General features: G+C 43.0%; 1 protein-coding gene across 1 annotated transcript; it reads left to right on the top strand.

The window, feature by feature from the left end:
• Positions 1 to 20,189: 20,189 nt before the first annotated feature.
• LOC124553417 (poly [ADP-ribose] polymerase tankyrase-1-like) lies at positions 20,190 to 45,317 on the top strand. The gene is made up of 3 exons (XM_047127281.1): positions 20,190 to 20,873; positions 37,369 to 37,518; positions 44,831 to 45,317. Exons 1-3 carry the CDS (start codon positions 20,335 to 20,337, stop codon positions 45,315 to 45,317), a joined length of 1,176 nt encoding a protein of 391 aa, XP_046983237.1. The 5' UTR covers positions 20,190 to 20,334.
• The last annotated feature ends 26,772 nt before the right edge of the window (positions 45,318 to 72,089 follow it).

Raw genomic sequence — 72,089 nt, 5'->3', positions numbered from 1 at the left:
GTACTTGCTACAAATGTCAACGTTAGTTTAAAGCAATCAGTCCTTACGCTCTAACCCACCATTCAACTGAAGACTATCTTCATAGTGCCCTACATGGCGATTGGAAAGGCTAGATAATGGACGAGAATAAGAAGGAGAATACCGTTCAGTAATAATGGTCATGCAGCAGGATGACTTTCCGTATCATCCAATAGTGTCAGTTGCAGTGCAGAGGCTATAGTTTTTATTTACAAAATTCAATTTTCATAACAATTTTCTGTGCTTGAGTCTCTTTATTTGGCAGGAATAGCTCATCATACTCTGCATTTTATTCAGTTTTGGAAGGTGCAAGTGTAGTAAAACACTTTGAGAATGTAATTAAATACGCAAATAGATCGGATATTATTATCGGGTGCGCAGTACCACCACAAACCTCACCATAAATCACCACATGTAGCTAGACTGCTATAGATCGCAATCCCAATCTAGCAATAAATATAGTCAGTCCAGCCATATGTGACAAAACAACAGTTTCTTTTGACGACGCATTAAACGAGGGTCATTCAATAATTATAGAGACAAATTGGTCTGGAGAAAATAACGTTTATTTTTTCGCAACAATACTTTTTCTACTTTTCAAATATAATTCCCTTGAAAATCTAAGCACATGTGCCATTGGGCTACAAGCTTTTTCATGCCGGCTCCCAAGAACTATTTACCTACATGTTTCAACCAATCTCCCAAAAACTTTTTCATGTCCTCGTTGTCCTCGAACATCTTCCCATGTAATGCCTGATTCAGTGCACCCAACAAATGGAAATCACTAATCACTAGGTCCTAAATCAGAACTGTAAGGGGGGTGAGGCTGTACTTCCCAGCCTATTTTGTCGATGGTTTCATGTGTTAGTTGAGCAATATGAGGACGTGCGTTGTCTTACTGGAGAATCACACCTCTCCTTTGAGATCCACGACCTCTCTCTCTCATGGCTGGCTTCACCTCATTTAAAAGCAAATCCGAGTAGTATTAGCTGTTGATTGTACGCTAATCGTTGAGATAATCACAAAAAACTGGACCTTCAGCATCCCAAAACTCCGTCAACACGACTTTTCCTGCTGATGCTTTGGTTTTTAATTTTTTCTTGACAGGTGAGTTGATGTTCTTCCAATCCGTGCTTTGTCTTTTTGATTCTGGCTCACAACAGTGAACCCAAGTTTCATCACAAGTTAAAACTTTGTTGAGGAAGTGCTCACCTTCTCTTTCATAACGTTCCTTTAGCTCTGTCCACACTCTCAACCTTGTTTTCTTGCGTAGCCGCGTCAACTCCTCTGGGGCCCATCTTGCACATGTTTTACGGTACTTCAGCTTGTTACCGATAATGTTATGAACTGTACCAGTAGTAACTGGAACCTCATCGACTATAGTTTCCACAGTCACACGGCGGTCGGTACGAGTAATGTCTTCGATTCGACTTTCAAGTGAGGGAGTTGAAACAGTGTTCGTCAGTAACTGAGTAGTGACCATTTTTTAACTTCTCTGTCTGAGAAAGTATCAAGGGCGGGTATTAATTTCGAATCTGGTCCTTGTATCATTTTCTAGACTTACTCCAGATGCAACCAAAAAGTTATAGAGAAAACCTAAGTTCACTAGTACATAAGTTTCCAAGTCATACTCTCATTGCTGAAGTAGATGTTAATTGTGCAACAGTCAATTGGCAAAATGACAGTTCTGTAAGAGGTGGGCGAGACAAGACGTTTGGTGAAACATTTCTAAATGTTACCGTATTCAGCAGCCACTGATGAAGTGAAAGCACTTCTCAACCATCAGTATTACGGCAAGAGGTACAAATCTGACTTTGGAGATGAATATGAATGAGCGACTGCAACATGATGCATTTGTTGAACGTTGTGCTGCACAGTTGTTTTATATTTGGAATGGGAGAATAACAACCGATAAATCATCACACTGTATCACATTGCCAACAAACGTCCACAAAGTCAGAGCAATCACATACAAAATGATCCTCCAATTTCTCGAAATATCCCACAGAATTTTAAAAAGATCGTTAGACATTTTGTACGCAAATACTCCTTTAGAGATATTTCTTCCTATTGAATTAGTTCGATCAACCATTTCAAATTAGTTACATAATTAATTTTTATGTAAAGGGGCCAAGAAACAAGAGCACTAATAAATGCCTACAAACTAATAATTTGAAAGCAAAATTTAATAATTTCATTGTCTACAAAACTGAATAAAATGATGATGCATGTGGCCAGGCCAGGAGACCCACTTGGCAGAGTACAGCGACTTGTTGCAAGGTATTTCAGCTGAAGCCACTTTGGCGACTGCGTGTCAATGTGGATGAAATGATGGTGAAGTCAACACAACAACCAATCTCTGAGTGGAGAAAATATCAGCTACGCTGTACTGACCACATTTTTTACCACATTCCTCACATTCCTTACTACACCTAGGCCTACAAAGGAAAAGAAGCCAATGGTATCGCCACTGTTACCTTAAACTTAATAAGAAGCATCCCCCCCCCCAAAACCAAATAATATCCACCACTTCATGTGTAGGCCCCAATCAGTAAGACACCATTAACATCTACCATCTCTTTTTTTTAGTCATCTCTGTCGCACCAACACATCCTCACAAAGACATCACCTTGAACATCACTGGGAGATGTATTTATAGGTCACTGATGCTTATCTCTTCACAAGTGTGTATAAATAACTGCTGTGGGAATCTCTGTACAATGGAGGAAAGAAAGGTATGTCAGATGCTTGTAGTATGGGTGATCCAGCTACAAGGGTTGTTGCAGGAAGTGCTCTGAAGAAATTTCGATTAATATCGTTGGTACTTACGGTTGTTCAAAACTTCACACTGTTGGTCGTTAAGGTATTTCCAGATACTGAGAGATCATTTTTCACCACCACCTGACAGGTAGTGGACAGTGTGTCCACGAATCCAAATTACTGAGTAGATCTTAGTCCACAAATAATAGTCCGTGCCAGGGATGAGAATCATTTGTGCTGTAATGATGTCAAGATTCATGCATGAGATGATATCAACATCTGGTGGACCAAAGGCTAAACATCACTCGCCTCGCTTAGATGGCCGTCGTTGTACTCCACATGTGGTACATAATGGCGATGCTACCAGATGTATCTGGCAGAGACGCGTCTTTCATACTTGCTTTCCACTGACAGTCATGTATCAGGTGGACTGAACATCTGACATGAGCATAGGGGTCTGCACTTTCCTCCACACTGAATTCCACCAGAAGAGGTCGTATGTTTTCTCAGGTATATTTGGTGAAAGGTGCGATTGCAGCAACGCATACACTACACTAGGCTGTGGAGGGGGAAGCAGGATCTGGATGTAGCTGTATTCAAGAAAGAAATAGCATAAGTAGGAAAAAGGTGCTGCGACATCTGTCAGTGGCTCTGTAGCAATGAGAGAGATTGGGGTAAGGGTCCTCTCAATAGACTGGTGAGGCAAGTCAGAATACGTAGCCGCATCTTGACATGCAAGATTGTTCTTTGATCTAGGAGCTGACAGATATTGAGGCCTCCTTTGCCCTTCACAAGTATGAGGAACTCATAGCTGACCTTAAACAACATGCCTCGACTCACAATTGATGGCAGAATTGGAAAGTCTGGGCCATGTGCAGGATTTGTAATGTGACATAAATGTTTGCATAGCACGTCCTTTGCAGCAAGCCCACAGTTCAGAGTTGATGGTCAAAGAGCTCTGGCCGGATCTAACATAATACATGCCTACTGTTAAGGTCCATAGATCAATACCTAGATATGTTGTCATGCCACAGACCTGCACGGGTGTGACACAATCAGTAGGCAGCCCATGTACTATAGGTAGTGCACAAGATTTGGTGAATGTAATGACGCTACTGAAGGAGTATGATACCTCCCCACCCACCCCATTGCTGCTTCAACAACGTTGCTGTTGCGTAGGTGGACGACCAGGCCACCCCCCTAGGCCATGGAACGAGAAGTGTCGGTGCCAAGAGTCAATAAAGTGTCGGCAGACGCAGCAAAGTAACAGATCTATGGTGCCAACGTACAGGACTGGGGAAACAGGGCATCCATTCCATACCAGTCCTTGGACCAGGATAGATGGTATAAGACGACCGACGACCATGGTACATAATCCAAGATGTCGTATCCCAGAGCTGTCTGGGAATTCCATGTTCTGGATCTTCACTGCCAGATAAGAGTGATCAACCCCATCAAAGTCCTCGCTGGAGTAAAATGAGGCCGAGAGTACCATCATGCACCATGTCTGCATAAATGCAGTCCTGTCACAGTATCGACTTAAAGAAGTCCAGAAGTTGTAATTACCTCATGATGATGCCTAGTTGTGGTGTACCACTAAGCAGGTAACACTTTTCAAATTGGCTGCCAAAGGCCAGTGAAGATCTTCATGTCAGAGTTCATGGAAGACAGAGCCAATAGTCACTGACACTAGATCCTCTGTTTGGTTTATCAACAGAATCAAGCAACCCTAAAAGGAAGCCAGGAGGATGCAGGATGTCCACTAGGCTCCCATTAGCTGTTGACATTCAAGAAAATGTAGTTGAGACACATTCAAGTTCCAGTGGCCTCGCCCATGCCATACCATCTGGCACTGAAAGGTGAAAGTACCTATACAGGCTGCATGATAGGAAAAGCCAATGAGCCATGTTTAAGTGACTTGTTTGCCCCAAACATTGGAGCATGTGAGATAGTTACGATCTATGTGGCTGGAGGAGTGGCTGATATGGTGTGTGAAACCCTCCCTATCGACATGTACATTTTCACACACATCAGTGAATTGTAGGGTGATTCCGATGGTGGAGAGGGCTACACATAGAGTGTAGTGTGGCAGTTGGCCCTTAGCTACCTGGATGTAGTTAAAATCACCACCGAAAATGAAATCCTGACACCCATCAAGAGTGGCATGAAGGCATCCTGAAATAAGGAGACCATTCTCCATGATGGCCTAATCCGGAGGGTGTGTAGATGTTTATGGATTTGGTGCTATGAAGAGTGTACGCAATGATGCTCCTGCCAAGGAGAATAGTGATGTATTTGGCACTTAAGCCATCAATAGAAGAACCCCATGCCACTGCCAGTGCCAGATGTGTGGGTGATGTGTGTGTCGTATTCGAAACGCTCTATAAAATCCCTGACATATACCTCCTGAAGGATGGCTATGTCTATATCTGCTGTGTTCAGTGTATTATGTAACCTCGTCAGTTTATGCTCCACATGGATGTTATTGACGTTGAGCATGGCCTGTCGGTACTGCTGAGTTCCCATGTCTACCTGGAATGTGATAATGCACTCTGTCAGTAGCTGTCTCGGGTGTACCAGCTGTGGCATCCACAGTGTGGTCAGTAACTCTGTCGTTGCTCTGCCCAGTACCTCCTTCAGGACATTATCTTTTGTGGTACAAGGTGGTAGTATGGTGTCATCCTATACCTTATATGCCCAGAAGCTCATTAGTACAGATATTCTGTCGTTTGGTGGGTCGTCTACTGTACACACAAGTGGAGTTGGTGTCACAAGACGGAAGTCATGTGGGATGAGCCACTGTGTTACTATTACATGAAGCATTTGTGGGCCAAGGTGACAGAGGAATTTGCGTCATCGAACATTTTATTGCCATCATACAGCCATTTGTTGAAGGTAATCATCTAAGTGTCACGTTTCCACTTCTGGCGCTTCCATGGCAACCTTTGTTTCGAACATGCAGCTCAGATTTAAAATGGTAGCAATTGTTTGTTGACTCATTGCCCAATGGAAGGAAGGCAGAAGTCGCTACAACACTAGGTGCTCTTTCTGTATTGTTGCCATCAGTACTAGGCAGGAGAGTTCTCCCCTCATTGAAAACTCTGGTAACAGTGATGTTACAAGTGCCGGATCAGTCACTGTGATGGCAGTCTTTGTTTGTAATGGATCACGTAAGTTGTGCTGAAGATCGTGTGGTGACCACGGCATAGGTCGCGGGATGGACAGTGGACGTCGCAATGGGGGCAGAGTCGTTGAGTGGTGTCTCTCTAAGCTGGCGTCAGAGACAGTTATGGCGGAATGTCCTTCCTAGTTACAGCCTATCATATGTGATGATGACCCTCCGTCGTCCTATAACCAGGTATAATGGCACATGTTTCACTAATTCAGTTTTCAGTTAATGGACACTATAGAGAGAAGTATAGGTATCAAAGATTTTCCATTTGTCGACCTGGTGATTGAGTACATTGGCATATGACTTGGAAACCAACATGACGATGTCTGGTGGGACCTCAAATGGAAGGTCAAAGACACTGATCGAATGGAGGCCTCTACATGTCCGTCAGGTTGAGGTGTTGCACGTGCTGATTCTCAATATCGGTACACAATTATGATACCTACAACGTTTCCGATAATGGGAAAGTGAATGCCAGTCACGTCCCGTGGGTCCAGGAAAACATCATCCCGAGCAAAGTTCTCGATTCAAAAGGTCGTAATTATGCATATTCAACTTGAAATGTTATTTTGATCGCTACCCAGTGTTATGTGTGCGCCATGGCTCGCCCATAAGAGGGACGCAGTACTCGAAACCGCGGCAAGAGGTAAACAAGGAAATGGCGCGTGTGCACTCCAGAACAGGCGGGGCGCGAGCAGACGTCCGCATCACACGGCTGCGCGAGCCGAACTCAGCGATAGAGGCGGGGTACCAAACTGAATGACTTTCAGAAACAAACCAGAGTGCACATTTCTACGACTTTTTTACATGCAATCTTTTTCACACACATGGCTGAGCGTTTTTAGTTTTAACCTAGGCCTTTACTTGGGAACCGGGGATGTGGGAGGCATTGAAGATGGAAGTATTCTCCTTGCCACCAAGAGTGAGTATCTGCTTTCTAATTTTCTTATCTAACAAGCCCTAGAAATAGAAAAAACTAGCTCTTATTAAATATATAAGTCTTAACACAGGAAAGAAATGTTTACATACAGGTACTGTAGACTGAGGTGAACTAAGTGAACTAAGGGAACAGTTTCTCTCTTCTATCCTACACAGTTGGCACAGTTCGGAAATGGAGCCTGAACTTAAGTAACAGAACTTCTAACCGTGTCCTCCTCTAGCATTTCGTTTTCCTCAACAGTATTTGTCGATACCAGTATTATTTTCCGAATTTAGGACAGGTCAGTATTATCTCAGTTGGTTTTCTGAAAACTTTCAGATAATTTTATATACAGTATGTTATATTTCGAGCTAAAATTTACGAAAAGTAACTATTTTCATACGATATTTTAGTTTCGATGTTATAACCGATACGTACTACTTCTGGATATATAGTTAAAATAATTTTTTTGCAAACACTTCAAATTGATAATTATTGGCACACTTAAAATTTCTATACTTAATTACATAGCCCTGTACTTTTTACTGTATTTGTTTCTGGATTCATTTATGAAATAATAATACAAATTAATAATGTAAATAAAACTACAAGGGATTCATTTGTTAAGAAAAGTAGTAAAACATTTGAAATATTGTTATTTCCTCAGGGTAAGAGAGTCGTAAGCATGCCTATGACGTGATGGGAGGTATTTTTGTGCGAACAATTTAATTTCGGCTTTGTTAAGGTGAAAACTCAAAATACTGTATGATATACTTAAATGTGAGAAAATACATCTACATACAAAAATTTTTCCAACAACAATATTCAAATTTATTTGGTTTAAACCAACCGAGAGGATCTGATTTGACATTTACATCTTAAAGAATCAGACCCCAAGACAAGAAGAACTGGAGCCAACTCAACATGGCACGCTAAGCATACTAGAAAGATTATTGTAAACTACGCACGTCTCAACTCCTGATAAAAAACTTTGCTTAATGTGGATAATAAATGGAAAGGGAAAGGGAAAGGAGGGGTGAGATTGCAAACTGACGGAATGGTTTCAGTCTTCCAGTCAGATGCCGTCCGCACAGTCCACCATTAGGATGTCAGGACTAAGGACACCTAGGTCCTGGGAGTCGGCTGCGCTCAGTATCGAGGGAGGGGAAATTCGTTCTCACGGATTCTAATTTCCAATATGTAGGGGAAGGCAGAAGTAAACGAACTACATGTTAGTAAGAGAAAGGACACTTCTAACAGATCCTTTCTCAGAATAGTTCATTTTAACTAGTTCTTTCATGAACTACGGATCCCTAAACATACCTATTCATCGATGTCAGTGCCGTCAACTTCCGCGTTTAAAACAAAGTATCAGGCGAAGCGACTGTATTTCTATGTATTGATACTGCAATGAATCAGAATTAAGTTCTTAAAAATTCAATCAAGTTCCTGAATTTATTGATTTGCCAGGCCTTTCGCTGCACGGCTTAAATCTGAAAATTTGCTTGGCTGTCATTCCTCTTCGAAACATAAAGAAACTACGATTTTGCTGCGGCACCACGTTTTCTGCAAAAAACGATGATAATATCATTGAAGCCACTATGTTAAATGGGAGCATGGCAGGAAAAGATATACTGCTACGACGCATCCCAATGATCCCAGCAGATATGCCGTTCAAGCTGAAAGGTTTGCTGTTCCCGATGCGTCTCACATTTTCAGAGACCACCAACAAAGCACAGGGATGTTCGCTACAAGTCTGAGTACTAAATTTTGGCGAATCCATGCTTCTCAAATGCTGCAGGTGGCCTGATGAGACGTTGGAATGTGTTCTGATTTATTCGTGTGTGCACCAGACAGAAAAGGAGAAAAAATTCAGTGACCAAAATATTTGACTGCACAGAATTTAAACAGAAATACTTCCTCTGTTTTGAGCGGCATGAATCACATGCCCAGTACTCGGTATAACTCGAAAATCCAGTCTTAAGTAATTAACGTGGCTGAAATAAAAGTATTGCGTTGGTCTGTGTATATCAAACGATAAATATGAAAAGAAGACGATTGTCTGTGATCAGTACTTTTAAAGGAGTACGTGTGTGTTCACAGGAAGACATATGAGAAGAACATTTAATGACTAAGCCTGGTAAGTTATGTCTGGATATAAATACGAAGCTACATAACCACCGGAACGTTTTTCGCGTTGTTACAAGTGTATGAAAGGAAAAGCCAACGGGCAATACGCAAAGAACGTACTGGAGTACCAAAGAAATTGATATAGTCCTGCGTAATCTAATACAGAGACATATAAACTGGCAGAACACGACGATGTGGTCGGCAACGCCTACAAAGGCAACAAGTGTCTGGCACACTTGATAAATCGGTTCCTACTGCTACAATGGCAGGTTATCAAGATGTAAATCAGTCTGAACGTGGTGTTACTGTCGGCTCAGGAGCGACAGGACACAGCATCTCCGAAGTAGCGATGAAGTGGGGACTTTCCCGTACAACCATTTCGTTGAAAGTGACAGAAGTGCAACGCTTCCGCAAATTGCTATATATTTTAATGCTGGGCCATCAACAAGAATCAGGATGCAAACCATTCAAGGAAACATCATCGATATCGGCTTTCGGAGCCGAAGGCCCACTCGTGTACCCTTGATGGCTGCATGACCCAAATCTTCACGCCTCGCCTGGGCCCGTCAACACTGACGTTGGACTGTTGATGACTGGAAACATATTGCCGGGCCGGGTGAGTCGTTTCAAATTGTATCGAGTGGATGGAGGAGTACGAGTATGGAAACAACCTCATCAATCTGTGGATGCTGCATGTCGGCAGGAGACGGGTCAACCTGGTGAAGGCTCTGTAATGGTGTGGGGCGTATGCTGTTGGAGTGATATGGGTCCCCTGATACGTCCAGATACGACTCCGACAGATGACGCAAACATAAGCATGCTGCCTGATCACCTGCATCCATTCGTGTCCACTGTGCATTCCGACGGACTTGGGCAATTCCAGCAGGACAATGCACCACGCCACACGTCCAGAATTGCTACAGAGTGGCTCCAGGAGCAGTCTTCAGAATTTAATCACTTCCACTGGTCACCAGACTCACCAGACATGAACATTACTGAGCATATCTGGGATACCTTGCATTGTGCTTTTCAGAAGAGGTCTCCAACCCCTTCGTACTCTTACGGACTTATGGACAGCCCTGCAGGATTCATGGTGTCAGTACCCTCCAGCACTACTTCAGACATTAGTCGAGGCCGTGCCACGTCGTCTTGTCTTGCGGCACTCCTGCATGATCGGGAGGGGGGCGGGAGGGGGGGGCGCTATACGAAATTCCTTTGGTTCTTCAGTGTATATAACATGCAAATGCTTAGTGTGTGTAGTTAGTTATACGTCCAAATCATATAACTTCCTACAGCCGGCCGGAGTGGCCGTGCGGTTCTAGGCTCTATAGTCTGGAACCGAGCGATCGCTACGGTCGCAGGTTCGAATCCTGCCTCGGGCATGGATGTGTGTGATGTCCTTAGGTTAGTTAGGTTTAATTAGTTCTAAGTTCTAGGCGACTGATGACCTCAGAAGTTAAATCGCATAGTGCTCAGAGCCATTTAACTTCCTACATATAGACAGACACACATCGTGCAAGGTGTATAAGTACAGATATTTCTGTCGGTGAGTGAGAACAGTCTACTAAACAATACTATATCAGTACTTACACCATTTGCAGACTTATAATTATAGCTGTTACAGAGCGTATGTTTTTATACCTGTTAGCATTTGCAAGTACGGATGGCACAAGCAAGTCATTAAAAATGTACCTTCCTGTGGTCAGTAGGTCAGGTGCTGAAGTGTGGATGCATAGAGGCGAAAAGAAAGTTTGTAGCGACAGGGGTAGTCCACTTTGAGGTACAATTACGATGGTGCAGTACGTAAAATATATAAAAATCTAGACATGGTTCCTAAATACTTAAATGCCTATACAAGTAACGTTAATCCTATTAATCTTTAAATTCTGTGTCAGAAATCCTTAACATTGTGTCAGAAAAATCTGGCAACAAACAGAGGTAATATGTATACAGCAGAGACATCCGTCGTTATTCAGGAATGAGACCAGATATTATAGATAAATCCTAGAGAATTAATAAAATGCATATAACAATATAGTGTTCACTGACGAATGAAAGGCGTAGACTGATGCAATCGCCTGATCTGTGCTGACCCCCCCCCCCCCCCCGGTGCAGAAACCCCAAAGGAGGAACGTAAGAGAAGAATTGTGAGTGCATTTTGAGCATCGAGGAACACGATCTGTAGTCTCCAGACAGACTTGCATAGAGAGCAAAACAACTCTCCAACCTTGATTCCGCGGCGACCAAATTGTTTTGACATGCAATACGACGATCGTGGTGCACTATAGATCGACGTTCTCAGTAGGGAGTAGTGTATCACCTGTCCTGTAGGTGTGGCGGCCGTAGGGAGACATAAGAGAATAACATTTAATGACTAGGCACTGTCCGTTGTGTGTGGATATTCGTACAAAGTGACATAACCACCTAAATGTTTGACAGAACACAAAATATAAACGTTCTGCGTGTGGTTACAAATGTGTGAAAGGAAAAGCTAACAGGCAATGCACGAAAGATGTGTATGTGTGTATGCAGTGATTCTGTATACCTGTTTCAAAATTGCCTATATGTGAAAAGGAAGTCCATGGTATAAGCTGTTCTGAATCAGCAGCTTAAATGTCCAAACACCACCTTTATTAACCCTTTAGCGACAGGTAGACGCGAGTGCATATTTCGTCCAAGCAACCCCTTTCCATGGTCGTAGACTTCGCGCACGGATCAGCTCCAGAAACAGGTGTTCCTCCAGCAGCAGTGCGGCCAATCGTTGGCACTGAAGACAGTTGACGGTGATCAAGGACAGCGACAGGTCATACATAAAGCACGCCAGTGGCGAGACGTAATCAATACCTTCACTGCACGATAACAACGGGGAAGTCATTGATGACAGTGCCACTAAAGCGGAGTTATTAAACACGGTTTTCCGAAACTTCACCAAAGAAGACGAAGTAAATATTCCTGAATTCCAATAAATAACAACTGCCAAGATGATAAACATAGAAGTAGACATCCAGGTTGTAGCAAAGCAGCTTAAATTAATTAATAAATGCAAGGCTTCCGGTCCAGATTGTATAGCAGTCAGGTTCCCATCAGATTATGCTCATGCTATTCCTCCATATTTAGGAATTATATACAGCCTCTCTTTCACAGGGAGTTCCGTACCGAAAAGCTGGAAAATTGCTCAGGTCACACCAATACCCCAAAACGGAAGTAGGAGTAATCCGTTGAATTACAGGACCATATCAGTAACGTCGATTTCCAGTAGGGTTTTGGAACATATATGTGTTCGAACATTATGAATTATCTCAAAGAAAACGATTTATTGACACATAGTCACCTTGGATTCTGACAATATTGTTCTTATGAAACACAACTAGCTCTTTATACTCATGAAGTAATGAGTAATGGGGGCAAGTGACAGGGGATGGCAAATTGATTCTATACTTTTAGATTTCCAGAAGACTTTCGGTAGCATTCCTCGTAAGTGTCTTCTAACCAAACTACATGCCTATGGCATATCGCCTCAGTTGTGCTACTGGTTTCTTGATTTCCTGTCAGAAAGGTAACAGTTCGTAGTAATAGACTGAAAGTCATCGAGTAAAACAGAAGTTATACCTGGCGTTCCCCAAGGAAGTGTTATAAGCCCTCTATTGTTTCTGATCTATATTAACGATTTAGGAGACAGTCCGAGTAGCCGTCTTTAGATTATTTGCAGATGATACTGTCATTTACCGTCTTGTAAAGTTATCAGATGACCAAAGCGAATTGCAAAATGATTTAGATAAGATAGCTGTATGGTGTGAAAAGTGACAATTGACCCTGAATAAAGAAGAGTGAAGTTATTTACATGAGAACTAAAAGAAATCCGCTAAATTTCGATTACGCGATAAGTCACACAAAACTCAAGTAAGTAAATTCAACTAAATACTTAGTGATTAAAATTACAAATAACCTAAATTGGAACGATGACATAGATAATGTTGTGAGTAGAGCAAACCAAAGACTGCCATTCATTGGCAGAACACTTAGAAATTGCAATAGGTCTACTAAAGAGACTGCTTACACCACGATTGTCCCCCCTGTTCTGGAGTATTGCTGTGTTGTGTGGGTTGGACATCAGGTGGAACTGACGGATAACATCGAAAAAGTTCATAGAAGGACGGTTTGGTTTGTATTATCGAGAAATAGGGGAGATAGTGTCACAGACGTGATACGTGAATTGGAGTGGCAATCATTAAATCAAAGGCGTTTTTTGTTGCGACGGGATCTCATGAAATTTCAGTCATCAGTTTTCTCCCCCGATTGCTAAAACATTCTGTTGGTGCCCACCTACATAGGGAGAAATTATCATCAAGATAAAATAAGATAAATCATGGCTTGCACAGAGAAATTTAAGTGCTCGTTTTTCCCCCGCGCCTTTCGAGAGTGGAACGGGAGAGAGACAGCTTGAAGGTGGTTCATTGAATCCTCTGCCAGGCAGTTTGTTGTGAGTAGCATAGTAATCACGCAAATTTTGATGTAGACATGGACCTTGCAGCAGCAAGAATTAACGACCAGCCCCATGCATCCTTCCATCGCCCATTTGTTCTAGGTTCCAGGCATCGCCATTGCAAGCCAGGTGGCTCCCTCCAAAAGGACCCACAGGTAGTGACACGATCTGCCTCCCTCACCCCTTGTGTTTCTTACGAACTACACCCTGGCTGTCAATTCTGTGAGCCTGTTTCAAAGGTATCTGTATGCGATAGCTCTGTAGTTAACAAAGGAACACTATCCATGGAAGTAAGACAGACAATGGTTGCGTCAAGGCTGCTCCTGCTACCACTGGGTAGTTGTGGTAACCTGTTTTTCCGGCAGACTTATGGTCTCCTGTCCTGCACTCACAACCCTACGTTCGTTTTTCATTTATAGTTGTGTCTTGCCTTCCAAAGTTGAAGAAAGTGTATTTCCCTAAGGTGAATGATGTAAGAGCAAGACACTGGCGTATGTTTATGATTATATGGTTTATTAACGAAAGGCAAAACCTACGTTTCTAGCATTTGTAGACTTAGAGAAAGCTCTAGACTATGTTGGCTGGCATACTCTCCTTCAAATTCTGAACCTGGCAGGGGTCAAATACAGGGAGCGAAAGGCTATTTACAATTTGTACAGAAACCAGATGCCAGTTATAGAACTCCAGGGCATAAAAGGGAAACAGTGGTGACGAGGGGAGCGAGACAGGGTTGCAGCCTATCCCCGATGTCATTCAATCTATATATTGAGCAAGCAGTAAAGAAAACAAAAGAAAAATTCGGAGTAGGAATGAAAATCCATGGAGAAGAAATAAAAACTTTGAGGTTTGCCGATCACATTCTAATTCTGTCAGAGACAGCAAAGGACCTGAAAGAGCAGTTGAATGGAATTCACAGTGTCTTGAAGGAGGATATAAGATGAACCTCAAGAAAATCAAACCGAGAATAATGGAATGTAGTCGAATAAATCGGGTGATGCTGAGGGAATTAGATTAGGGAATGAGACACTTAAAGTAGTAAATTAGTTTGTAACTTGGGGAGCAAAATAACTGATGATGGTCGAGAGGATATAAAATGTACACTGGCGGTGGAGACGAAAGCGTTTCTGAAGAAGAGAAATTTGTTAACATCGAGTACAGATTTAAGTGTCAGGGAGTCGTTTCTGAAAGTATTTGTATGGAGTGTAGCAATGTATGGAGGTGAAACATGGTAATAAATATTTTAGACAAGAAGAGAATAGAAGGTGTCGAAATGTGGTGCTACAGAAGAATGCTGAAGATTAGATAGATCACGTGACTAATGAGGAGGTACTGAATAGAATTGTTGAGAAGAGAAATTTATGACACAACTTGACTAGAATAAGGGATCGGTTGGTAGGACATGTTCTCAGGCATCAAGGCATCACCAATATAGTAGTTTGCGGTAGGTAGTTGGAGATGAAGAAACTTGCTCAGGATAGAGTATTATGGAGAGCTGCATCAAAGCAGTCTCCGGACTGGAGACCACAACAACAGCAGCAACATGTTTATGATGGAAATCAGGAATTTACGTTATTCATACCGGATGACAATTTTTGATCTACATGAAAAGAAGCCAGCCGCGGTGGTCTCGCGGTTCTAGGCGCTCACTCCGGAACCGCGCAACTGCTACGGTCGCATGTTCGAATCCTGCCTCGGGCATGGATGTGTGTGATTTCCTTAGGTTAGTTAGGTTTAAGTAGTTCTAAGCTCTAGGGGACTGATGACCACAGATGTTAAGTCCCATAGTGCTCAGAGCCATTTGAACCTTGAAAAGAAATCGTCATAGCTTCTGAATGCTTTGCGTTATGACGTTCAAACTGTACGGTTAGCCGCGGGGCGTGATTGTAATTGGTACGTGTATGCGCGCGCGCCTTTTTGTTGTCGTCTATTTGCGCGAGAAAACGTCACGGTACAGCGTACCTGAACATGGAGCGCTTGTGAAGGCCTGCTGTGCTAGCAATAACAGCCCAACTGCGGCTCAGAGGAAGTGTTGCGACCGAGTTCAAGCTGAAGACAACCGGTCCAAGTGTGCTAACGATCGAGAATATGATTCGCAAGTTTGAGAGACGGGTAGCGTTCGTGCTGACTGAGTTCGCAATGTCGGTCGTCGAAATAGGATGAAAACGCCTGAAAACACCAAGAAGACGCTTGCATTGTTTCAAACTAGCCCCAGGAAATCGGTGAAACGAGCTGCGTAACAGCTTTGAATCAACTGGGACATACTGAAAGAAATTGTTGTTGAAGACGTGCATTTCTTCCCATATAAAATTCAGACCTATCAGCCATTTTTAGGTCCCAGGGCCATTGGACAGCCGTTATGTTTCGCCAACACGATTGTCTACAGAATTAACGAACAGTGCTTTGATGTGAATACAGTCTGGTTTAGCGGCTAAGCTCACTTCCAGTTGGGTGGATTCGTCAATAAGCGTAATTGGCGCAATTGGGTGACTGAGAGTCTACATTTGGCGGTCGAAAAGTCTCTTCACTCTCAACAGGAGATTGTGTGGTTTGCAATTTCCATTCACCGAATAATCGGTGGATATTCCTTTGGTGACTACGGAATGATACATGGAGGTGTTGAAAAATTATTTCATCCCCATTATCGAAAGTGCCAGTGATTTCGACGAGATGTGATTTGTGCAAGAATGGGCTCGACCCATATCGAAGCAGTAGAGCGTTTGATGTCCTCGAGAAGCACTTTGGAGACTGCATTCTGGCTCTGGGGCACTCAGATTCAACTGGCATGGGCCTCGATTGGATTCACTTTCAGATAAAACAGCTGTGTCATGCTTACTTGTACATGTAAAACCACTCTCACTTTCTACCTATTCGTTGAATAGATTAAGAATAATTGTTTATAGCACACTTCCTCGCTAGACTCATTTCTGAACATGTGTATAACCTGTGTAGAGCGCACACCAATAAAAGTCCTTTCTTTTTGTATACAGCTTCCACAGAACATATCAGTGTCTGTGCATATTCCTACATTCTTCTATAACTCAAAGTTTATTTAGCCATTTTACGTTATGAAACATTTTCTGCATACCTAAATAAGCTGCCTATTTACATTTTAAAATTAAGTTTAAAGATATTATTCCTCCTTCGATACTTCGGGTTTTCCTGAATCCAAACTGACTCTGATAATATTATGTCAACTGTTCGAAGATTCGATGACAATGGAAGCCTTTATTTTATGAGGCACTTACCACTAAGCTAAGACTTCGGCAATTTTAGTATTTTAAGACATTCCTCCTTTTAGGATTAATATTATGATGTTTCTCTAGAATCTAAGGACAGTTTTCCCTCTTCACATATGTTACACTTAGGAGTATATAACACACTTCTGATTTCGATTCCTCCGGGTTCGAGAAATTCAGCAGGAATGTTGTCTTTCCCTTGTGCTTTCTTGTTTCTCAGGATTCTCAGAGCTAGTTGATACAAAATAACTGCAATAAATAATAATCATTTAACATGTCATTTAAAGGATCAACCTGATCGTCTAATGTAGTAACTGGAACTATGACTATCTTCAGCACTAATTATACCGTGTAATAAAGAACTTATATCAAGAAAGATTAGTTATCAATACCACCTGGAACAATGTGGTAGCATGACATCAGTTATGAAATGATGGCAAATATGTTAGTTGAAAAGGTGGCATATTCTCCATAACTGGCCCTGACATATCGCCCTGCAGTAATAGCTTCCAACCATAGTACCATAGTGCAACCAGATACTAGCTAGGACTTGCAAACACATACACACACACCAAATCATCATCTTTACCGATTAACTGAACTTTACAAAGAAGAATATTTTCTTTGGTAATTTTTGTTTCCCAAATGATGAAACATAAATTATACTCAGCTTTTGTAGACGCTTTATTAAACCTCAGACTAATGAGTCAATGACACAATTTGCACTTCTTATTTGTAACAACCATTTTTCATAGACTGATGTAGCCTTTCTCACTGCATTTACTACTCCTCAAAAACGAAAGTTAACTAACGGTCTGCACTGACGGTATACACTTGTTAGAAAACATGTTTCCTCTACACCACTTCTCTCTCTCATGACAGTTGCTTCACCCTCTCGCTGCAGCCTTACTTAAAATGGATGAAGCTAAAATCCGCGCACTATACTTACTGCTTCTAAAGCACATGATTGCGGGAAACCTTACTTCTGAACTGTTAGAAATCGAACGATTTCAACTTGCCAATGCTTTTCGGATGAAGTGAGAAATGAAGATATTTCTGGTGTATTGCAAGAACCTTTATGAGATATTTAAGCATACATGATTTATATGTCTCGATTTATCTATCACAGGTGCATGGTAAAAAGTACAAACTATTCTGTATAACAGGAGGATTATGTGTGGAAGATGAGGTTCATACATTCATTTGACTAGCTCTGTCTTCACCACATTGTGTCATTCGTTAATGCTATTATTTGAAAGTAAAAGTTAATTAATGGTAACCTATGTAATAACTATTATACTTTTATGAAGCAGTAAGAATAAGCGCGACGTTTTTTTAAATAATTTAGTATTGTTATCGAAACACAGATAGACACATTTGTCTTTATCCCTCACGAAATTTAATTTTATGCATTGTGAGTGGGGGTAGGGGGTGTAACGGTGCCACTACTGTACACAACGTTGTGTGTTGTGATATTGGACTATGTCAGAAGCTGCCATCCAGCAATGCCGCCACCTTGATGTAATGTTTCTAGAAAGTCATTCCAGACTGTGATAGCAGTTAGTTGATCCCCTGTGGGTATCAGTTCCTGCAGAGAAACATGCTGGATTGGCGGTTAAGGACAGTGTGATACAGATTTCAGGCGTAAAATATCATTTTTTTCTTAAATAACTTTAGAAATCGGAACTTTGTGTTGAATAAATTACGAATTCAGTACTTTCTGACGCTCTTAGTAATCTGATAGATCTCCATTTTGATATTCTGAGCAAATAATTGTAGAAAGAGACTAACGATAAGAGGTCTCTATTCCTTCTGGGGCTTTTTGTACTAGCAAATAGGGAAGTTTTAAGGGGAGATTTTGGTCCAAAAAATCGATTTTTCAAAAATATCATTCTGTTGATCTACACACTTTAATCTATGTTGTGTGCGAATTTTATCGTGATAGCAGTTTTAGAAATGCCTTTATACTGTTAAACTGATTAAATCTGCACTGCAGGCCACTCCCACCTCTCCCGACAATTGGGGAATTGGTGGCTTCAGCGGAATTTTTGTCAGTGTTGAAGCTATTTTCTTTCGATATCTTTGGTTGACATCTATATCTTTGCCTGAAAACTTGGTTTTATGTGGTTTATTTACGTTTTGACAATACTAACACATATTAGTAGGTGGAAAGTTGAATTCGCAAACCTTTATGTGGAAGTCTAGATTTATGCACAATGGGTGGCGGAAAAATTGTGTTTAGCTGATGGAAGTTTCATGGAAATCGGTTCACCAACAAAAAAGAATAAATAGCTAGAAATGAAGAATATAAGCTCTCAGCTTATCCACTGACCAAGCACCAATGCACAATCTGTGTCCGAAAGGCGATTGGTGTAAGTTAAACAACAGAAATGAGACGTATTTACGTAAACACTGATAACCAGAACATGTTATGAATGCATTTAAACCCACATTCAGGTTTGTTGTAAAACCTTCTTTATTTAGGAAGTGTCTTCATGGAGAGACACAAAATGAAAATGAAAGCCTCAATTATTTAATTTGGATTAGATGCTCAAAAGGGACATTCTGTGGACTTGAAGTACTCAAAATAGGTGTCTATTATGCAGTTATATGTCACAATAACGGAAATAATGGCAGAATTGAAGTTCTGAAGAGTGTTGGTATATATCTTGATGTGTTTACAAGAAAAGCATTTTACACCATCGAGAAAGCTAACAGATCAGTGTCTTAGCTGCAAATGCAGGCCAGGCAGATTCGAAGAGGAGAGAAGAGAAACCTGAAGGATGAGGAATATCAGTATGGAGGATTTTAAAATTGAGGTAAGATTATTGCATGTTTAAATATGAGAAGATAAACGTTGAACATCATTTCCTCTGTTTCACAATTTTTACTTTATTAGAAGCCTTTTATCAAAAAGTATATGCTCTAATGCTTTGAAATTTTCGTGAAGTGTTCGCCACGTACTGCTGTCTCCTCGGAACTAAAAAATTCGAGATCCTCCAAATACATTCGTAATTTTAGATGATTATATGTAGAAAAAGTTAATTTTGGATGTGCAAGATTAAAAACTTTCTTAATGACACAGTTTGTGCCATAGATTAATAACTGCGGTTCAATGGTCTTATAACATTCTTAGAACACTACAATAAAAGTTTCAGATTAATTGCATGGTTAGAATATAAGTTATGGCTTTTTATAAGAAAACAATAAAAATAAAAAATTCAAATTAATTGCAAATTATTAATCCTTCTTATTTCAATATATTTTTCTGTTAAAACGCTGCTCATTTGCTTTATGCACGGTAAATTTTAGATTTCTACATTAATAAATGTGGGTGTAATGATTTTTTAAATAAACATTTTCTGTTACATACCTACTGAAACAGTTTTTTTAATGATTTGCATCTATTAGCTTGTGGCATCAGTCTGACACAGAAAGTATATCATATTGTTGCAAATGGCGTGTGATTGGAAACAGATCCCAACTGGAGGTTTATACAGATTTGATTGTGGCTCATACAAGTATAGAGGGTACTGAATGAGGGCAAAGGACTGCTCAGTGACACCGTGTTCCAGAAGCCCTAACAGTGGGACGAGTTCATGAAGCTGAGGAGGCCATGGCCGTGGATCTGGGTGCCCTGCTGGACGCCGGGGACGGCGCTGTGGTGACTCTGCTGGCCGGGGACAATACGCAGCTGGTGGCTCACAGGGCTATCTTGGCCGCCAGGAGCGCTGTGTTTGCGGGCATGCTCCGTCGTCTCACCTTAGAGGCCAGCAGCAGCCAGCTCGCACTCTCCGACATAGAGGGCCCTGTGCTGCGGCAGGTGCTGGCACACCTCTACACCCTCCAGCCCCCACAGCTGCCCAGCATGGCGCCGCAGCTGCTGGTCGCCGCTGACCAATACGGCTTGTCAGTACTGAAGGTGCAGTGCGAGCAACAGGTGGCCGCGCAGCTGTCTGTCGAGACTGCATCAGCCACAGGTGTTCTCGCGATTAGGCACTCCGCTAACATGTTGAAGCAGGCTGCCGTCGCCTTCATAAAGGCCCACTTGCTCAGTGTGATGGCGACGCAGGGCTGGGATGAGGCTGTAGTCAACGACCCACAAACTTTTATGGAGTTGGTTCACCTGATTGCAGAGACACCGACAGACACCAGGTAAGCATGAGACAAGCTGCTCATCTATGTTACACAGCTCTACGTGTGCCTACTGATAAGCCTAAAATGTCCACGACTAAGTGTAATTAGATGTGCCTGCATCGTAAAATACACTACTATTGATATTGAAACGTCCCCTTAGAAAAATTATACATGACTGTGCTTAAACTGACACACAATATTTTTTTAGCGCAACGCAATCTGACTTTCAAAAATCCCTACAAAAGAATGGCCCTGACTAACATTAACCTATACCTTTCACAAATCACTTACCTCACAAAAATATTCGTTACTCGAACTACTGCAATACAGCGAGCGCCACTACTGCCAGCTAAATAAAAGATTCAAACTACTGAAGGCACTAACTACTGATACGCATAGTTAGCAAATGAAAGATTTAGATAGAGAACAAACAATGTATTTACCTCATTAGTGTTCAAAAGTCATAATGTATATAGCAGTTCATGATATCCAGTATTACAAATTTCAAAACTCCGCCATCTCTCTCCCCACATCCACCACTGCTGGCAGCTCACCTCCAACTGCGCAACGCTACGCGCTGTTAACAGCCAACTGCCCAACAGTACAATGGCAGACAACAATGCAAACTAGCCACAGACTGCACACAGCACAGCCAGTGATTTTGATACAGAGCGCTACGTGACGTTACCAATATAAAAACCTAAACAGCCTACTTACAATATCCAGTTTCTTGTATACGCTATGTGATGAAAAGTATCTATACACCTGGCTGAAAATGGCAAACAAGTTCGTGGCGCCCTCTATCGGTAATGCAGGAATTCAATATGGTGTTGGCCCATCCTCAGCCTTCATAACAGCTGCTGGAAGGTTTCTTTGGGCCCATTTTTCACGGAGTTCACGGCGTTCCAAAACATCCCAAAGGTGTTCTATAGCATTCAGGTCAGGACCCTGTGCAAGCCAGTCGATTACAAAGACGTTATTCTCGTCTAACCAGTCTGACACAGCTCGTGTATTGTGAGCAGGTGCTCGATCGTGTTGAAAGATACAATCGCCATCCCTGAATTGCCCTTCAACAGTGGCAAAGGTTCTTAAAACATGAATATGGGAGTGTGGTGTGATATTGCCACACAAAAGAACAAGGGGTGCAAGAACCCTCCACGAAAAACACGACGACACCATAACACCACCGCCTCCGAATTCTACTGTTGGCGCAACACACACTGGCAGATGACGTTCACTGGGCATTCACCACAGCCATACCCTGCCATCGGGTAGCCACATTGTGTGCCGTGATTCGTCACACCACACAACGTTTTTTCCACCGTTCAATAGTCCAACGTTTATGCTCCTTACACTAAGCGAGGCGTGGTTCGGCATTAACCAGCGTGATGTGTGGCTTATGAGTAGCTGCTCGACCATGAAATACAAGTTTTCAAACCTCCCACATAACTGTCATAGTTGTCCGCCCCAGTAGCTGAGTGGTCAGCGTGACGGATTGCCGTCCTCTGGGCCCGGGTTCGATTCCCGGCTGGGTCGGAGATTTTCTTCGCTCAGGGACTGGGTGTTGTGTTGTGTTCATCATCATTTCATCCCCATCCGGCGTGCAGGTCGCCCAATGTGGCGCCGAATGTAATAAGACCTGCGATATGGCGGCCGGACCTGCCCCGCGAGGGGCCTCCTGGCCAATGACGCCAAACGCTCATTTCATTTCATTTCACTGTCATAGTACTTGCAATGGATCCTGATGCAGTTTGGAATTCCTGTGTGATGGTCTGGATAGATGTCTGCCTATTACACATTACCATCCTCTTCAACTGTCGGCAGTCTCTGTCTGTCAAGAGACGAGGTTGGCCTGAACGTTTTGTGCTTTATATGTCCCTTCACGTTTCCACGTCACTATCGCATCGGAAATAGTGGACCTAGTTATGTTTAGGAGTGTGGAAATCTCTGGTACAGACGTATGACCATATTCGAAGTCCGTGAGTTCCGCATAGCACCCCATTCTACTATCTCACGATGTCTAATGACTACTGAGGTCGCTTATATAGAGTATTTGGCAGCACAGTGCACCTGATATGAAAAACTCATGGTTTTGGAGGGTGTCTGGATACTTTTGATCACATCATGTAAGTAATGTATTTACAGCTGCAAGTAGGATGAGACTCCAGCTGTACAGTTCTCTGACGACATATTAGAATTTGTGTTGCAGTGGAGCTCGAGCTTAGGCTTGCCACTTTATGGAACAGCTTGCCTCAACCACTTCGGCTGTCCAAGCACGCTTCCAGACCTCCTAACTTCACCATGTGTCCACATCCTGCATTTGCACAAATGCTTTGATTCTCACTCAGAAAGAGACTTACTTATTATTGTCATGGTCTTTCCTAGACATGTAAAAATTTTCCAGTCTCTTTATTTGTTATAGAATATCCTCCATATCTGTGGGAACACACACTGCTATGACCGACAGCTGTATGAAATACAAGAAATGCATTTGCAACTGCTAATACAATGACACGCCAAGTATACAATATAGGGTGAATCACTGGAAACTTGCAAATGATGTAAAAATAGAAAGCACAATTGATGTGCAGTTTCACAAAATTGATTAATAGTGAGGGACTCGTGTTATTCACTTATCAATAGATTGTAATAATACATAGAATGGGTTTTCTTGGTGAAAACATTCAATTCCTTAAAAGGAACAATGCCAGTGATACTAATCAACAAAATATATCAATAGATTGTAATAATACATAGAATGGGTTTTCTTGGTGAAAACATTCAATTCCTTAAAAGGAACAACGCCAGTGATACTAATCAACAAAAAGTAAGGTAAATTAGAATGTCGATGCTGTTTGGTGTAGGATTCTATGTGACTCAATTACGACATATCGTATTTTGAAAAGTCCCCACGCCAAAACTTATAGCTGTGGTCATCATCATCATCATCATCATCATCTTTGGGTTGTCTGCCTTGCAGCGGGTTTTAACTGCCTAGCCCTCCATGCTTCTCTGTCTGCTGCGTTTCTCTTCATTCTTTGGTACCCACCTTGTGGCCCGCAGACATCATTCGGCATCTGAAACCTTCTTCTGCCCTTCCTTGTCTTTCCCAGAAGGAAACGTTCAGTTGTCTCTACTAGAAGGCAATCTCTTCTTAGATTGTGGCCTATCCAGTTTAGTTTCCTGTCCTACATCGCTAGAAGCATCCTCCGTTCTTCTCCAACTCTCCTCAGTATATCTGAGTAATTCCTAACTTTATCAGTCCAGCTGATCTTCGTTCCACGCCATATCCACATTTCACAAGCTTTAATTCTCTTCTCATTCTGCTTTATCAAAGCCCACGTTTCTGCTCCATATAAGGCCATGCTCCAAATTAAGCACTTAACCAGTCGCTTCCTTAATTCCCTGTTTAAACAACTAGTTAAGAGTCTTCTCTGCTTTTGAAATGCCTGTTCCGCCCGAGTCATTCTCACTTTGATATCTTGTTGTCAGTCCGTATCTTCTTTAATCCAATTTCTCAAATACTTGAATGCTCTTACCTGTTCTATGATTTCTGACTCCAAATTAATTTTTACTTTTCTTTTCTTTAGGCTTATGGCAATGCTTTTGGTTTTCTTTTTATTAATTGTCATACCATATACTACATTGACTTCATTCAGGTCATTTAGCACTTGAGTCAGCTTCTCTTGATTATTTGTGAGGATCGCCATGTCATCTGCAAATCTTATACATTCAATATTTTGTCGACCTATCCTGACGCCTCTTGTCGGCTTTCCAGTACTTCCTTCTGACAGATGTTAAATAAGATCGGCAAGAGACAACAGCCCTGTCTAACAACTCTCCCAATCCTGTTGTCTCCAGACATCTCATTATCTATTCGTACCCGAGCTTTCTTATCCAGGTACAGATTTGCCATCAGTCTTCTCACATTCCACTTTACTCCTTTCTTTTTCTAAAGACCTAACAGCTTATCGAACTGCTCTCTATCAAATGTCTTTTCAAGGTTTATGAAGACAGCATACACTTCTATGCTCTTTTCTATGTATCTTTTGCTGATGGTTCTTAGAACCCCAATGGCATCTCGTGTTCACCTTTCCCCTTACGAAACCATAGTGTTCTTCACCAAGTGTTTCTTGCAGTGTTCCATATAGCCTCCTATTTAGAATCCGAAGAACTACTTTTGCTACCTTCGGTATGAGGCTGATTGTCCCATGGTCTTTACACTTTTTAGGATAATTAGTCTTTGGAATTGGGACTATTATACTTACGAGAAAGTCTTCTGCCCATTCACATTTGTCGTAGATGTAGTTGCAGAGAGAGGTCAACTCATTTTTGCCTGTTTCTTTTAAACTCTTTAAGATTTCCGCCGGAACGTCATCTACACCGCATGCTGTGTTGCTTTCAAGTTCTCCCAGTGACTTATTTGGCTCTGAACGTAGGATAAAATCTCCTTTTTAATTTCATTTACTCATTCTTCCTTCTCAATCTACAGATCAGAGTGTCTGTGGTAGCACACAATAAAGAAAAGCAGAAGTGCATACAAAAGTTATGTGGATTCTGGTCAGCAACGAGGCAATTGACCATCACAGGTTGGGTTCAAAAGCAGCACCAGCAACGGCAAAACACAGTTCCGGTCTGGTTTCAACGACCTTTCCATACATGCTAGCATTTCAGCGGAGATGTCCAAGAAGGCTGCAGTAATACGTCGCTGCATATCATCGACTGTAGTCTGTATGTCCCCGTAGACAGAGACTTTCTGCTTTCCACACAGAAAAATGTCTACAGGCGTAAAATCTTGGGAGTGGGACAGCCAAGGTACAGGTCCTCAGCATCCAATCCGGCAATTTGGAAAGAATTCGTGAAGATATACTGCAGTACTTCGTGCGCTATTGGTTGAACAGCCATCATGTTGGTACCACAGGTTCCTCCTAGTCTGCAGAGGAAGAGCAGAGCATCCATGGATGATGGCAGCTGTAATACTTGTTCGCATTCAGATTGGCGTATATGAAAAACGGACCTGTGAACTGGCAGTTCACTATCCCACTGTATGTTTACGTTCCATGGATGCTGACGCTCCATCTGACGAAGCCGACAGCGATTGTCAACAGACCACAGGGTATGTGTCGATGATTTACTTGGCCATGTTTATTAACTGTGGCTTCATCACTGAACAAGATACAAGATACACCTGGAGTATTCTGTCTTAAGGCCCATGTATAGAAGGTAACACGTTTGTCATAATAATTTCCATGCAGTTCTTGATGGAGAGAGAGATGTGATGGTAATGGAACATATGTCGAGGGACAATACATACGACAATTGCCTGACCCATGCCACGTCCTCATGCGATTACACGGCAGCTAATCTGGAACATCAGGAAGCACATGAAATTGCCCCTCTTCTGTCGTCACTTTTTTCTTTCTGTTACGTTGTCTATGTGTTACATTACCTCTTTCAGTTAATGAACTTGGAGGTTGATAAATAATTGCTAAGATGCAAATTAAATTCCTTTCGAACAGGCCACGAAAGCCCAACGGTACCGACCGGCCGCCGTGTCATCCTCATCCCACAGGCGTTACTGAATGCGGATATGGAGAGGTATGTGGTCAGCATACCACTCTCCCCGGCCGTATGTCAGTTTCCGAGACCGGAGTCGCTACTTATCAATCAAGTAGCTCCTCAGTTTGCCTCACAAGGGTTGAGTGCACCCCGCTTGCCAACAGCTTTAGGCAGACTGCATGGTCACCCATCCAAGTGCTAGCCCAGCCCGATAGCATTTATCTTCGGTGATCTGACCAGAACCAGTTTTACCACTGCGGCAAGGCCGTTGGCCCTAATTGCTGAGGTGGCTGATGTTTATTGGGATATCTCTCCACATACACTGAACGAGAGAGAAATGCATTCTTCCTACACTCTCCATACGTCATACAGATGCCGGCATTATCTGCATTGGTAAATCCCGTTATTCACTCACGACCTACTGCTTGGATTCTCAGACACTACCTGAACAGCAAGTCGAAATGCACTCAAGGTACACACAAGCACTCAGTAAGCAAACTTAACAACATTGTACCTAGCAACGAAGCAGGTTGAATATCACAAATAAATGTCAGTGTCGAAACTTTTCGGAATATTGTATCTCGAAAACGACTCGCACCATAATCCTCAACAAACACCAGTGACATCTGATTTGTTCTACTTCTAATTTGTTAATGTCAATAGGCGTTGATCTACACTCCTGGAAATTGAATTCATTGTCCCAGGAAGGGGAAACTTTATTGACACATTCCTGGGGTCAGATACATCACATGATCACACTGACAGAACCACAGGCACATAGACACAGGCAACAGAGCATGCACAATGTCGGCACTAGTACAGTGTATATCCACCTTTCGCAGCAATGCAGGCTACTATTCTCCCATGGAGACGATCGTAGAGATGCTGGATGTAGTCCTGTGGAACGGCTTGCCATGCCATTTCCACCTGGCGCCTCAGTTGTACCAGCGTTCGTGCTGGACGTGCAGACCGCGTGAGACGACGCTTCATCCAGTCCCAAACATGCTCAATGGGGGACAGATCCGGGGATCTTGCTGGCCAGGGTAGTTGACTTACACCTTCTAGAGCACGTTGGGTGGCACGGGATACATGCGGACGTGCATTGTCCTGTTGCAACAGCAAGTTCCCTTGCTGGTCTAGGAATGGTAGAACGATGGGTTCGATGACGGTTTGGATGTACCGTGCACTATTCAGTGTCCCCTCGACGATCACCAGTGGTGTACGGCCAGTGTAGGAGATCGCTCCCCACACCATGATGCCGGGTGTTGGCCCTGTGTGCCTCGGTCGTATGCAGTCCTGATTGTGGCGCTCACCTGCACGGCGCCAAACACGCATACGACCATCATTGGCACCAAGGCAGAAGCGACTCTCATCGCTGAAGACGACACGTCTCCATTCGTCCCTCCATTCACGCCGGTCGCGACACCACTGGAGGCGGGCTGCACGATGTTGGGGCGTGAGCGGAAGACGGCCTAACGGTGTGCGGGACCGTAGCCCAGCTTCATGGAGACGGTTGCGAATGGTCCTCGCCGATACCCCAGGAGCAACAGTGTCCCTAATTTGCTGGGAAGTGGCGGTGCGGTCCCCTACGGCACTGCGTGGGATCCTACGGTCTTGGCGTGCATCCGTGCGTCGCTGCGGTCCAGTCCCAGGTCGACGGGCACGTGCACCTTCCGCCGACCACTGGCGACAACATCGATGTACTGTGGAGACCTCACGCCCCACGTGTTGAGCAATTCGGCGGTACGTCCACCCGGCCTCCCGCATGCCCACTATACGCCCTCGCTCAAAGTCCGTCAACTGCACATACGGTTCACGTCCACGCTTTCGCGGCATGCTACCAGTGTTAAAGACCGCGATGGAGCTCCGTATGCCACGGCAAACTGGCTGACACTGACGGCGGCGGTGCACAAATGCTGCGCAGCTAGCGCCATTCGACGGCCAACACCGCGGTTCCTGGTGTGTCCGCTGTGCCGTGCGTGTGATCATTGCTTGTACAGCCCTCTCGCAGTGTCCGGAGCAAGTATGGTGGGTCTGACACACCGGTGTCAATGTGTTCTTTTTTCCATTTCCAGGAGTGTATTTCGAAAAGTGTAATTTTTCACTAACAATACACATCCTAGTTTCTAATACAATCTTTTGTATGGCTAACAATACGAGCCCCGCAGTTCCAGTCCACTGTATGAGAGCAGCACATGAATAGCACTTCCAATATCCGCCATTCTTTTCAGTCGAAGTTTTAGGCGATTCATCCTGTATATTTGCGTCATAGTGAAACTTCTTCCAGACTGAGACTCGAACCCGGAACCTGGAAGTATGCTCGAATAGCAGAGGTCGTTAAGGCGACTGCTCGCATGAAGTGGGATATCCATGTTGGGATCCCAGTCTGGCACAAATATTCATACGTCACCAATAAATTACAGAGCTGGAATGTGATCGTATTCTCAACTTGAACACATTTCGTCTGTTGCTTCAGACATTAATCCTTGTCTGAAGAACATGCTATAGAAGGTTTTTAAACACAGGCACTGTGAGTAGTATTTACATGCCCAGGCAAAGGGCGCAACAACAATAAGTGTGTTTCTTCCTGTGTGAGTGTTACAATGACTGTTCTACAGCAAGACATGGAAACTCACGGTGATGTGTCGAGTTTTGGGTCGGTCACTGAAGCACGCTCGCATAGACAAAGTGGTTACGGCGACCACTCATGTACAGTGGGAAATTCTGATTCCAGTCCAGGTCTGGTATCAAGTTTCATACGTCAACAGTAAACTGTGCAGTTGGAGTGACGTATTCGCCATTGTGAATAAGTTTCCTGTACTTTACACAGCTGTAGATCACAGCAGCATCTGTTTTTTCAGACATGCATGCATGTCTGAAGGACATTGCATAGTAGGCTCTTAAACACAGACACTGAAATTAGCAATAGCATTTTCTGATGGCTCACGTTGCTTTCGTAAAATTCTCGTAAGAGTTTCATCAAATCACCGTACTAAACTGAGTATGTCAGCACGTAAGTTAGCCTCCAAAAATCCTGCAATAGCCAAGACGTTCATAGCTTTGTGAATTATTTTGGTCTTATTTGCAGTCGTCATTTGTATTAAATTGCATGTGTACAGCAAGCTGTTATTTACGTTAGCCTATCAAGTGGTTGAAGAAAGATGAACATTAGCTGTGGCCGCAGCAGGTTCCGTTCTAGTGACGGACACAATGATGGGCTGCTCAGATCAGAGACAGACACAGTGACATGTGCCGCTGACAGCTAGGGCAAGCACGATTTGTTCTTTGAGCTGTACATGCTACCCTAAACCTCTTTATTCAAAGTAACCTTATGAAGCAAGTGTCGATCAAACATGTGCCCCACTCCCCTCCAAGGTCACGGAACGGGGGCCTACCGTGACCGGTTCAAGTTTTCTGGCGTCGCGATGGCATCGGCCTCTGAGTTAGGTGTAGCTTCCACTGTGTGGAGTGTTGGTGTTTGATTACACCGCTTAGTATCCTGTGAGGCTTTCGACTGAAATTCTCTTTGCCTCTGAGCGTTATTCAGCATATTTGCGTTACATTTCTGGCGGCATTCCGCTGTCTGTGGGTTATTTGGTTGTCTGATATTGTTTTGCGTTTGCCAACGATCGGCTGACTGTTGCCGGTGGCTTGTGTCTGTACATACTGTACAGGCTGGCCTTACGCTACGCGCTTGTTGTAGTTGTTTTTGCTAAAGTTTTGCCCATTTCTCTTATATGCGCCTTTACATTTACGACTTTCTCCATTGCCGTTGTGATTATCGTTACCATTATCCGTAAATCTCTGTGACGCTATCGGGTTATTAACAGGCTTAGGTTGTACTGGTATCTCTTCGTTTATCAAATCTATTGAGTCCAGTAGAGATAGAAAGTATTCGGTGTCGATTTACGGGATGTTAATGAGTTTTTCCCTAACGTGGGCAGGAAGACGGCTCTTTAAAATTTTTTGAAAATTTAGCTGGTTCGTCCAGACCTAGTTTTATTCAAATATTTTTCAAAATATCCTCGTAAGCTTCCATACTTGCTATTGAACGGAGCTGGGTTGAATACTTCACGTCTGAGCCTCTCTTGTACGGCCTCAGACCAATACTTACTCAGAAATGCCGTCTCATTCCGTTCATAATATTGGCAACGTTCCGATGCGTCCGTAGCTCACAGTAGAACGTCACCCTGTGTGTATCCATGAAGAAATCTAATTTTCTGGGCTTCGGTCCAGGTACGAGGTAAAACATTTCGAAATGCTCTGATAAAGACCACAGGGTGTGTTCCTTTCCATTCATAAGCAAATATTGGGAATGTCGATGCGTAAGTAATCATTCATCTGCAAGTAATGTTGACAAACAGGCCGCGCTGTCAGTGACAGTCGTGTTTATGGTCGCTTGTGGCGTATCCATGGCAACTGCGCCTGCTCGACAGGTGCAACTGCCGGCAAGTTGCAAGTTGCATTGTGCAACCTTCGCTATTTCCCTTCTAAGGGCTATTCCTGAATTGTTGGTAACCAGTGAAGGCATCTAAGAGCATAGCTTTGTTTTCTGTCATATGCTGATTTGGAATGTCCGTAGTTTTAGCAACACTGCCTCGCAACCTTTCCTCTGCTTCCTATAACCCTAGTCTGTTTTAGCAAGAAGTTGGCTTTACGTCTCTTTTAGAGCTCTAAAGAGCCCTGCAGGATTTACATAAGGGCCACGCGGGGTAGCCGTGCGGTCTAAAGCGTCTTGTCACGGTCCGCGCGGCTCCCCCCGTCAGTGGTTCGAATCTTCCCTCGGGCATCGGTGAGTGTGCTGTCCGTAGCGTAAGTAAGTTAGTTAAGTGTATAAGCTTACGGAGCGATGACCTAAGCAGTTGGGTCCCATAAGATCTTACCACAAATGTACAAATTTTACAGTACCTACATAGATTTTGCATTCTGACACTACCTTTCCAGCAAGGGTGCTGCCCTTCTCCAGCATCCCGGCTTCAGCTTTTTCAGTTACTTCCTTTACATCTACACATAGCATACCTCTCTGTTTTTAGCAAATTCTGACTCTAAAATGATCTACTCTTAGACTCAAGTTTTGTATTTCTGTAGTTAGGTTTTTGCATACGTCTTGCAGCTCGTTGACTTCGTTCGTCACATTTTTTACCGACGCATCCACATGGGATTGCGTGTCCTGAACTTGACTAAATGCTTTACTGAGGTTTTGCAACTCACCTGCAAGTTGTTCCCGATTACAATTTGCGGATCTTACCTTTTCCGTTAACATATTTATATTGCGGGACATGTCGGTAATTATTTCTTGTTTTAGTTGTTTACCGTGCTCTGTGAACTTACCGGATAATTCGTCAGATAATTCAGTGCGTACATTTTTGCCCACCTCTCTCAACTGTTGACTAATACTATTCTTGGAATCGTTAAACGCCTGGTTTTGCTGTGCAAACTGTTGTGTTATTAGCTGCATTAGCTGTGTCAGAGTGTGTGTTTCACTGGTATTTGCATTGCTTTTGTGAACTGTTTCCTGTGCTTGCGTCCGCGACGTCGTGAGCAGATAATCAAAGAAATTTTCGCTATTGCGCACGTCAGATTCTCTACTTTAGAAAACGTTTCCCGGTGAGACCTCAGAAATTGGCTCATAGAGCGTCATAAGAGCGGCATCATGACTAGTTATATTACCAGTATCACAATTTTTTAATAATGGGACGCCAACCTCGTCGTTTTGGTAGTCATTGGCCAGTTCACGAGTTGGTGCGTGACCTTCAAATGTTGACAAGCTCGAATTTCCGCCATCTTGGCATATTGCATTTTGTAATGAATTTTCAACAATGGCCATTTCCTTTGACTCCATTCTGAACAGTTTTTATTAAAATTATGAAAGGAAAATAATTTTAAACATGAAATTTTGTTTGAATCGTATCCTTCAATTAAATGTTGACTTTACACATATCTTCGTCTTTTCTATAGAAATCCACTTTCCGTAAAGGATATTAATTGGAAGGAACAAGGATCTACTGCGAGAGAGACGGCGCCAAGTGGGGCCATATAAGCATACAGCGTAGCAACTTCCTACTTTAACCGCTGAAATTCGCATTCCCAGCACATCTCGTTCGTAGGCAGAATTTCATTTTAATTTGCTCCTTCAAGTTGTTAATGGTTTCAACCTCACGGACGTGTAAAAATCCAACAAAGGCCTCATTAGTTCTTTGTAACGATAAAATCGATTTTTTTTGTTTTTTTACAATCGTATTGACTTACTAGGATCACGTAAACAACTTCAGTTCCTCTTCTTCCATTGTTGTTGTATCCTATTTTTCCAGGATTCCCTCATTTCATCCCCATGAAGTCTCTTCTTTTCTTCTGTCCATGCTGTTCACGATTTTTTATTTCTTCTCCTTTGAAAGCCTTCCACATTTAGTATTTTGTTTTTAAAATGGTTTCTTTCTGCTATTTCTGATTCTTTTATGTTGTTTCTTTCAAGATTTTTTCTTACTTCTGTAATCCATGCTATTGTCGATTTCTTCTTCCAGAAATATAGCAGTATTTGTTTTGTTGGTCTATTTCCATTCTTTCGGTGGAGATGTCCAAAAAAGGTTAATCTTCGTTTGGCCATTACTGCAGATATTTTCTCTATATTTTTGTAGATCTCCTCATTACTTCTTATTTTCCAACCATCTGCGGTTTTCATTGTACCCATTATTTTTCTAATAATCCTTCTTTCCAGTACCTCTAGTTTGTCCATCTTGTAGTTCATCGTTAGGCATTCAGATCCATATAAACATTCTGGTTGTACCACTGTGGTGTAGTGTTTTAGTTTTATTTTTCTAGATATACATTTCTTGTTGTAAATATTTTTGGTCAAACCATATGCTCTTTCCATTTTGTTAATTCTTACATCTATTCCAGATTATTCTAGTCCAATCTGTTGTATAGTTTCTCCAAGGTATTTAAATTTATTTACTCGCTCTATTTTACCTATTTGTGTTTCTATGTATTTTGGTGCATTTTTTGTATTTGTCATGAATTTTGTTTTTTCAGCTGAAATGGATCATTTACCTGAAAAAATTTTTTTCTTCAAGAATTGAAAGGTCTGTTCACATTCCTCTCGGCGCCGTAGTGTCACGGTTGCCATTGAATAGTGGCGGGGGGACTAGAAATGTGATATATATTGGAAATCTGAATAAATATTTGCTGTTTAAATAATTAAAAAGTAAATTTTGAAAGAATGATTGAAAAAAATGGAAGGTACACATATCCTGTGTGAACTTTAACTGGCTCTAATAGAAACAGACCTTCAATATTCAATACATGTATTCAGCATTCAGCATTCGTAAATTTACATACATCCTTTTCTTGTTACCGCTATTGTGCATGAATATTTGTATGACAAAACTGGTTCGGATCGAACCTCCTCTGCTGAAGCGAATTCTTCTTGTTATCTTCGATCCTCTTGATGCAGAATTCCCGGCGCGTCACGGAAAAGCCACAGCGACCTCTGACTGTGTTCCCTGTATGCTTCAATTTATCTGTCAGGCAGCGAATTATTAATTATGGAACAGTGACTCGTAACAGCACACTTGTTTCAATCTGTGTCTTCGCTCTTCTTGGGATTCACAGAATGAATAGCGTTCAGTTTCGAATTGGAATGTCGACACTTTTTATTTCACAGATAAGAGAGACATCAGTAACTACCGACCTATATCACTGCTGATATCATTTTCCAAAATGTTTGAGAATGAGATGTATTCTAAAAGAGTATTACATCTTGGCAACAATAATGTCCTCAGAAAATCAAAATTTGGGTTTAAGAACGGTTGCTTTACTGAGAATGCTGTTTACATGTTCACACACCAGATATTACAAGCATTACATAACAAAATAGTACTGGTAGGTATTTTCTGTGACCTATCCAAAGCATTTGATTGTGCAAATCATAGTATACTCCTTGATAAATTGAAGTTTTTTGGGATTGATGGTATAGCCAACCAATGGATCATGTCATATCTGACCAAAAGAATGCAAAAATTTGTACTTATTAGTAGTTCAACAAACAGAATCCAGGGACATAATTCTGGCAGGGGAGAAATCACGTATGGGTTTCCCCTAGGTTCAATCTTACGTCCACTAGCGTTACTCACATATATAAATGATCTACAGTCTAATGTACAACAAGCAGAACTACTTCTTTTTTCAGGTAACACCAGTATGGTAATCACTCCCAGTATACGTGCAGAAATCGGGAAAACGGTGAACAAAGTTCTCAAAAGTATCATTGACTGGTTTTCTGCGAATGGTCCCACCCTGAATTTCACAAAGCCACATATTATTCAGTTCTATACCTCCAGGGGTACTGCACCAGTGATAAGTGTAACATGTTGTGATGAAATAATTCATATAGTGGGAAATTAAAAATTCTGTGGTGCCCATATTGATGAGAATTTAAATTGGAAAAAACACAAATTTCGGAACTCCTAAGACAATTTAGTTTAGCCCCGTTTTAACTTAGTCATAGCAAATTTTGAAGAGATAGAAATCAGTAAGTTTACATATTTGGCTTATTTACATTCAGTAATGTCATATCGAATAATGATCTGAGGTTACTCATCATTAAGAAAGAAGGTCGTCACTGCCCATAAACGTGCTGCGAGAACAATATGTGGTGCTTACCCGTGATCACCTTGTAGACATCTGTTTGAGGAGTAGGGTATTCTGACCATTGCTTCACAGTATATTTACTCCCTTATGAATTTTTTTGTAAATAATCCACTACAGTTCAAAAGCTACGATGAGGTACATAATTACAATACTAGCAGAAAAATGACATTTATTAATCAACATTAAGGTTGTCTTTAGCACAGAAGGAGGTGTACAAAGCTGCAAAAAAATTTTTGGCAGCTTACCCAGTGATATAAAACGTCTAACAGATGGCAAGGTGAAATGTGAAAATAAACTGAAAAAGTCTCTCCTTGACAACTCCTATTCTGTAGAAGAATTTCTATGTTTGTAATGTGTAAAAGATGGTGGGATAACTCAATCTGTACATATTACTTACATTTTGGAGAAAAAATAAGTGTGTGGTGATGTTTAGAGTACAAGTAGAAGTACAAATTAATTTGCGATATGAATGCACCGATAATCTTAGGAACCAACATCCCTCGAACTAACAACACTGCACAACATCATATCACTGGTATAATTTCCCCTTTGTAATTTGTATCCCATTTCTTCGTGTTCTAGGTTTATTTTCGTATCATTCTTACACACAACAGGGACGAAACAACCGAAAAAGATTTTTAGCACACGTCTCTCCAGATTCTTCCCCCAACAGTCGGATTCGTGACTGCTAAGGGGCGAATGTCAAAAATTTTAGAAAATTGATTTTTCAAAGATATGCGTATTTTGTACCGCATACCTTCCTGAATAGTACGATGTATAAAAAATATACATTTTAGTGATTACAAGCCAAACCCCTTTGCACAGCTTCAATCCTACACAAAGTCACCAGGGCAACAAATACAGAGCAAAGGGTGCTGCAACAAATGTGACACCAATGGCTCAGGACTTTAATGGAAGCCACCAAACCTATATCAGGGACCTTGCAAATGAAAACTTATTGAAGAAATGTGTTCATGGTGGTACCCAAAAACCAAATGAAAGTTTTAACCAATGTGTATGGGAAATATTGCCTAAAACCATTTTTGTTGGACAAAATGCAGTTGCTATTTGTGTTTATGACGCGGTTTCATGTTTTAATGATTGTGTGCAAAGCAAGAAATATGTTTTAGAGAAAATGGGAATAAAGACCGGAGTGAACTGCATCAAAGCTTTGTATGCGATAGAGAGTGTGTAGTGAAAGGAGATAAATTATTTTTGGAGGTGATAAAATCAGGAATGTGAAAAGAATGAAAACCGACTAAGAAAATGGAAAAGAACTTGCTTATGGTGCTGGACAGTTCTAAAGGAATGATACACACAAGCAGAAACTTTAATGGCCATTTTCCGCAAAACAGACATTTCTTAACTTAGGTGCATGTAACATTCATAATAAGTATCCTATTACTTTCAGACTTGGTATGCTCATTAAACACGAACTCCATAATGTAAATCTCTATAATTTTGCAAGTCGATTAAAAACTGTGCTAAAAATTGAGGTAATATAACTATAAAACTTGAGTTTTCTCTAAAGATGAAGTTAAAAATGCTACAGCACATTCATTTTTTCATAAATTAAATAAATTCTAGAGTTTCATGTACCTGTAAGCATGGTTTGTATGCCGTGCAAGATTCATCGAAAGATCTCTCTTACTTATGAAGAAAGGTGTACCTATAGCGACAGCTGCAGCCGATAGGAAGAGGAAAAATTATGAAATTTCACATGTAAAAAAAATTTTTTCTTTGTGTTTTCGCAGTTCCACTGCTATGAGTGTGAATACTGAATCCTTCCTGGACATTCTGACGAAGTTTTATGATTTTATTTGTAAAAGTATAGACTGTGGAAACTAAAATGTCCTCTGGTGTCTCTCCTGTTCCAAGTCGGCCGGCTTGACTTCCTACCCCCCATAACACACGAGCTAGGAACACCATCCCATAACGACAGCACTACATTAAGTGCATTGGAGGGATACTGTCATTCAAATTTCTTTGTGATTTATATTGTTATGTATTGAAACTATGTTGACTAATAGTTGTCATAAGCATATTTGTTGAGCTTAGTATGAGCCTTTCATTTGTGCTTTATTTTGCACCAAATACTGTGTAGTATGCTAGCCTACAAGTATGAGAAAATTAGGAGATGCAATGTGTGAAGTGGTTAGCTGAACGCCTTAGTTGTCCCACTACTGTCTTTGGTAGTGTGTGTTCCATTATCTGTGTGGGGACAGTACCTCAGCAGTACTGTCTGTGGTAATCTGACCACTGGCTTCGATGTGAAAACCCTTCTCGAAGCAGTGTTCCTTCTGCGCAGCACGCCAGGCGCTGGAGAGAGCAGGACCGGCCCCCCCTCGCAGCCACACAGTGGCCACAGCGACGACGGCCGGAGCCCAGCCACAGCTGTGCCCCCCACCACTCCCCAGGCCACTCCACAGCCTGACGACGCTGCCGTCTATCACCTGCGGTGAGTTCTGTCACAATAACAGCGTTACGCGTTGGGCAGTTAGCCCAGTGTTAAAGTGAAGAAGTCGAATGTTGCTATTTTATGTTTTGACGAAGCAGATGTTATAGTTCTGGTATTAAGTTATTTCTTTTATAAATTATGCTGTTTGACGAGGCAAGGATCTACAGGTCTGCATCGTGACGTATTTTCAGTTCCTAATACAACTGAGCCACTTAATGCAGTTACTTGTGTAAGATACTTCCCCAAAGATAGCGACTGTGTTGGTGAGTTAGAGGCAATTTGTGTTTTCGGCGATGATTTGCTATATTATGAATTAATTCTGCAGAGACTGGATCTTGTTTGTTTCTTCTGACTTGCAACCACGTTCAGTATTATTCAGTATTGGGCTGCCTCACCAAATAACCAGGAATCTCTGAAACTCCCACCGTCACTTGCATTTCCGCGATTACTCTCCCAACACTATAATGAGATATTCTCTCAAGGGTCTGTGGGAACCTCTCCACTGGGGGAGGAGAATCAGTTGAGATCCATGTCTTACCCTACTACGAAAGATGTACGTGAGAACCTCTAGCGGCAGTTTTTGGAAATCATTCGTGACAACATCAGCCTCTACTAAACTGTCGCTGATTAACGCAGGCATGTTGGATCAATAAAAATCAGGTCAATTGTAATGCGTGGGGATCGTTGAGTGGAGATGGACACAGCAGCCATATCTCGCCAGCTGTAAAACCCTTTGTGGCTCAGGGAGTTTTACAGCTGACATTGCAAAAGTTTTCTTTTTATTCAGTGCAGACCAGCTTCAGCGTAAATTCGTCATCACGTCACTTTTCTTCTTTGAAATTATTGATCTGTAGTGGTAGTCACAGATATTTGACTGTCGCTTCGTGAAACAATGATAGTCTGATAGTGAACTGATATTGTTGCAAAATGCATTTCAGTGGCTAGCTGAATTCTACAGGCCCAAAAGTGGCAATTCAGAATATTCAACATGCTTTTACAATTAATCAGAGTAGAATCCAACAAGTTATTGGACAATAGAGGAGTCTGTGCCTATTCAAGGGGAAATAAGGAAGGTTACCCAGTGTTTTAACGTTGAAAATGGGATAAGTAATGTTTCAGGTGACTTAAGAAAACATTTCTCTCCCAGTTATTCAAGGATTTCGGACTTTAATTACCTTTTATGGTCAGCCACAGATGTACAATGTCATTAGATTTAATGTCTGTGCCAAATTGAGCAAATACTTATAAGAATACTTATCCCAATCTGAACGCCTTTCGCAGCACAAGCAGTCAACAAAAGTTCATCCATGGGTCTGATAATGTTGAACGATACAGAGAAGGTATGGTGAAATTATGTAAATAAGATAGCCTGACGGGTATTTACCTAATTTCTCGTACACAAATAGCATCAGCCATTCAACATAAGAAGACAACCGACGATAAGGAAGAGTAGCAGGAAAGACTAAAGATAGAGAGCACAGGGAAGAATACTTTGTGGATAATCCAGAAACTCATTATGCAGCATAATTAATAACGCTGAATGCAATTTCAGGGATAGTCTTTAAATTACGTTGCACATACTGGACACGAAATTAGTACAATCTCAGTAGAAAAGCAGCAGACAACAAAGTAGAAAATAAATTATTGTGGTTGACTTAGAAACAAGACATGGAAGGGAAGAATGTTTCAGCATAAAAAGACTGACATAAAAAGTTGAGAAAGCTGGCTAAAAATCGAGAGGGAAACAACAGCATGCGGAAATAAAACATAAAGAGCAGGAAATGAAACATATTAACAAAATACTTGATAATGGAGTGAAAAGTTTGTTGACAGAGAGTTAAGAAAACCAGGCTGGGGAACAGATCGAGCGTAACATGGTACTGATGTGAATAACAATGTACAGTGAAGGCTTCCTTTTTTCTTGGGCATCAGACAGTTGTGGTGACTAATAAAAGGTCCTACATAAAAAAATACAGTCTTTCGAAGACTAAAAGCGACAACTACTTTAAACAAAAATAGTTTACAATCATAAATACACTGATAGAAAAGAATCACAAAACCAAAAACTTGTCAATACAGAGTAGTGAAACTTCAAGGATACATTTGCCAGGGTAACATATTTAACTGATTATCATTGCAAGATCGCAGGTCAATGTAGGTGTGAGATGAGCCACTGGAAACGTGAAATGGTCATACACTGTGAGAAGGTCGAATTAAAACATGCAGACATGCATGAATTGTGTTGCACAAGTATCGGACGAGAGTTTGTGGAATGGAGTTCGATGTCAGATGCACTTGGTTGATCAGTACAGGGACCGTAATGCTGTTTGTGAATGATGCTGGAGTTACTGTATGATGATGTCCCATATCTGCTCGCCTGGGAACGGACCTGATGATTGAGCATGCCAAGAGACATGTCAACACTCTATAGAGCATGTTGGGCTACAACAGCGGTAAGTGAGCTAGCGTTATCCTGTTGGAAAACTCCCCCAGGAATGCTGTTCATTAATGGCACCAGAATGGGTCGAATCAGCAGATTGAAACAGATATTTACACTCAAGGTGTGTGGGATAACAACGAGAGTGTTCCTGCTGTCATATAAAATCGCACCCCAGACCATGACTGCAGGTTTAGGTCCAATGTGTTAACACACAGACAGGTTGGTTGTAGGCCCCCAACTGGCCTCCTTCTAAATCAAAACATGGTCATTACCGGCAGCGAGGCTGAACCAGCTTTCATCAGAAAATACAACAGAGTTCGACCATTCCCTTCAGTTTGCCACCACTGAAGTGCCAAACGGTGTGATGTGGGATCAGTGGAACACACGCTACAGAGAATCTGGCTCGGAGCTGTCCGTGAAGTAACCGATTTGTAATACTTCATTATGTTACTTGGTGCCAACTGCTGCTCAAACTGCTGCTGGAGATGTATTACAGTGCACCAGAGCCATACGGTGAACACGATGGTCTTCCATCTCAGTAGTGTCACGTGGCTGTCTGGAACCCAGTCTTCTTGCGACGGAATATTCTTGGAATCACCGCAGCCAGCAGGCCTGCATAGTGGCTACATGCCTGTCAAATATTTATGCATCACGGTTGGAACATCCAGCTTCTCATAGCCCCTATTACAGATTTCGTTTAATCTCTGTGAGATGTTCATAACGGCGTCTTTGTCGTGTCGAAGGAAATTTTGACTAACATCAGCTTCCTGCATCTAATCTCAAAGGTAACTAACGCTCACGCTCGTTACAGCGTGTAATTACAACAAGCTTGATTTGCTTCCTCATAATGGTACTACTAGCGCCACTCTTAAGCGACACGACTGCCACAGAGTCATCATCATTCAGATGTAGAAACACATGTACCAACTTTCGTTTCTGTCACACTACTTCTTCGTGCTGCAATATGTTTCCGTCAATGTATATACCACTGCAAAGGGAAAAGACGTTTTTTAACATTGTCACCAAGAATCTCAAAAAGCTCTTCAACAACTTACTTCACATTTTTACAACATAGTCAAATAAATGCTGCGACAGTGTTTCTGTTATATACCAATGGTTTAGGAGTGCGCCATTGATTACTAATGAAAACATTCGAACACAGACGCTGCTTAACCTCTGAAAAAAATTAAGAGCAGTGGCAGCAGAAGTCATCCAGTATAAGAAGTCGCCATCTTTCTGACAAAGGCCAAAGAATGTGTGTGTGTGTGTGTGTGTGTGTGTGTGTGTGTGTGTGTGTGTGTGTTTGGGGCTACAGGTGCTCATCGCCGAGGTTATCAGCTTCCTGACAACCAATAATAGAAGGGTCTAAGAGGGAGGAGGAAAGGATAGAGCTTCAAGGAACTTTATTGCCTTCAGGTAGTAAACTGCCCCTAGAAAGCTGGAGAATCAAAAGTGATCAATGCCATGAGGATGCAGAAGGCAATGGAATCTAATAAATTAAAACCACGTAACTTGCATCCACAGGAAATATAACAGTAACAGGAAAACGGTTATGATGCCATCTGCAGTGTGAAAAGATTCCAGACAAGTTACCCTTTTGGATCTCTGCAAATTGACTGCCAAGGGGGAAGTGACTATGAAATAGAGACGGAATAAGTTATTGTGGGATAAGATTCTATGACTTGGAGCTTTGAATTCAGAAGTTTGATTGTAATTGGAAAGCTAGAGTCTAAAAACGGAAGTGCAAAAGCCCAGTCTAGATACATTGGGGGTCACTGATGTGAACTAGGAAAAGGCTAAGCATTTATCTTAAGACACATTGAGGTATATCATCAGCAGCAGGAAATGGTATGTTGGGAGCAGGGTTCGTTATGAATAGGAAAATAGGGGAGAGAGCGGACTACTGTGAACTTCTCAACGACAGAGTTTCTCTCACCAGATTCGACATCAAACGAATGCAGACAGCGACAGTTCAGGTACACATGCCAATGACACAAGTAAAAAGGAGAAAAGAAAGTATGAAATTAAAATGCGGTTGCATGGGAAGGAGAAGCAGAAAGGGTCATCAGCTATATGGGATTGGCATTGGGATGACAGAGATGAAAGTCTAATTGAGTTGTGCAACCAATGTGAGATGGCATTTACAAATACTCTGTTCAGGAATCGTGTGACGAAAAAATATACTTGGAAGAGACCCAGAGACACTGAAAGAGTCCTGCTGGATTACATCATGGTCAGAGATTTCGAAATCAGATATTGGACTGTAAGGTGTACTCAGATGTAAATACAGATCTAATAATTATGAAGAGTAGAGTGAAGTTCAAGAGAATTGTCCAGAAGAATCAGTGTAGAAGGATGTATCATTATGCAGTACTGAGAAATGATGAGATGTATTTGAAGCTTACCAATGATGTGGATATGGCGGTAAGGAACAACACAGTAGGCTGTTCAGTTGAAGACGAGTGTACATCTCTAGAATGTAAAATCACCGACGGTGGACAGACAACACAGATAAAGGGAAGCTAACTTCGAAGAAACCTTTAGTAACAGAAGAAATACTGCAACTGATCGACGAAAGAAGAAAATATAGAAATGTTCAGAGAAAGACAGCTATACAGCTACATTCACTGATGTGGCAAGAGACGTGGGATACCTCCTAATATCGTGTCAGGCCTTCTTGTGGCCAGGGTAGTACAACTGGACGTGGCGGGGACCCAAGAAGTTGTTGAAGTCCCTTGTAAAAATATTTTCCTGTGCTGTCCCTGGAGCCACCCACTACAGTGAATGTGTTGCTGGTGGAGGATTTTGTACAGGAACTGATCTGTCGATTATGTCCCATAAATCTTCTATGGGATTCATGTTGCGCGATACAGATCGCCAAATCATTTACAACAGTTGTCCACAATGTTCCTCAAATCAGTTGCGGACAGTTGTGGCTCATTATATAGTTGTTTGAAAAAATGGAGTAAAAAATGGCTGAAAATGGTCTCGCAGTAGCCAAACATAACCATTTCCAGTCAACGATTGGTTCAGTTGGACCAGAGGACTCAGTCCATTCCACATAAACACAGCGCACACCGTTATGGAGCCAACACCACACTGCCTTGTTGTCAAGTAGGGTCCACAGCTTTGTGGGGTCTACGTCACACTCGAACACCACCATCAGTTTTCACCAACGGAATTCGAGACTTATCTGACCAGACCAAGCTTTTCCAGCCGTCTCTGATCCTACCATTTTGGTTACGAGACCAGGAAAGGAGCTGCAGGTGATACCATACTGTTAGTAAAGGTACCAGCATTGGACATCTGTTACCACAGCCCATTAATCCCAAATTTAGCCGCACTGTCCTCACAGATACGTTAGTCGTACATTCTACATCGATTTCTGCATTTATTTCACGCAGTGTTGCTTGTCTATTAGCACAGACCACTATGGTAGACAAAAATGTTCTTCGTTTTTTTTTTCAACTTAACAGAACTGCACACTCAATTCGACTACTGGTTTAATGTGCTCAGCATAGTTTGTGACCGCCGGTGGCTGATACAACCCTGACAACAGCAGGGCAAGCTGCGAATGAAGTCATCACTCTCATGTGGAAGCAATAACATCATTCTTCCTGCAGAGCAACTCAAAAGATTTATGGAATTGTTTGTGGATGCTTATGTGATGCAACCCGTCTCCCTAGTGTATCCGCAACATGCTCAATGGGATTCAAATTCGGATCTCCCATGTGTGCAATATCTTCTATTTCCAAGAAAACGTCAATCACCCGATCTGTATGAGGCATATCCCTATGAGGCCACAGCACCTCGCAACAATGGCATATCAGTTCCCCAGATCTCGTTACGATACCTGACAGGAGTTAACCCTTGCCAATTCACCCATACAGTGTCATGAAGAGGTGTTCAAGTTGTCAACGTAATCGCTGCCCACACCATTAAAGATCCTTCTGGATAACAGGCTTGTTCCTCAATGTTTGGGCTCCAAAATCCTGTTCCACGTTCCCTCCATATGCAAATCTGTCGATAATCACTCTCCAGTCAATACTGGGATTCACCTGTGAAAATAACATTGACCCATGATTCGGCCATCCAGTTGGCATGTTGATGACTTTACATATTACTTTCTGTGGAGATGTGTCAGGGGTTCATATACAACAGGTCTCTGACTATATAGGCTACTCTGCTGAGGCCTTCTGTATAACGTTTGCCTTGATACAACACATCCAGTGCATGCTGCGAGGTATGATGCCAGTTGCCATGTAGTTGTAAGGCAGTACCGTGATGCCCTTTTAGCCAAATAGCGGTCCCCCCTTTCTCGTATCACACGTGTTGGATCCTGCCCTCGTCTGTGAGATACAGTTTCTGTCTCTACAAACTGTCCCCACATCTGAGAAACAACAGTAAGATCAACATTGAGCCACCAGGCCACTTTGTGATTGTGCTGCTTCCATTCTTCCTATCGCCCTCCACTGCAGAGACCCTGGCATGCGTCTTCTCTGTACCATACTCCACCGTCTGTGACTGTGCCTACAGAGATTGTGGATGTGGGACTACCCGGAAAACACTACCCCATTTTATAGGTGCACTGACTTCATTGTGAGTTTGGTTGTCTGTTGACTGGAATGCTGTCTTCCGTGTAGAACACGATGGTGCTGACATCTGTAGACAGTATGCATGATCACATCGTGAATTAGACACAGGACAGGGAAATCGCAGTTTGTTGCTTTAATTTTGGACACCAGTGTATTGTGGTAACCTTCTTGGGGAGATGAGTTCTTGGAACTCATCACAGTTCTGCTTCTGCGATAGTGTTTCGTCCTCAGACGTGTGTCTTTGAAGAAATTTGTTAGTATTGTCCTTTTGTTGCAGAAATGTATCTGGAGACATGAAGGGCGAGATGCTGATTGCGGCAGCTAAGGAGGGGTCAGTGAGCAAAGTGCGAACGTTGATGGCAGTGGGGGCGGACGTGGAGGCGAAGGACGAGAACAAGCGGACAGCACTGCACTGGGCATCAGCCATGGGGCATGGGGAGGTGGTGGCCCATCTGTTGGAGGTAGGAGCAGGCGTTAACGCCAGGGACCGCTGGCAGAACACGCCTCTCCATCTGGCTGCATGGAAAGGCCATGCAGCTGTGGTGCGGCTGCTGGCAGCTTCCTCTGCCGACCACAACGCCAGGGATCAAAGTGGAAGCACGCCACTGCACGATGCAGCACGGCGTGGCCGCACAGAGGCGGCGGCTGCACTGTTAGAGGCAGGGGCCGACAGGGAAGACAGGAATTATGGTGGGGACACGCCGCTGGACCTAGCCGAGCGGAACAACCACCAGTCGCTCATAGACATCCTAAGATCAAGCTGAGTGTAATGCAGACGACTACGGAGTAAAATAAATAAAGCTTTCTGTGTAACCTCTGCTACTTTTAAAATAAACAATTCAGAAAAGTTAATCCTGCAGTCTTGCTTTGCACCCATATTTACGTAGTACATACAACGGATCCATTACTGTTACAACTAGAGTGAGAACTGTAGGTAGAAGGAGGGTGGAATGTGTGTTCTTATAGGACAACTATCCACGGATTTCCGCCCAATAATATCCAAACAGCAGACTTTGTACACAATTTATTAAATTGCCAATACTAAACTCTTTTAAGTAACAACATATTCATGTAACTTACAGAGCTTAACAAATAGTTAAAACAAACAGCTTTAAAAACAATAACGGCGTCTTGCCACCATAAAATCAAACAACCTTTTACAATAGTGCCTTTGGAGTTTACCCAAGAGACAAAATCCACTAATATGTTAACTTGGCATTACAATTTAAAATCATTTATATAAAAAAAACCTTGAGAAAGATAATGGCACTATAAAATCGAAGAAGCGCAACACACAACCAATAAATATAACAACAAAATAATAATTTGATATAACCAAAGGGCAAGGCCAACCCCCAATGGAATCACAAACGAGCGAGCTCTCAACACTTCAGAGCCTTCCCACTAGAAACAGTCCCCGAAATAAACCACTGAGAGCTCCCCGACATGCCTCCCACAACTGCCCACTACTTATGCACCTTGGTTATGTTCTGTAACACACGACAGATAACATCAACACAAGATAAAATTTAAAAAATCAAATAACAATATAACATCCCGACAGCACATGATAACCACGGCGCCGTTAACTGGGGCGCTCTTAACAAGTGCCGGAAGCCAACACATACAAATATTAATAAGCAATTCTCGCTTCTTAAAACAAAACAATAAAAGCCTAGCACACATGAACAGTAAAACCACAGTCTTAGAAGTGCCTTAACGATACCAAACACGACTATTCCACCGAGTTAATAATAACACAGCGAGAAAAAAAATACAAAACATACCACTAAATTCTGTTACACAAACCAAATTGACGAGATCATGTTGTTCAGGTCGCAGAAGACCACATATACCAAGCACCAGTAAATCAGTATGCATATACTTTCCAAAAACGCCTTTCTTAGGCAGACTTTACCTAAAACATCAAATGCCAAATATACATGAACACAACTCCGGGTGGGTAACAGGAACCACCTACGTGAATTACTTCAAAAAAGGAACAAACAGATACCACCAAAGGTAACGCTGAGCAGACTGGGTGGGCAACGACCCACTCAGCGGGATAACCAAAACATACTCCAGTTGAGCAAACAAATTAGTAACAACAAATATCGTTACGTGCCACACACACACACACACACACACACACAGCACAAACTTCCAGCAACGCCGTCCCACATCAGAATGAAGTTCAGAAACCGGTTCTGGAGCTTCCAGCGGAAAATTTGACTAACTAACCGAGCTCACATTCCAACCTAGCAGACGACTCCAAAATTCAGCAGCTAGTTGTCTCTGGACCAGAGTATCACAGGACCCCACCCGACCTCCACATCAGACAGGTAGGCTGAATAAGTACACCAACTCAGATTAATCACCACCGCATGGCCGGAACAGCGGCGAGTCGCCTCCGCCCCAGACCACCTTGCTCATATTGCGAAGCACAACAACCTTAGCGCTAGTCACCAGCAGGTCAGGCATAGCGAACTTCACGTTCCGTGCAGTACCCGGAAACCGACTACCCTGTCACTTTCCGCCGGCCACTGCAATTACACGCCAGTGATGTAACAGCAAATCACCACTGCAGTGCCACTCGCACCAGAACAGTGAACTATAATCGATTATAGCGTGTGCTGTAAACATCACAGGATAGCGGCAGGCGCCATATCAGAGGGAATCTCCTTTTGCTGAAAATTCAAAAGAAATTGAATAATTCTCGATTACTAATAAACACCAGTTTTCTCACAATATTTATTAATAAATACTTGTTCGGTAAATGTTTGATGCTATTGGAACTTGTATAAAACTCCACATTCCTGACACAAAACTTCTGTACTTAAAACACGTGTTCATTTAAGATCTTCGACCGAATTTACTTCTGTATCTAATGTGCTGACGATCCCACATCTTTGGTGTGTAGTTTCAAAGTGGTATTATCACCAGTACTTACAGCACATTAGTTTTGATTACACGCTGAATTTTGTTGTATCCTGCCTATTTGTCGAATATGGTGTGTCTAGGAAATCTGCTTCTCGGACTGGTAAACAACAACTCAAGCAAAACGTATAAAAGACTTTTATTACAGAATGAGTAAATGACAGTACCTAAGTCTGACAACAACACAGAAGTGTCGCAAGCAAAGGGTGACATTCAAATAACAATCTCGTCAGCATATACAATTCCTAAATCGGTGGTCTTAATGTACCCAATCTCGATGCTGCTATAGAAGTGGCCGCTACCAGTCAGCAGCGGCGCTTGTGTTCTCTTCGGCGAGAGGCCGCTGCTGTCAGTCGGTCAGCGTGCTATTGGCTGACGTCCTCTTCACAGCCCTCTCTGCTCTAACGTTCCCGACTGGCGTGCCGGCGCTTGGCTTTCTGCCGGAACTTTCCTCCCCTCCCAAATCGATGGACTGCCGTCTGGAGGGGAGGGGAGGCAGGGTCGTGGTCGCTGCGATGGACTTGAAGCTGTGGCTGCAGGGGATGTCAGGCTTCCAGTGGTACCCCACCATCCGGCCTTCACTCTGGCGGAAACGTCCCCCAGAAAACGACCAGAAGGATATGCATCCACCTCTGGAAGCCTATAACCAGATGTAGAAGGCGTCAGATGCTGCGGCGTGGGTGGTTCCAGCGCCATCGGTAGGACTAGAGGAGGTGAAGGCACCGTCTCCATCACTGCGTCCCAAGATGTGATGACACCCACTGATGGCTGCTGTGGCTGCACTGTCCTCGGGATACAAGAATCTTGGGGAAGAGGCACAGAAGAGTCACTGTGCACTAACAGTGGCGAATTTGATTGCTGTGCAGCTGGTCGCGGTGGAGGTTCGAGTCCTCCCGCAGGCATGGGTGTGTGTGTTTGTCCTTAGGATAATTTAGGTTAAGTAGTGTGTAAGCTTAGGGACTGATGACCTGAGCAGTTAAGTCCCATAAAATTTCACACACTTTTTTTTTAATTTGATTGTGATGTCGGCCCTGCAATCCATCTCAGCCTGAAATCAGATACATGCAAGCGCCAAGTCGACGAACGATCTCACCTCGCACCCATCCTCTGCGTCCTTACTTGGGCGCCGGATATTGAGGAGGGTGGAGCAGTGTCCGCCAGCGATGTTCCATCTCGTGGACGTGAACGATAGGAGACGAGAAACAGTTGCATTGCTCGATGCCTAGTGTGTGCCTTGCGATGTTCAGCCATCTGCTGGTTGAAAGTTCTGACAAAACGTCCCACCTTCCAGTTTGACTGTGGATGGAACAGTGCACTAGTTAGTTGCTCTATGCCATTGCGTACACAGAATGTTCTAAATTCATTTGACATGAAATCAGGGCCGTTGTCCAACCCTAAGACAGCAGGCAAGCATTCGAGGCAAAACATAGACTTTGTGGGGTCTTTCTGAAACACTCGTTGGTTAGTTGTGGTATACGCTAATAGCAAGTTTCCTTTAGCTGTGCCAATGAACTCGACAACATCAAGTAACACAATTCAGGTGTTGTCCTCTTAGGAAAATATTGTGTGGAGTGACAAATCATAGTACACATCGTGGTGATTCGATGGCAGGGTGTGTATTGGGCGAATGCCCAGTGAGCGTCATGTGTAAGCATGTGTGGTGCCAACAGTAAAATTCTGAGGCGGTGGTGTAATGGTTTGGTCGTGTTTTTCTTGGAGGGGCTTGCCCTCCTTACTGTTTTGCGTGGCACTATCACAGCACAGGCCTACATTGATATTTTAAGCACCTTCTTGCTTCCCACTGATGAAGAGCAATTCAGGGATGGCGATTGCATCCTTCAACATGATCGAGCACCTCTTCATAAAGCACGGCCTCTGGCGGAGTGGTTACACGACAGTAACGTCCCTGTAATGCAGAGAGTCCTGACCTGAATCCTACAGAACACCTTTAACATGTTTTGGAACGCCGACTTCGTGCCAGGTCTCACTGATCGACATCAATACCTCACCTCAGTGTAACACTCCGTGGAGTATGGGCTGCCATTCCCCAAGGAACCTTCCATCATCTGATCGAACGTATGCCTGCGAGAGTGGAAGCTGTCATCAAGGCTAAGGGTGGGCCAACACCATACTGTATTCCAGCATTATCGATGGTGGGCGTCAGGATTTTGTAAGTCATTTTCATCCACGTTTTCGGATACTGTCGATCACGTAGTGTATGTTCTCACAATCGCATGATTGTAGCACAGTGAACGCTACAGTTCGTGTATGTGAGTGATACATTGCAGGCAAAGTACATTTTCCGAGAACATGAACGTCTTGTCCATTATAGGCCATCAGGTGCGTGCTAGTTTTAGACAGGCATGGGGAGCCAAAAAGTTCACATGTGTTACGATTCAAGTACGTTACAGAGGCACCCATGTCCAACTGAAATTTCACACGTTTTTCACTAATATGCAAATTAACAAAACGTTTGTGGTTGCTAGTTATGCTAATACCTGCAGCAGGCTTTGAGTACACTGCATTGATTACATGGGTCTTATGACTAGAATTTTGTGAGTGAACAGAAATCTCATGGTTGTTCCGTTGCAAACATACTGACAGTTTGTGACCTTTCTTTCTCCAGGCATACCACTGTACTCGTCTAGAGTGGCAATCTTGGCGTTTGTGCTGTGAAAAGCACCAAGGGCATGACTCAACTCTCATTACCTTATAGAGAGCTGCTTACACTGAGTAGAGAACTGTTTACGAGGCGTGGCGTGCGCTGGCAGCCGCCGCCTGACGGGCCGCTCCTGAGCAAGACACTCAGCCTGACAAACCGGTGGCCGCTCAGATTTATCAGCCGACATGGCACCTGAACTGCACTGATCTAGTATTTGCACTACTTGCTGAAATGGTGGATCGGCCAGTTTCAAAATTTGTTCTCTAAGTGTGACATCAGTTACATTGTAAATGATCACATCACGCAACATAACATCTAAATATAAAGCACCAGAAGCACATTTTAATTTGAATTTCTTCATCATACCCTGCAAATCTGTTAACCACTCATGATAAGTTTGTTCTGACCGTTTCTTGCAGTGAAAGAAGTGATACCTAGCTTCTACAATAGTGACTTGTTAGTCATAATAGTTAATTATCGAATCTACAACTTGATCTCAAGAAAGTTCTCTCAGAGCTGTGGTGGGGAATAATCTCTGAGTGAGGCGAAACACAGCACTTCCTACTGCTGATAAGAAATAATGGAGTTTCACAGTACCTGGTATTCGTGACCAGGTATGTGGGCTTCAAACTGTTGCAACCATTCGAGCCCTTCCTCTTGTTATTAATTGAACTGGCGAAAAGGCAGTACGGCACTCGAAGCTAGAGGGCGCGTATTTTGGGCTGCATTAGTGACTTGAGCGGTGAGCAGCTGCTGTACTGTAGAGTTGCGATTTGCTGAGTCTGCAGCTGAAACATTTGTGATCTGTGTCAGCTGCGTTGCATCTATAACTTGCCGCTGTGGCCCTGGAGCAGGGGCTGGGAGAGGTGGGTTGTTCATTTTGGAAGAGAGAAATGCAATAAACAGACAAAGCAAGCAAAAAAGTAAGTACAAAAGCAAAGAAAATTTCCGCAACGCCCTCCTGACAACACTGATTAGCAGAAACACTATAAGATACACTATGGAAGCATGTAAACACGCCTCTGCAAAGAAAAGCCAATGTAGATTTAAAGCGGCAGCAAAACACGAAAGAGAATCAGTGGCCGTCATGCACTGGGTTCCTCTTAATACTCATCGCTCATGTTGTATCCTCCCTCGATGTCGCAAATGGGGTGCCTAGGAAACCTGCTTCGGGGGTTTCTAGACAGCAATTGAAGCAAATAGTATTAAAGAGACTTATTACTAAATGAATCAATGACAATACCTAACTTTGACAAAAACACAGAAGTGTGGCAAGGAAAGGGCGACATGCAAATAAGAAATCTCTTCAGTATATACAATTCCTAAGTCGCTGGTCTTGATGTTCTTAATCTCGATGCTGCTGTAGAAGTGACAGCGACCAGATGGGCGCGGCGCTTACGTTCTCTTCGCCTAGAGGCCGCTGCTGCCGCGTTGTCGTCCTCGAGAGGCGTGCTATTGGCTGACATCTTCTCCACAGCCCTCTTGCTCTACCGTTCCTGACTGGCGTGATGGGGTTTGACTTTACATCAGAACAAATTTACTCATGTATGTGAAAACAGATGGTTCAGTGATTAATCTGCATAATTACAGTGTGGCAACTGCAGCAATAATCAGTTATGTGCTGATCATTTGAAAAGCGCAATAGGTTATCTTAAATTAAAAAGAATTGTAGAACGACATATAATCAGAAATAAAACTCACAGATGTAATACTCCACTTAGGAGATGTATTACCAGGTATCATGTAACATTGATATCACATTACAGGAAGCCAGAGAAATTATTCTCTTTTTCCACATATTCCATTTGGCCGTCCTCAGTGCATTTTCCTCTGTCAGGCATCACGTCTACAACGCGTCTGCAGGGGCCGCCCTGCTACCAGCTGCACAGCAGCCCTGGCCAGACAGCCGCCCCTGCCGATAGCATCTCCATTGCCTCAGGCATCAGTCTGCCCAACTACTGCTTGCAGGAAATGTACATGTGAATGAGGAATTTGTGTAGGCGATTGTGTCAGAAAATTTAACATGTCAGACGGTGTGCAAATGCCACTCCACTCTCAAGGGGTAAAACCTGAAACCACTCAGGCTATTTAAAAAAAATGGCTACAAAGCTAGAGAGATCTTTCGCTTTCGCCAAAACAGACAGTAGAAGATTACAGTCAGCAGAGTCAGTTCTCAAACAGAGGACTGCCCGGGACTGTCAGTTAACAGCTAACAATCTTTGATATAATGACAATGTAATACAATACTCTTTGAGATTGAGTATCCGAAAGCAAGTTATATTCAATGAAATATGAACAACAGATAAATTTCGTTTAGAGTAAAGAAAGGTGAAGGGGTGACGAGATGCACTAATACAGCCGTGAATGAAAGACGGCGCATGCGAAAAATAAAATTAGTATAATCTTAATATTGTCCTGCCTATTTTGTGCCACCAAAGTACAACCGTCAAAAGAACTGAAGTTGCACTTCAGACAGAAGGCAGACTGTCAACTATGAGCACAAAACACCAACACATAGTTCACAATGCTGGACACACGCATCAGCCACAAGGGTGCAATTACGGTTGCAGTTAGAGTACTTGCAATAAAATTCTCTACTTTGGCCTATAAATCAAGTACATAATTGAAATTAAGTAAGTGTTTCAGTAATCAAATGAAAGGTCGATACGTTTATTGATCGCAATTATAGAGTGGCTCTGACTGTTGCAGGATGCTAAAGCAAAATATTTCTTCTCAGTTTTTGTAAAAGTTAAGGTATCCAATACGGCTCCAAGCAAAATCAGCTGCAGTCTATGAATGTCTCATACTACTCTATGTAAATGTTGTGTAAATTATACCTTCCACAATAATCAGTCAACCATTCCACGTTCAACAGTGAATAAGGAGATTTCATTGCAAACATGTTTTGGAGATGTTTATCTGCAGTATTCATTGATAAGTATGTACAAAAAATTAACCTAATCCATGTCAATTTGCATCGACTTTGAAGATACTGGTCATAAAAATTCCAGCTCACGGTTTCCTCGCAAGATACCCTTAAGACCATGGATAAAAGCAGTTAGGTGGAGGAAGTGCACAAATCGTAACAACTTGATAACGTTTAATAGCGGTACAAAAAGTGGCAGCTTGCTTTAATTGATCAGAAATATAAAACTGTGCATTGTACAAAATTCGAAAATGTTGTGTTCTATGATTTGAATATCAGTGAATAAAATCTAGAATCAGTCAACCCATACAGATACCTAAGGATAACTGTTTGTAGGGATATGGCCATACGACCACAAAAGCACAGTCATAGGTAAAGTAGATAATAGACTACGATTCTTTCGCAGGATATTGGGAAAATGCAGTTAGTCTACAAGAAAACAGCCAACAAAACCCCTTTGTATCCATTCTTGAACGTTGATATAGTATGTTGGACTTGTAGAGAATAGAACTAACAGGAGATTTTAAAAGCTTACGAAAAGGACATCACAAACAGTATTTCACTGTAGTATTTAAATTTACCATTCTTTCTGTGTTCCACATGGGAATGGAAAGAAAACAGAAGCTAAGAGTACCATATGGTACAGTTGTAATGGTCCACTGCCACCTACCTGTAGGGTTTGTACAGTGTGAGTATTGTTGTAAATGTGTTGAGGAACCCAACAGAGCAATGCACAGTAAATGGCAGACTGGTGTAAGGTGATTATACATGTACAGCCTATGTTTGCTAGATAATTTAAGTAAACACCTTGAAAAATTGCTGTGTCTATCCTATAAATACAGTAACAACTACTGTCACCAGATTCTTACTGAACAATAGGCACACATTTATAAAACCGCTGCTGGGACTCGCTGCTCCGCCGATCTCTCGTCTGCTGATGCTCTTTGTCGCTGTATTTTAACTTCATCCGCTTGTAAACTATTGAGGCAATAGTGTAGACAAATAAGAAACAAATTATTAAAAAAAAAGTTTGTAAATATCTCTAACAGTGGTATCACACACGTGGAGGTTTCTCAAACCTTCTTTGTAAATCTTACCGCACACGAAAAAGAAAGAAACCATGAGCCATGTGTCATAGTTTAACAGTTATGTGGTTGGTATTGTTGCCATTAGCTTGGAGATAATCCATAACCGCCTTTTTAGCTTTCTCTATGGTAAAGTGGCAAACAGTCAGAAGGCGTTGATTTTAAAACAAATTTGAACATGTTGGATCATGGTATGAATCTCCCAGGGTTTTTTTCGATAATACTTCTCAAAGCTGCCCGTTACTAAAGTCTGCGGTTCTTCAATGAAAACAGACACTTATATATCGCGTGCTGACACTTAGAAATTGCAGTGCAGATAGTTAGGAACACGAAGCTGCTACTACCATGTACTGTAGGGGATATGTTAAAATGTCAGCAACTAATGTAACATCACTCAGAATTTTCTTATGTGTCTGGAACAAGAACAGCTGTTCATCTTTCCTGCTGTCCTGATACACTGTTCCAAGTCGTTTCCTTAGTCTGCAGTAGGTAGCGTGCATGTTACACAATGGTCTGTTCTGCACAACAAACTGATTCTCTCAGAGACAATACGCTCAAACTGGCCACTTGAATACAAGGCCTATTTCCTCAGTCTCCTCAACAACAGCAACAGTAATATTGGTAATGTCGTGTACTTGGCTGTTGGCAGCACTGTCAGCGAACTTCAATCGAAACGAATTTCAGGCTGTGGCAGGCCCAGCTGTCAGGCATTGCGGTGATCTGACGGGAAACTGTGTAACCACTGCGGCAAGGCCATTGGCGCTCTCTGCGCACTCCAGATGAAAATAACATACTTTACCAATACATTACATACTGTAGTATGCTGTGGGATACTGCAAATGTTCTTGTGTTGGGTGAAAACTTGATACGAATGTAAACATACTGTGTTGCAAAAATGTCTAGTAAATATGCTGTTTTCTCATCTGTCTTGTATAAAAGTACATGGTGAGCCACATAAGCTCTTTGTACAAACACACAGGCCATGACGCTAAAGTGCTAATACATATAAATGTGCCTAAGTGATAAATCCATGTTTCGTTATGTTTCATTTCGAATTGTTACCTGATAACTATACATTCAATTCATCAAGTATAAGTGTATGAGTTCAATATCTGAATTGAAACTGTAATAGAACGGAAACAGTATGTTTCCAGATGTGGTTTCCTATTCAAGATATTATGAACTCACCTCTGTAAGTCCTAGATTTGTAACGGATATTTCCAAACACCCTGTATGCATACGAGTTATATTTCTGAGAGAAGAATCAATAATTACTTACCTACCAACACAACTTATTAACAGAGTTTGTTGAAAAATCAGACCAGTTCTCATTACTTCAACTCTTATCTACACAAAAGTGAGATATACATTTGATGAGGCTGCAAAACCATTTTAATTAGTTTTGTGCCTTTACAACGCTGCATGGGTCATAGCCTTCTCAACAATTTCCTCCCATTTACTTTCCTTCACCATCCTCCGATTCCTAGGGTTCTGATGTTTCCTTCCACATTATCCCTTGGTATCAACATCATAACAATAGAGCCACGTCACATCACAATTATGATTCTCTTAAAGAACATCTCGTTCTCATTTGTGAAATCGAAAAAGTCTTCAGAGGCTACAAGGTAAAGATCTTTCTTGTTTTGACTCATGAGCTGTGGGACGAACATGGCAGCAACTAAGAGCATTCCAAGATGCTGTGTCAGGATTTCGTGACATGATCCAACTGAAATGCTACATTCTACTGCAATCTCTCGGACAATCAGTCTTCTATTGACAGGACAATTTCGTTCACGTTCCTGGCAGCGTCTTCGGTAGACGTCGAAGGGCGTCCTGAACGAGGGTCATCTTCAACTTCTGTCCGGCAGGTTTTAAACCATGTGGAACATTCGTAACGCCGAGTACGGCTTAACTACTCATCAGCGTAGGCCTCCCGCATCACTTGGTGGGCCTCTGTAAAGGTTTCCTTGACTTTCACGTAAAATTTAATGCAGACGCCGTGCTCCTCTAACTTTGCCATCACGAAATTCGCACAACTTTCTACTCACTACAGCATTGAACCATAACTAACGGAACTTCCGGTAGTTACAAGTTAAAATGTAAATGTAGAGTGACTAGGGCCTCCCCTTGGGCAGACCGTTCGCCGGGTGCTAGTCTTTCGATTTGACGCCATTTCGGCGACTTGCGCGTCGCTGGGGATGAAATGATGATGATTAGGACAACACAACACCCACTCCCTGAGCGGAGAAAATATCCGACCCAGCCAAGAATGTAACCCGGTCCCTTAGGACTGACATTCTGTGGCGCTGAACACTCAGCTAATGGGGGCGGACAGTTACACGTTAAACACAGGCGTTTTCAGGGATACCAACCCAATTCGTTCCAACACACCATTGGTCCGAAATTACGAATGCTCAGGAAATTTTTTAACAGACCTCGTACACTATAAAATAACAGAGAGCGACAGCTCAACAGAACCCATGTCCCACTGTGTGTGTGTGTCGGAAGACACTACAGAAGAACCCCTAGTTATCTCGACTCACATAAACCATGTGTCAGGCAATGTGGATTCTCAGCCCCCCAAATGCGTCAGTTTTTCTTATTGACGAACCCAAGCAAATGAATTGGGCTTCGTTGCTAAACCAAATCGGCATGCGCATATTAATTCCCATCTTGCCCGGAGGCCAACGTCTTAAAGCAAACCGTTCAGAAGTTCTGACGATTTTGTTTCATGTAGTCCAGTAAGTGTCACCCTCTACCTATATTTCCTTACGTGTCGACTATACGATTTCAGACGCTTTTTCAAGGTCTGCAAGTCCACTGAAAATCTGCTGTTTAGCTCTAATTACTTTCCACTACTAAAGTAAAAGCCCGAATTTCCTGTGTGGTACTTTTTATCTGTCCTTTAATAGTAAATTGTATAGATAAATGATTTTTAATCAAGAATTGGAAAATGGTCGTTGGATAAGCAGCTGGCAGCGGAAATCTCGAAGAAAACTTATGGGCAACTAACTAATGTTGGTGTTGGCTCACTCAAACGCATAGAGCGCAATCCCCGGCTATACGGATGCGCTGTGCAGCCTATGCCCGACAGCAGAGCACCGACCCGAGCGTACGAGAGTCATATGAATGAATGAGTGGCAGAGACGGAGAACATTCGATGACGAGTCGCGCGTTTCGCCACGGGATCGTCCACTCGACGCAGGAATCTTACAGAGATTTTCAGCAGACAGCAGTGGCAGTCGTTACAAGACAGATGCTTTGTACCATGGAGAGGTCTTCTGCTGAAACGAGAGCGTGCGATCAAAGAAGAGACGGGAAACGCATCACTTCCTCTCACATGTGACTCGTGAAACCAGCACAACCAGAAAATCAGAGAAAGCAGGGCCAATGCGAATGTTTATAGAAAGCCGTTCGGTCCACACCGTTCGAGAATGGAACAAGCGAGGGGGGGGGGGGGGGGAGGAGGAAATCACAGTGGTAGCAGAAATACCCTCCGCCACACACCGTAAGCAACTTACGGAGGGCAGATGTAGATATGGAAAGGCAGGCGCTGATCGCATGGAAGCTCAAGACAGGAAAATCTGCCCAGGCTTTGACGAAAACTACAGAGTCCGCAAGCAAAGCACAAACGCATGTAATAGAAGCAGCCTCATCAGTCACTTCAAACCTGCTAGTGACCACAACTCATCTTACTGAATTTGCTAGTATCACGTCGTCATTTGAAATATGTATGTCAGTTTGACAAAAGCACTTATTAAATACACATATGGTGCCCGTTCTTTAGGACATGTCTGAAAGGACGGACACCACATATACACTGAAGCGAAAAAAGCAACTGGTATAGCCATACCTATTGAAACACAGAGATATGTAAACAGACAGAATACAGCACTGCTGTCAGCAACTTCTACACTACTGGCCATTAAAATTGCTACACCACGAAGATGACGTGCTACAGACGCCAAATTTAACCGACAGGAAGAAGATGCTGTCATATGCAAATGATTAGCTTTTCAGAGCATTCACACAAGGTTGGCGCCGGTGGCGACACCTACAACGTGCTGACATCAGGAAAGTTTCCAGCCGATTTCTCATACATAGACAGCAATTGACTGGCGTTGCCTAGTGAAACCATGTTGTGATGTCTCGTCTAAGGAGGATAAATGCGTACCGTTTCCGACTTTGGTAAAGGTGGGATTGTAGCCTATCGCGATTGCGGTTTATCGTATCCCGACATTGCTGCTCGCGTTCGTCGAGATCCAATGACTGTTAGCAGAATATGGAATCGGTGGGTTCAGGAGGGTAATACGGAACACCGTGTTGGATCCCAACGGCCTCGTATCACTAGCAGTCAAGGTGACAGGGATCTTATGCACATGGCTGCAACGGATCGTGCAGCCACGTCTCGAACCCTGAGTCAATAGATGGGGACGTTTACAAGACAACAACCATCTGCACGAACAGTTCGACGACGTTTGCAGAAGCATGGACTATCAGTTCGGAGACCAAGGCTGTGGTTACCCTTGACGCTGCATCACAGACAGGAGCGCCTGCGATGGTGTACTCAACGACGAACCTGGATGCACGAATGGCAAAACGTCATTTTTTTCGGATGAATCCAGGTACTGTTTAGAGCATCATGATGGTCGCATCCGTGTTTGGGGACATCGCGGTGAATGCACATTGGAAGCGTGTATTCGTCATCGCCATACTGGTGTATCACCCGGCGTGATGGTATGGCGTGGCATTGGTTACACGTCTCGGTCACCTCTTCTTCCCATTGACGGCACTTTGAACAGTGGGCGTTACATTTCAGGTGTGTTACGACCCGTACCTCTACCCCTCATTTGATCCCTGTGAAACCCTACATTTCAGCAGGATAATGCACGACCGCTTGTTGCAGGTCTTGTACGGGCCTTTCTGGATACAGAAAATGTTCGACTGCTGCCGTGGCCAGCACATTCTCCAGATCTCTCACCAATTGAAAACATGTGGTCAATGGTGGCCGAGCAACTGGCTCGTCACAATGCGCCAGTCACTACTCTTGATGAACTGTGGTATCGTGTTGAAGCTGCATGGGCAGCTGTACCTGTACGCGCCATCCAAGTTCCGTTTGACTCAATGCCCAGGCATATCAAGGCCGTTATTACGGCCAGAGGTAGTTGTTATAGTTACTGGTTTCTCAGGATCTATGCACCCAAATTGCGTGAAAATGTAATCACATGTCAGTTATGGTATAATATATTTATCCAATGAATACCCGTTTATCATCTGCATTTCTTCTTGGTGTAGCAATTTTAATGGCTAGTAATGTATATAATTTTATTAAACATTGAAAAACACTTGTGCACTGGTACAGATACATATATATATATATATATATATATATATATATATATATATATATATATATATTGATTAATTATTCACCAATACAATAAGTTACTCAAAGGAATGACTTTAATCATTAGGCCAGAAAGGCCAATCAAATATAACCACAAATGCTGTTTTGATAATGCTACATGAATGCAAAACCAACAGTTAATTTACTTCGTCCAAAGGAGCAGTAAAGACAAAATGACAAATTCATATCCCAAAGGTGTTTTTTTTAATGAAGCAAGCTAACAAGATAAAATTAATAACCAAAAAAAGGGTAGTGACGTCGCCACTCGGCCTGAAGGGCCTGAATATCAGTAGTAATAAATATTTGAGGATGGTTGAAGCTGTGCTAGGTTCAAATGATTCAAATGGCTCTGAGCACTATGGGACTTAACATCTGAGGTCATGAGTCCCCTAGAACTTAGAACTACTTTAACCTAACTAACGTAAGGACGTCACACACATCCATGCCCGAGGCAGGATTCGAACCTGCGGCCGTAGCGGTCGCGCGGTTCCAGACTGAAGCGCCTAGAACCGCTCAGCCACTCCAGCCGGCCAGCTGTGCTAGGACTGCCTGCTTTAGCAATATGGCGCAGACCAGCAGAATAACTAGAAACTTCACCTACGTGGCGAATCGTTCACATAGGGCATCACAGCAACTCTCTATAACACATAAAATAAAAATTACTAAACATTGAAATTCATGGTTCAAAATATAACTCCTATGTAGGCAGGAACTGTTGATGACGCCCACTGGCCTTCGTAAATCTTCATCTTAGTAAATGTGACAGCCAGACCTAAATAATAATACCACCCAACAAATTGTAAAATACAAGATCGTTATTGCACTTGGGTCAAAATAAAATTTCAACCACAGATAATATTTTAGGTTCAGTTATTAAGGCACAGAGAGTTAACACTCTTTTCTAGTGATAGTTGCACTTGACAATGTAACAGCAGATCACTGAATCGGGATTCCGGACACGCCTGAGCCTACTAAAATTGCGAAACACCATGGCACACGCCCTTAGAGCAAAACACACCCGACGACACGGGCAGAAATTGAGTGAGACGCCTCAAGTCGAGAAATTCTCACCGTTAGTCCGGAAGGCAGACAAGCATTCGGCGACAGGTTGCAACCAGCACCAACTGGAGTTATGTCAATCGCCCCAGTTCCACCATAGCAACGTGGACCGCCGCGTCAACAGTTGCCACGCCCAGCTTCCTTATCACACAGCCCGTCCAGAACGACTGCCGCCGTCCCGCGTACACACACTCGCAGCAGTCACGTGCGTTCGCAGGAAGTTGTACCACCTTTCCCGCAACATTGCGCTGGCACACAACCGGAAACAAAACTCCCCGTCTCACTCCGGCAGCAGCACTCGATACTCTCGTCGTCACCAGGTCTGTCCTCGCACGCAGCGCCCTCCGTAATTTAAAAGCAAACGGACCAATCGCGGCAGAGCAAAGCCGAGGCTCCGGAAGACGACACACCAAACCTAGGCAAAGATGAAGATGATACGGTTCAATCTCCCCCCCCCCCCTTAAAGGCGGAAATGGGGCTGGAAAACCTGCGTTTGCCCCCTGACATTCTGAACGGCTATCAATCGTACTCAATTTGAGCTGACCCCTGCCTTCACCCTTCTTTTTGTTTTAAGGTCCTGCAGTAGAAGGTTCACCAGTGAGAGTATCTTAATAACCTTATATTGACCCACAAAGCTAGGCAGCAACTTCCCAGTGACACCTTGACTGGCCTGACTCTGACCCCAAAAACTCTTAAGGTACACATCCTGCCCCATCTGGACTTGCGCGGGTTGCCTACCCTTACTGTAACGCAGCTGCTCCCGGCGATGTACCAGCCAGATGTTTCTGCGTGCTGCCTCCCAGTTGACTTTAATTTCCTCCGGGTTGACCTGCTCTGGTAGCAGATCATTAAGCGAACACAAGTTGGACAAGGGAGAATTCAACGGGAAGGCAAACATTAATTTAGCAGGAGAAAATTTGTGCGCTTCGTGGTGAGCGGTATTAAAAGCAAAAGATAACCAGTGGAGAGAGAAATCCCACCGTTGTTGTGACCCAGAATGGTACGCAATGAGCGCGGACGTTAAATTCCTATGGACTCTTTCAGCGAAGGACGGTTGGGGATAATAAGGTGTAATGGTAATATGAGAAATACCCCGGTCAAAAAAGAATTGTTTAAACTCTTTAGAAACAAAAGCGGGGGCGTTATCGCTCACTAGCAACTTTGGCGGGCCAAGGCTAGCGAAAACCCTTTCGAGATGTTGAATACTAACACTAGCAGTAGTCCCGCTGCTAGCAATTAACCACACAATCCTGGTGAAGGTGTCTACCATGGCGAACACGAAGCGATTGCCTCTCTGGGTACGCGGTAAGGGACCCAAATAGTCAATATAGATTTTATCTAAGGGTCGAGATTCTCGAGTAGATTGCAAGAACCCTTTCTTGGGCCCAGTATCCGGCTTCGCCATCTTACAAGCCTCACACCCTTTAACAAGCCTTATTACATCGCGGACCAATCCCTTCCAAGTTAACCTTTCGCTCACCTTGAGCAGGGTTTTATGGAAAGCTAAATGTCGGGGTGGATCAGTTTGGATTCCATAGAAATACTGGAACACGTGAGGCAATACTGACCTTACGACTTATCTTAGAAGAAAGATTAAGGAAAGGCAAACCTACATTTATAGCATTTGTAGACTTAGAGAAAGCTTTTGACAATGTTGACTGGAATACTCTCTTACAAATTCTAAAGGTGGCAGGGGTAAAATACAGGGAGCGAAAGGCTATTTACAATTTGTACAGAAAACAGATGGCAGTTATAAGAGTCGAGGGACATGAAAGGGAAGCAGCGGTTGGGAAGGGAGTAAGACAGGGTTGTAGCCTCTCCCCGATGTTATTCAGTCTTTGTATAGAGCAAGCAGTAAAGGAAACAAAAGAAAAATTCGGAGTAGGTATTAAAATCCATGGAGAAGAAATAAAAACTTTGAGGTTCGCCGATGACATTGTAATTCTGTCAGAGACAGCAAAGGACTTGGAAGAGCAGTTGAACGGAATGGATGGTGTCTTGAAGGGAGGATATAAGATGAACATCAACAAAAGCAAGACAAGGATAATGGAATGTAGTCGAATTAAGTCGGGTGATGTTGAGGGTATTGGATTAGGAAATGAGACACTTAAAGTAGTAAAGGAGTTTTGCTATTTGGGGGGCAAAATAACTGATGATGGTCGATGTAGAGACGATATAAAATGCAGCGGCAAGGAAAGCGTTTCTGAAGAAGAGAAATTTGTTAACATCGAGTATAGATTTAAGTGTCAGGAAGTCATTTATACCGGCCGAAGTGGCCGTGCGGTTAAAGGCGCTGCAGTCTGGAACCGCAAGACCGCTACGGTCGCAGGTTCGAATCCTGCCTCGGGCATGGATGTTTGTGATGTCCTTAGGTTAGTTAGGTTTAACTAGTTCTAAGTTCTAGGGGACTAATGACCACAGCAGTTGAGTCCCATAGTGCTCAGAGCCATTTGAACCATTTGAAGTCATTTATGTATGGAAGTGAAACATGGACGGTAAATAGTTTGGACAAGAAGAGAATAGAAGCTTTCGAAATGTGGTGCAACAGAAGAATGCTGAAGATTAGATGGGTAGATCACATAACTAATGAGGAAGTATTGAATAGGATTGGGGAGAAGAGAAGTTTGTGGCACAGCTTGACGAGAAGAAGGGATCGGTTGGTAGGACATGTTCTGAGGCATCAAGGGATCACCAGTTTAGTATTGGAGGGCAGCGTGGAGGGTAAAAAACGTAGGGGGAGACCAAGAGATGAATACACTAAGCAGATTCAGAAGGATGTAGGTTGCAGTAGGTACCGGGAGACGAAGGAGCTTGCACAGGATAGAGTAGAATGGAGAGCTGCATCAAACCAGTCTCAGGACTGAAGACCACAACAACAACAAAATGTCCCCCGCACAAGGTCTGGTGAAAATATTTGAAAACTCCAGGCACTAAACTCCGGGGTACGTATAATTTAGGAACCTTATTGCGGTTAGCGCGAAAGCAGAGAAACCCCCGTTGCAAGGAGTAACCCGGAACAGTTTCCCCGGCACTACGTCTGTATACCACAGTTCGCAATTCGGGGTCCTGTCATTGTTCCTCCTTAAGTTTAGTGAACAGAGATGGAATTTCAGTTAACACAGCCATATTACAGGTGGCTAGCTCGAAATGATCGTCCGCTTCCTCGACTTGAGACATGCGACTGAGAACGTCCGCCACTTGATTCTGTCCCCCTCTAATATGACAAACACCGAACTGGACGCCGAGATTCTAACGGCCCAACGCGCTATTCTTCCTGTCTTGCGTGGCCGAGCAAGCACCCAACTCAGGGCCTGATTGTCTGTTTCTAAACGAAACTGACGATGTCCCAAGTAGAATTTATATTTTTCCAAGGCGAATATGACCGCCAAAGCCTCTAATTCGTACACTGAGTACTTGGCTGGTGACAAAGCTCGTGATGCGTAAGCAAGAGGACGACTTTCCCCGTCCCTCTCCCGCAGCAAAACAGCCGCCACCCCTACGTTCGACGCGTCGGTTTGAACACGGAATGTACGATTGAAATCAGGGATCCCTAACACTGGAGCGGTGCTTATTGCAGCTTTCAAGGTGACAAAGGCTGCCTGTTATGAGTCGCCCAACACAAACCTTTCGCCTTTCCTGCGCAACTGGTTAATAGGCGTGGCCAGTTGAGCGAAATTCGGTACGAACTTCCTAAAACAATTCACCATGCCGGCGAAACGCGCGACAGCCCTTTTATCTTTAGGAATCGGAAAGGCATGAATAGCATGCGTCCTGCTATGATCAATAGTTACTCCCTTGCACGACAAAATGTCCCAAAAAGGATATTCCGTTCCGGGCGACTTACCGTGGACGGTTTAACGGTTAGACCTGGCTCTTTCAATTGTCCAAAAACCTGACTTAGATGTTCCAGATGTTCATCGAAGTTCGCGCTATGTATGACACATCGTCCAAATAATTGAACACAAAGTTGAATTTAAAGTCGCCTAACACCGAGTCTAACAGGTGTGATAAGACTGCCGCACCTGCTGCTGGTCCGAAGGGCACTCTATTAAACTCTAAAAGGTTGTAATCGGTACTAAATTCCGTTATCGGTTTAGATTCCTCAGCCAACGGTACCTGATAGTACGCTTGGTGCAAGTCCAGGACAGTGAAAACTTTGGCTCCCGCGAACAAAGAAAAACAACTGTGCAAATCCGGGAGAGGAATAGACTCCAGGACAACCTTCTGATTTAAAGCACGTTAGTCAACCACGGGTCTAAACCCTTCCCCATGGGGCTTGGGCACAAGAAATACAGGTGCTGCATAAGGTGATATGGAAGGGCGAATGACACCATTCTCCGGTAGTTGGTTAATGATTTTACGGAGTTCCTGCATTTTGGGCGGAGATAAACGATACGGAGTTTGCCGCACCGGAATCTGATCAGTAAGCTGAACACGATATTCGATCTTATTAGTGACCCCTTGCCGGTCGGTCAACACCTCCGGAAATTCATCCAACGCCTCTAATAATAACCTAGCCTGTTCTTGAGTAAGATGGTCAACATTAACCTTGGCCGGCTGTGCCTCGACTCTACACAAACCAGCCCCCAACCCATGAGCACAGAAATGAAAACTAAGCTCTGGTCTAAACTGGAAGTAAAAACTTTTGTTCGCATAGTCTATCACACACTGAGTTAATTTCAAGAAATCACAACCAAAAATAAACCTCACAGATAAATTTTTAACCACCAAACAGACAAGTGGCCAAGAGAACCTTTGAATGCCAAGCTTGTAACGTGCCTTGCGACCACTTCAAGGGTTTACACACCAGTGGAATAACACACATGATTAACAGTGCTTAATTTCGGCAACTTAGCTAAGCCTTTGTAACGTTCTTACCAATCATGATCAATCAATGAAACATTACTGCCAGAATCTAACAAGGCGCAAATAGGTTCACGCCCTAGGCTAGCGCAAGCATATGGGAGCCGCCCGCCTTTCACCGCACGTACTCTATGGCATCCAGGAGGGAATGTCCTGACCAAGGCGGCACGCTCCCATTTACGCTGGCCACAGCTGTCCGTATGACAGCGCTTCGGTACGGTACATTGCTTAACCAAATGATCGGACATCCCTCAACGGTAACGCAAGGCCTTGCCCGCGGAAGTTACTTGGCTAGACTACACTTTACGCCACGGACGTATCGTCGTTCAATCTCAAGTCTCTCCTGTTACAATCAGTGTAACGCACACTTTCAATAACAACCTGCAATTTATTTAAATCAGAAAACGATGTTCGTTTCCTTTTCTTTTTTTTTTTATTCAGATATTTCAGCACACAATGCGAGTATACAACGCCGTACCTCACTGACCTTGCCACCCGCGCCGCCCCCGCCAGTAGGCCCGCACGCTAATCGATTAAAAAAGAGATACAAACAAACGAGCATAAATGATACTGATTCTGTTATGTAAGCGTTGTGTGTCTGTCCGAGATTTGACTCCCCTACTTTGCACACGCTGTACAAAATATTTACTTGTCTACCTGCATCTGTTGCTACAGTAGAAAGAAGTTTTTCAACACTGTGGCATACAGAGAGACGGCAGAGGGCGACGATGGAGGAGGATCGACTTGACGGCTCAGCTCTCTTGAACATCCACCCTCACAGTGATTGTCCTGTTGACGACGTGATTAACCAATTTGCCAGTAAGGATAGGCACATAGAATTCATCATTTAAGGAAGACAACCACAACTGTAACCTTTTTACGTCATAAGATGGCATTGTATATGTGTATAATCAGTTTAAGTAAAAGTTTCTTAGACTTTGCACGGGACTTGCTTATTTTTTATTACAGTAAAAGTAAAGGTAGCTCAAGATAACTTTAGCGCCCCCTCCTTGAGGTTTTTTCTGTATTCATCGTTGAATTAAGGTAACACTTTTTCTCACAGAATCAAGTGGTACGGGAAACTTACGTCTGCAGATACTTAATAAAAATTACGAGCAGAGTGCCCTTTAGGAATAAACGCCCAACTCTCATTTAATACAATGACGTTCAGAAGAAAAAGAAAGAAAAAAAACAGAACAGATGAACGACTACAGCTAGGGCGCTCATATTCACATGACATGTTAATTACTATGTTCTGCAGAAATGATTAGCATTTGAACCGTGTCGGCCCGCGGGTTCCAGGTCGACAAAGAAATCACAGCGCGACACCACCTGCCGGTACAGTACGCCTGCGGCTCTGGTTGTCGCTCTGAACCGGAGGCAGTGGCTCAGTGTGACTCGGGCAGACGTGCAGGAGGCCTCGCAGACGTATGCGCCAGCCGCACCGTCACATCAGTCAGTTTGAAAGAGCGCATGAGAAAACGTGATGCACCCACACGGGAAATTGGTGCTCGTGTGGCACGAAGTGTTTCGGCAGTGGAGCGGGTGTGTGCGGAATGCTCCACGGAGGGCCGTGAAGCACGACGAGTGGGTCAGGCCGCACCACCCAGACCAGCCCCGAGAAGACCGACACCTGATCCTAACGGCTGTAACACAACAAACTGGTAGCCACGATCGCAGGAATTCTTCTTGTTCCGCGATTACCGGTTTCGGTGAAACTAAAGCCGCCATCTTCGGGTCTTAGGACACATACAGGTTACAACATCGAGGCAGACATCCTAACGGTGTTGCAGGACAGAACTGGGTGACACATCATACAGTATCAGGGGTGACAGTCCATCGCCGTTTATTACGGCACGGGTTACGTGCGCGTCGTCAATTTCTTCGCCTACCATTGACGAATGTGCATAAACATGGTGGCGGTAATTCTGTTCGTGTAAGATAATAGTGTCACTTTGATTTTTGTGTGTTATCGCTGTGGATGTCAGGAAGAGAGCCAGTTATGTTACTGTTAACGAGTCTTCGATCTTGTACTGGTACTGTCTTTGCCTCAGAGCAGTCTGATATATTTTCAGTTGAAGGGTGGAAGGAGATGGACGTACTCGGTAGTGCGTTGTTGACTTCTAATTTTACCAGTTAGGTGAAGAAAGATTTGTTGTAAAGGACAGCAAGGATGAATATGACATATATACTGGAAGGCGAAAAGAATATGAATTTTGAATAATGTTATTATTTTTTAAGAGAAGAAGTTTGAGCTAAGACTGCAGCACTGCGCATCTAGTTTGTCCAGATAATTCTTGTCAGCTAGTTATCTTCCTCAGAGCTGAGAGAAACACCACCGCACTTCTCTGAGTCATGAGTTAACATATAAACTGATTTGATTTTATAGAAAATCTCTACTAATACTGTACCCTTTTCATATATTCACTTTGTTATGCATACTATTGTTCAGATCAATATTATGTGCTAAGAGCACGCGAAATTTCACTCTGTCTTTTTTAATACTATTTCATACAGTCAAAAAAAGTATTTTTAATTATGTTCCCATAGATTTTGTTTTGACGTGGCACAAACGCGTCTTACCTGTCATACTCTCTGTTGTGATTATTACTGTGTATTTTCATTAAACCGTTGTCACTCTCCAATCCCAGTTCCTGCAGTAACGTTTGCAATGCTTCTAAATCGTCATTACATGTAAAGGACAAAATTAAATGTCTCAAATGTGTAGGTTACTTACTTTAACAATGTGAATTACTTCTGACGGGCTGTATGAGTTTTATAAGTACTGATTTCTGCGGTTCATGTCTTCCAAATATTTTACTGGAATACAGAAGTCAGAGTGTTCAAAGCTCCCTAACATCTTAATGTTACACACACCTCAAGAAAAGTTTTGTATCACCCTGATTCCCAGAACAGAACATAGACGTTGACTGTGGATATTGTATCACAGACATAGACCCTTTGACTGTACTAAACCCGCCCAAAGATAGAAACAACCATGTGTGAGCAGTGCCTATTAGATGGAGGGGGTCTGACAGCCGATCAGTTCCAGTCATTCCACCAGGAAGGAGGTACACAGCTCGTGTTTTCTGTAGTTCAACAGTGCCTAGACGGTCAATACCATTATTCTATCGCATCCGCATTGTTTGTGCCAGGAAGCGCTCTCAACAAGGGAAGTGTCGAGACGTCTCGGACTGAACCAAAGCGAAGCTGTTCGGACATGTAGGTTATACAGAGACACAGGAACTGTCGATGACATGCCTCCGTCGGATCGCTCAAGAGCTATTACTACAGTGGATGACCACTACCTACGGATTATGGCTCGGAGGAACCCTGTCAGCAACGTCACCATATTGCGTAATGATTTTCGTTCAGCCACAGGACGTCGTGTTACGACTCAAACTGTGCGCAATAGGCTGCGTGATGCGCGCCTTCACTCCTGACGTCCGTGGCGAGGTCTATCTTTGAATCACGACACCATGCAGCGCATTACAGATGGACCCAACAATATACCGAATGGACCGCTCAGAATTGGCATCACGTTCTCTTCATCCGTGAATGTCGCATATGCCTTCAATCATGCCATCGCCCGGTCAGGCTGAACGCCTTAGACACACTGTCCAGCTAGTGCAGCAAGGTGAACGTTCCCTGTTTTTTTGGGGTGGCGTTATGTTGGGCCGACGTACGTCACTGGTGGTTGTGGAAGGCGCCGTAACGGCTGTCCGATATATGATGGCCATCCTCCGACCAATAGTGTAACCATATCGGTAGCATATTGACCAGGCATTCGTCTCCATGGACGACAATTCGCGCCCTTATGGTGCACATCTTGTGAATGACTTCATTCAGGATAACGACATTGCTCGACTAGAGTGACCAGCAAGTTCTCCAGACCCGAATCCTATCAAACATTCCTGGGACAGATTGAAAAGGGCTGTTTATGAACGACGTCACCCATCAACCACTCTGAGGCATCTACGCTGAATAGCCGTTGAGGAGTGGGGGCAATCTGGACCAAAAGTTCCCTGATGAACTTGCAGATAGTATACGACGACGAATACAGGCATGCATCAATGCGAGAGGACGTCCTTCTAGGTATTACAGGTACCGCTGTGTACAGCAATCTTGACCACCACCTCAGAAGTACTCGCTGTGTGGTGGTACAATATGCAATGTGTGCTTTTCATGAGCAATAAAAATGGCGGAAATGATGTTTATATTGCTCTCTATCGCAGTTTTTCGTACAGGATCGGGAACTCTCGGAACCGAAGTGATACAAACCTTTTTTTGATGTGTGCATTTCACCCGATCTTGCGTGGCTTGCGACCAGTAGTCTAACAAAACTGCTCGGTAGAAATCAATTACGCTTTTTTAGTGTCTCACTAGTGAGTGCATTCTTGGTGCAGCTTCATTTCCCAAATAACCACAGAGAAATTCCAATTTTTGCTCAAGTGGCCCATTTGGTGGTAAAAAATATAGGAGCTGATAAATCCAAGCTTGGGGGTGAATTTTGTCGCTGTAATTCCTGAAAACTTTGGATTTACTTATTGTCAAAAAGTTACCGTTTTTGTGCACACCAGAGTGTTCTCTATTCCACCACGTAGGCGATTCATTGTCGTATCTGGATATGTTGTACTGCTCTCGTGGAAAATCACATAAATGCCAAAGTTTCCTGAATATGAACGTAAACGGTCAAATTCGTCCTTTTCGTCTTCGCGGTTAAGCTTTCTTTCAACACGCTCGCTGTTTCATTCATAATGTTCCTATAACGCTTGTTTTCCCAATTAATATCCTCCTGCACGTTACCTTCCATTGGGAAAGTAGGTGCACTCAGCGACTGTTATGTGACTTATAGATTACAGGGTGTAGCAATCAGGCGTCCTTTTTCAGATTTTATTAGGCAAATCCAGATTTCGGATAGTAACTAGCCCAACTTTACCTCCCACTCTATAAAAGTGTACCTATTACGAAAACTATGTCCCCACAAACTGTTACCCAACTTATACTCATATGCTAACCTTTGACTAAACAGAACATAATTTGAACTGTAACTCATCTGAATCCAATTTTATATTAAATGCGCAACAGAAGTAAAACATTTATCTGGCCCTTATCAAAATTTCCACTTACAGAGTAAAATTTCACGTAATCTTCACACATTACATTGGTCTGAATAATACTATGCTTAGCGAGGTGAGTAATGAATTGAAAAGGGTAAAATGTTAACGCAGAATTGCTATAAAAAACCAAACAGCTTAATCACTTCATATGTTAATGCACGAGTCAAAGTGGGGAAGTGGGGCGGACTTTCTCTCAGCTCTGAACATGGTTGACAATAATTATTCCCACAAGCTAGCTGCGCAGTGCTTCAGTCTTACTTCAAACTTCTTGCCTTCAAAAATAATAACTTTCTTCAAAATTCATATTCTTTTCGCCTTCCAATATATAGATCATATTCATCCTTGCTGTGCCTTACAACAAATCTTTCTTCATCTAACAGATACAATAACAAGTCAACACTGCACAACTGAATACATTCATCACCTACCACATTTCAACTAAGAATGTGTCTGACTGGGCAGAGGCAAAGACTGTACCAGGAAAAGACCAAAGATTGTTTAACAGTAACATAACTTGCTCTCTCCCTGACATGCACAGCGGTAACGTACAAAAATCAAAATGACATGACCACCTTACATATAGAACGATGTCACTGTGGACAGAAATGGCATGAGGCACTTTTGTCGGACGAATCCAGGGCCTGTCTTGTTTGAAAATGATGCCGCATTTTTATACTGTACAGACAGAGGGAGTGACATCTTAGTGACTGCATTCGCGTAAGACATAAAACGACAACTGGAGGCCGTTGGTGTGGGGTGCTGTTGGTACAATCACGAATCACAGTGGCCATGCGGTTAAAGGTGCTGCAGTCTGGAACCGCAAGACCGCTACGGTCGCAGGTTCGAATCCTGCGTCGGGCGTGGATGTTTGTGATGTCCTTAGGTTAGTTAGGTTTAACTAGTTCTAAGTTCTAGGGGACTAATGACCTCAGCAGCTGAGTTCCATAGTGCTCAGAGCCATTTTTGAACGAATCACAGTTGGTGCGTGTCCAGCACACTGTGATCGGTATGACCTACGTATCTACATCATACTCCGCAATCCATGCCATGGTGTGTGGTGGAGGGTACCTTCCGATATCACTATCAGATCCCTGGAACTGAAACCCTGTTCCACTCGCGAATAGTGCGTGGGAAGAATGTTTGTCGGTAAGTCTCTGTATTGGCTCTAATTTCTCCAATTTTCTCCTCGTGGTCAATACGCGAGATGTATGTGGGGGGAAGTAATATGTTGTCCCACTCCCCTTGAAAAGTGCTGTCCCGAAATTTCAATAGTAACTCTCTCCGTAATGCACGATGTCTCTCTTGTAACGCCTGCCGGCTAAACGATTCCGTGACGAAACGCGCCACTCTTCGTTGAATTTTCTCTATCTCCTCTGTCAGTCTTAGCTGACAGGGGTCCCAGATAGGTGAACAATTCTCAAGAATCGAGCGAACAAGCGCCTTATAAGCCACTTCTTTCGTGGATGAGTTACATTTC

Source organism: Schistocerca americana, chromosome 11 (genome assembly GCF_021461395.2).
Source record: "Schistocerca americana isolate TAMUIC-IGC-003095 chromosome 11, iqSchAmer2.1, whole genome shotgun sequence".
Classification (NCBI taxonomy): domain Eukaryota; kingdom Metazoa; phylum Arthropoda; class Insecta; order Orthoptera; family Acrididae; genus Schistocerca; species Schistocerca americana.
Note: the sequence above shows the minus strand (reverse complement) of the source record. Positions and strands in the feature narration are given on the sequence as shown.

Bases quoted from the DNA above. Each gene is read 5' to 3' on its own strand.
- LOC124553417 (XM_047127281.1), top strand. From the start codon at position 20,335: ATGGCCGTGGATCTGGGTGCCCTGCTGGACGCCGGGGACGGCGCTGTG. The intron at 20,874-37,368 runs GTAAGCATGAGA...CCTTCTGCGCAG, and splicing joins GAGACACCGACAGACACCAG to CACGCCAGGCGCTGGAGAGA. The intron at 37,519-44,830 runs GTGAGTTCTGTC...CTTTTGTTGCAG, and splicing joins GCTGCCGTCTATCACCTGCG to AAATGTATCTGGAGACATGA.